This window comes from Lytechinus pictus, chromosome 2, assembly GCF_037042905.1.
Source record: "Lytechinus pictus isolate F3 Inbred chromosome 2, Lp3.0, whole genome shotgun sequence".
NCBI classification, from domain to species: domain Eukaryota; kingdom Metazoa; phylum Echinodermata; class Echinoidea; order Temnopleuroida; family Toxopneustidae; genus Lytechinus; species Lytechinus pictus.
This window is the reverse complement of record NC_087246.1, coordinates 24386571-24458659: the sequence shown is the minus strand read 5'-3', so window position 1 is coordinate 24458659 and position 72089 is coordinate 24386571. Positions and strand designations below refer to the sequence as shown.

The window sequence follows — 72089 nt, the reverse complement described above, 5'->3', positions numbered from 1 at the left end:
AACCTCGGGCAGTCATTTTCAGATTGAAACAAAAAATGGTACCCCATGTCTGTGCACCCATTCACTTTCCACACGATTCGGGTATTTTAATGAGAAAGGCTGCATTTTGAGGCCGTCACATGAAATGCCCCAAATTGATTATTTTCCCACCATTTTGAGTCGAATTTTTTAATGAACATCTGTCTATATGTTGCATGTGTAAAGTTTGTGTTCGTTGCGTACACTGCAAAAATTCCGGTATTGATTTAACACCAGCCCGGAATCTATATATGTCCACACCAGAGAAGTGTTAAACAACACCAGTTTGGAATCAGACCGATGCTGTTTTAATACTAATTGGTGTTGTATAAACACCTTTCTGGTGTTAGACCAAAACGAAACTGGTGTTGTTTAACACTTCTCTGGTGTGGACATATATAGATTCCGGGCTGGTGTTACTTTCAACACCGGAGTTTTTGCAGTGTATCTTCTTTTACTAGAATTGCGCAGATACGTGTGTGCGCAGACAAGGGGGACTGCGCAGACTTGGGGGAACTTGCCATAGACACTCTTACGTTACAACTATATTTTATAGCCAATAAAAGCCAAAATTTGTCAAAATTGTTTGTCCCTATTCAGATTGTACATTATACTGTTAGAGACTTTCATTGGCGGTCATTTTGCATTTGAAATAAATATCAATCACCTACATTGCAGAAGATATGATTTATGTTGTTAGAAGTCACATTTTCAGACAATATTTTACTCAAGTTTTACAATTACATGCATTTTATGGTGATATCTATATTGTGGAAATTAGTTTCAACTTTCGCATTGTAGGCCTAGTATGGCGGCCATTTTGAATGTCAAAGTACAGTATAAGGCCCAATTATGAATTATCGGATGGTCTATACCACTTGGTCTACTTATCAGTTCGTCCAACTTCACATAGTCTAAACTCATTTCGTCTACAACCAGTTCGTCTGATATCCAATTCGTCTAATTCCCACTTGGTCTAATATCTCGTCTAATTTCCATTTGGGCTAATAACCAGTTGGGCTAATTTTCACTTGGTCTAATATACAATTCGTCTCATGAGCAGTTGGGCTAAAACCATTTAGTCTAATTTCCAGTTAGTCTAACAACAATTGGTCTAATTTCCACTTCGGCTAATTTCCTCTTGGTCTAATTTTCATTTCGTCTAATTGCCACACGGTCTAATGACCGTTTGGTCTAATTTCCACTTGGTCTAATTTACATTTAGTCTAATTTACACTTGGTCTTATATCCAATTGGTCTAATGACATTTTGTTTGTGTCGGTTTGTGTGTGTGTTTGCGCGCATCGAAGTATGCGCATTCGCAAGGCTGATCGACTGCGCGCACTTGAATTCATTAATCAAAGCGCGTCACAAAAGAATGAAAATATTGAACTATTTTCATACATGGGAGAAATAATCATGTAATCAGTGAAAATGAGTTGCCAGACAAAGGAAAATATATTTTAATTCCATCTGCTTCTGATTTTTGTCTTTTCTATTTTGTCAAGTAACATAATCTAGAAGAGTCGTTATATAAACCAAATGATGCATGTCTTCATTCGTGCATTGTGCGACCTATCCGCTCTCGTTGAGGCTCTGTTCAACCCATTGCACTCAGCCTCACGGCTTCGTGCAATGGATTGAACAGAGCCTCAACTCGAGTGAGGATAGATCGCATAATGAACTCATGTGCATGCATTTTGTATAATGGATAAATACCATGCATCAGTTAATACATGTCGCCAGGATCCGGAGGGATGGAGCCGGGTTAGGGCTGGTGGGCGTAAAGCCTCACTGTGAAGGACTATCGATGACGAGATAGTCGCTCATTAGATGAATTATTCTAATAAAATATATTCTTATAGTTAGGCCTATATATCGATTATATAGATGATGATGAAAATTATATCATACCCATAATCATTACATCACCGCATGCACATTTACAGAACAATAAGTTGGGGACCTTGTAGCTTATAATGGTCGAATGGCGGGGTTTCATCAGAATAACTTTATTATGAAGAAAGGAACAAAAAATAATGTAATTGATTGTTTGAATACGTATCTGGTAAACATGTTTATGTCTCTTTTAAATCATTGTTATGCACCATTACGGACCGTTGATGGAAAATAAGCAATAGTATATGCAGTTTGGGGATTCCAAAACTTACAAAGCTACTTAGATCATGTAATGGAATTTTGTTATGAATATTTTGTTTAGTTATTTCAATAGTTAGATTGGTGGAAAATAACAGACCAGTTAGATATAGTTTGATAACACTATACAGGTTTATTGGGTTAGCTGCGACAACATCACTGCGACCATCTTGACGTGTAATAACATAGTATAGTCTACGCTCGCAGACCTTTATTAGTTATCACCACAGAGGTCATTCATCTTATATATCTTCTGATTCTGTTTTTTGTCCTACTTCTTCGCGTCATGATTAAAATGGATTGGCAGGGTTCTCAGCCCATCAGGGAAATCAAGGAAATCAGGGATTTTTAAAACATTTTCCAGTCAGGGAAAAATCAGGGAATTGCCTCAAATCAGGGGAAAATGCCTCGAATGAGGGCCAAATCAGGGAATTTTGATCGGCCCAAAAGTCGGAAGCATGAGTCAGTCAGACTGCTATATTTTGTTGTATATTAAAACGACATTCATTGAATGACATGTAATGGTGTGTTTTTTATTTTTATTTTGGTGTAGCCTCTTTTCCTACAATACAAGTATATAGGCCTACTGGTACATAATATAATTAAAAATAATAATATGCCTATATACATGTATAAAAAATAATAATAATACATGTAATTCACTGCAGCAACTTAGAAAACATGAGAAACTGAGAATGGGTTTAAATAATTATCTGGGAATTTTTAAACTTCATCAGAGAAAAATCAGGGATTTTTTTTCTCGAATAGCTGGGAACCCTGATTGGGTTAAGCCAGCCGTTAACTATCTATAAAGGTGGATTAATAAAAATAATATTTTTCCACCTCTATGATCGTAAACAGTGCGTGTCAATAAAACGGGACAGTTTTGAAAGTTAATCAAATTTTGTTTGAAATCATAATGTCTCTATTTTTATGTTAATAGATGTTCGTAGGTCTTATCTTCCAAATGCCATTAGAAAAATAAGTTTAGCTCATGCTTGAGCAAATACGGAACGTTTTTGTCAAGGGGTTCAAAAAAAGGCTTGTGCCAAAATCGCAGAAAATTAGAAAATATCGATCATCAGACCTCTTGCCAATCAGCAGACTCCTCTTAACCTTTTCATTGTCTTTGTCATAATTTTTGAATTATTCTGTCAAAATTCATTTACAAAACTATTGATTTACTTGAATAATCATTATTTTTTTTTAATATGATATATTTTAATACTGGACATTCCTTCATGAAATTGTTAACCCAGGTAAGGGGATTTGCTTTGTTAATGGGATGGATTGTAATTTATCAAAATCATTTCATGTTGTGCAACAAAGGTTATGGTGCCTTTGAAAAACATGAATCCTTTCCTGTTTATTAGTATTGTCCTGTCAAGCACACAATTAAACTTTTTTCAAGAAATTAATGTCCCCTTGACAAAAGGATTCATGTATTTCAAAGGTATCATAATCTTTGTTGCACATAATAAAATGATTTTTTGTATAATTTACAAGCTCTCCCCATTTACAATTCAAATCTCCTAGCTTGGGTTGGCAATTTTTTTTTCTTACTTATGAAGGAATATTAAATGCTAAAAGATAACCTATTTAAATGAAAACATAAAACAATTCTGGTGAGTGTAGGGAAAACATGAGGGCGACGGGCGATTTCGCCCTCATGACAGCCGAAATCGCCCTAAAAATGGAATGCAAAATGGAATGCTTTGGGGCGACCATCTTTTCTAAAGTTGCTGCAATATCTGCCCCATCAATATAAAAGAAAATTAAGAAAAATCAATATTCTACATACATGTACATCAGAATAATGAAATATGCTTTCAGAGCATAATTCCTCATTGGGAAAAAAGTACCCCTTGAAATCAAAGAAATACCCCCAAAATTCAGCCATCGCCCCAATTTGGCAAAAATAGCCCCTAAGAATAAAAGTTTATTCCTTCCCTGGCTCAAGTAAATCAATACATGTAGATGAGTTTTGACAGCATAATTCAAAAATCATGGCAAAGAAAATGAAAATGTTTAGAGGAGGCTGATGATTAAATAGAAGTGTGATGATCGATATTTTCTCATTTTCTGCTATTTGGCGCAAGCCTTTTTTAACCCCTGACAAAAACGTTTCGTGTTCGCTCAAGCACGAACGAAACTCGTTTTTATTACGACATTTGAAATAAAAGACCTAAGAGCATCTACTAATATAAAAAATACACATCATAATCTCAAACAAAATGTTTATAGACTTCAAAACTGTCCCGTTTTTATTGATACGCACTGTATTAGCGTTATTTTACAGAAAAATAGTAAATATTATTTTTTTTCACCAAAAATCCCCTGAAACAGACAAAAAATCCCCAAAGTTTGTTTAATCCCTAAACATTTTTTTTTAATCCCCACAGGCTTTTGAAAATCCCCATATTTTCAAAATTTGGGGATGGAAATATACGTCACTGTACTCGAGGGGCGCGCGTGTGAAGATAGTTAAAAAAAATTCACCAGAAAATTGAAAACAAGTCACCATGCAAACTTTACAAATTAGACCAAATGGCATGTAGTCAAAATGAATGTTAGACTATCTGGAAATTAGACTAAGTGGAAATTAGACCAAGTAGAAATTGGCCGAAATGGAAATTAGACCAACTGCACATTAGACCAAATGAATAATGGACCAAGTGAGGATTAGACCAACTTGTATTAGACCAACTAGTATTAGACCAACCGACTATTAGACGAACTGGTATTAGACCAAATGCAATTAGACCAAGTGACAATGAAATACATTAGACGAAATGGCAATTAGACCATATGAAAATGAGACCAAGTGACGATTAGCCCAACTGGGCATTAGACCAAGTGGCTATTAGACCAAGTGGTCATTAGACCAATTGGCTATTAGACCAAGTGGTCATTAGACCAAAAGAGAATTGGACTAAGTGGGTTTAGCCCGAATGTTGTTAGCCCATCTGATGATTAGACCAAGTGATATTATACGCACCGTCAGTAAACCGGCCCAATCACATATAGATGACAGATACATTTTGCTAGTAATCATTTTTTCAGACAAGATTGTACTTCTAGATCACAATTACATGCATTTTATGGTGTTAACTCCTTGTGAAAATTAGTTTCCCCCATCGCATTGTACATAATAGTGTTAGGGCCTTTGGTGGCCATTTTGAATTTCAAAATACATTATAAATCACCTACATGGCAGAACAAATTATATGTTTTGTTAGAAATCCTGCTTTCAGACAGTATTTTACTCATATATCATAATTATATGCATTTTATAGACAAGCAAAGCTAAATTTTGTCTAAAATATTTGTCCCAATTCACGTCGTGGGCATATGGTAGCAATTTGAATCTAAAAATACGGCATATATCACATATGTTACGTTAGCAAAATGTTTTCAGACAGTACTTCACTCAGAAATCGGATATAATTTATCACATTAGCAAACATGATTTCAGACAGTACTTTATTCATTAATCACAATTACATGCGTTTCAGTGCTCACTCTTGTGGAAATTATTATTCCTCATTCCTATTATACGAGGGCCTATGAAGGAAATTCAGAAAATATATACTTTAAAAAAAAAAAAAAAAAAAAAAAAAAAAAAAAAAAAATCAGTTTTCAGATATTATTTCTTTCCTGTGTCACAATTTTGTAGGCATTTCATAGTCAATTGTGTGCAATTTTGTGATTTCCGTGGATAATTTGCATATTTTGGCGGCCATATTTGATTTTGCCAATTTTCGGATTTTGAATCGGTACCCTCGATTTGACAAGAAACCATAATATGTATATATGTATATATTTTGCACCACTGCACAAATATATATATTTGTGCAGTGGTGCAAAAAAGTTGAGTGAACCCCATAATAAGTGTTCAAGTTCTGCCATGTTTTAGAAGTTAGGTCATAAAATATTACATTCAATAAAGTTTGTTTCTCTGGGCTAAAAGAGGAGATTAATTCGACGATTGAGATTTCCATAGCTGTAAGTTGGGACTGTTACAGATCCGCGATTTTTTATCTCAAGGTCATACTATACTTTGGGATGTTTATCTTATCTGAATCGAGGCTACCTCCCCTTCAAATTTCGTCGACTTTCAATCTGATAGCATGGACTCAGCATGGACCTACTAGAGATAATCAAATTTGTCGATTAGCGTCTACATAAGTCACAGTGGCTGATATATGTGAGTTTAGTATGGAATGAATAAGTATGCATTCATAGCCAAAGCCAAAGTTGAGTGAACCCCATCAGAAAATGAACATAATAAGCATGATAAGTGTTCAAGTTTTTCCATGTTTTAGATATTTCATTGTGAAGTCAGGTCATAAAATATAAAGTTTGTTTTCGGCTAAAAGAAGCAAAAAAAGTGGGGAAAGGAGAAAAAGAGGGAGAAAGGAAGAGAAACTCAGTGGGAAAGAAAGAATTATTGTTTATTATAATGTTTTGATTTTTTATTATAATTTTGTTATGTTACATTACATACGAAATATTTAATCATAACTTTATGAAACACAATTTGCTCAGGGCCTATATGTTTTCATCGTTCCTGGTGCTCGCATTGTCTATTTAATGAGATATATTATCATGTTGTACTAAAACCTTCCGTTTTCAAGACAGTCTATATACACCAAATATGTTACCTCGCACTTCGAGTTATTAGTGTTTCATGTAGTGACATATGCTTCTTTTTCATAAATACTCAAAGTGATAGCCCCATTTTAAGGTCTTGATATAAAAACATTTCCTGTCCGTGCTTACGTTCGCATTAGTGCATTGGTTAGATATGTCTACTCTTCATGAAAGTCAGTCCTTACACATTTTCAGCTGGCGCTTCGCGCTCGCATCATTTGGTTAGCGAAATACGTATGGTCTTAGTGAATTCCTACAAACAAGCCTTAGAATGTCCCTCTTCAGGTCAGAATTTTCCTAAATGTTCAGCTCGCGCTTAGCGCTCGCAACATTTGATTAGTGATATGGGTATGATGATTATGATTACAATGACTACAAGTGCTTCATGTGTCTATATGTAATTCTAAAAAAATCAGCAAGCGCTTGGCACTCGCATTAGATGAATATGGTGAGATATGTATACTCTTAATGGATTCCTTAAAAATTAGTCCTTAAAATATCCCTGTTTTGGGTCACTATATAAACAAAATGTTAGCTCGCGCTTGCATTGTTTGTTTAGCGAGACAGGTACGTATCATGATTACAAAAAAATTGCTTATAATGTCCCTTTTTAGGTCTGAATATCAAAAATTTTCAGCTTGCTTTTCGCGTTCGCATTATTTGATTAGTGAGATACATATCCGTTTAATGGCACTATCCTTAAAGTGTCTCTTTTAGGTCAGTATACCTGGCAACTGAGCGTGCTTCGCGCGCTCACTAGATGACAAAATTTTTTTGCTGGTGCCCCCCCCCCCATGCCGTGACCCACGGTACGTCACTGCATTCATAGCAAATTACCTTATTAGAAATACCGAAACAATAAGGCGATCTTCACTGCTTAATTGTGGTAGTCCGGTTGAAAGTTTCCATACGGCCCTGAAAAGTTGTTAAGAACAAGTTGGTGTTGATCTGTGTTCTATATGGTTATTGAAATTCAGATTGGCTGCCACATTGGCAACGTACCTTGGACAATATTTTCAATTAGTCTAATTAGCATAAATCATACTATTTATAATAAATATGCTACTAATCTTAAAAAAAGAAAGACTTGACAAATAGTTCAAAGTTTACCACTTTGAACTATTTTCTTGTTTGTCAAAAAATTGTGGAAGAAGAAATTAGCCCTTTTTTGAGGGGTGTGATGGTAAATTCCCTAATTCCAGGATCATTTACTGGAGCTAAATGTGTCTTTAGTACTCGATATTAAAACGTTATTACTTTGGACCATTATAAAATCATGTAAATTATAAAATCAAACACAAGTCAAGCCAGAACAAAGACACAAAGTGCGTAAAAATTTAGAGGTCAATTATGAAATGATATGGATATATTGGGCCGTATTCTGAAGTCAGGTTTAACTTAGACTACGGTCTTACTTTGTGCTAACATTATGGAAAGCCAAAAATATCAATATTTTACTTACATGGTATGATTTTTTTATGTGTTTACTTTGCTCTTTATCAATTTGTGAATGGTGAAGAACGCTGTCGTATTTATCTTTCCGAAACAGTTAACAATGATTTTAGAGAAAAATTAGCTGATACATTGAAATTCTATGTTTATGCCACTATTGGCTATCCGTAGTTAAACCACAACTTTAGACCAGAGTTTAGATTAAACCCGACTTCAGAATACGGGCCACTGTGAACAAAATCATTAGTTCTATACGGGTATATGAACCACGTTGAAATTGCCCTCAGCAATGGCTTGCACAAGATGAAAAATATCATTAAAAAAAAAAGATTGAAACTATCGGCTTTTTCACGACCAAATTTTTCGTCATTCCAATCTCACAACCCGCCCTCCCATTGGCGCCAGGGCGTTCAGAAAAGAAAATAGTTTTCTATTATATTTCCTTTAATTTTTTTTTGGAAAAAACCCCAACATTTTCTTCTCCGTGGGTCCGCCGACCTTTAGATCATTGCTTTGGACATTGATTGATACCGCCAGGAAAAAACAACAACAACCCGGTAACTCGATTCCTTCATCATATTCACGCCCTCGCAGATACGGGTCTAAGTTTCAATTTGCTAACATTCATCAGTTTTGTTCTTGGACTTGATTTTTGGGGCTCGCCGATTATTGTATAGTGTTGTCTTTATTCAACACTGGGTATATATAGAGTGCATTTTTAGGTTCACTAGCTTTTGAGGGCATCTGTATACAATACTAACATAATGGTTAGTTTCGGTCATGTTCGCTCATTATTTTGGTTTACGTAGCAGACGATCCAGCCTGCTAGTTTATACTATAAATGTACGCAGACCCTATTGCAAATCAAAATTGATCCCGGACTCGATACTACTAAATATTTGCCCACTCAAACTGTAGCAATATTATAGATATCAGTTGACAAAGCTGTATAGTACAAGAACATTGTTACTTTCAACACTGAATGTGTCAGTTAATTTTTTTGGGATTGTATTAATTGTTCCAAATGAAAAGGGTCTAGGAACGAAAACTATCATACGTTAGTCACGTGACGTTGTACACAGAAAAATGCCATGTTCTGCCTGCTCGATCTCAAAGTTTGGGAGAAAAACGCGGATGTAACCATTATACCAGTCATAAGGTATTATACATCAACATGCAGGTAATCAATTTAGCATTGAGATGACAATCAATCTCGACTTTTTTTTTTACCTTTATGGATATTTCAGTGGGAATACAAAGATGCCAGTGTCTCGACAATATGGGTGGTTTTGGACCGTTTTCCAAAGCAATGGTTGTGAACATGGACATTTTCAAATGAACAGCGAGACGTAAATAGTGAATTAATTGTAATAATATTTACATCAAATTTATGGAGTTTGATAAAATTTTCACACTATTATCAATCTGGTGTGAGATTATTAATAGTTTTAAATATATACCCGAATTTTTGCATTTTAATCCTCGTGAAAACCACTGTTCCCTGTGTTGAAGCTGTGTGTGTGGACTTTCGGCACTCAAATGCACGCGACTAACCATTATATGAATAGGATTCAATGATTGAAAACTGATAAACCATGCAGTGTTTTGTTGGGAGGGGTGGGGTTTATACCCCTAACCCCCACCCCAGTTCCAACACTGATGATTCTCTGTATGAAAACCAAACAATAGACCAGTTCGTAGTTACATAATGTAAAATTTTGGTCAAAATTACCTTTCATTTCTTTCATTATGATAGGCAGATTTCAAAGCAAGATATAACACTTGCATGCCTTACATAGCAAGACGAAGAAATTGAATTATACCTGGTGGGTGTTTCATAAAGCTGTTCGTAAGTTAAGAGCGACTTTAAGAACAACTGGTGGTCCTTTCTTGTGGTGAATGGTAAGCATAAAACTGTTCATTGACAATAGTTTAGCGCATAAGAAAGGATCACCAGTCGTTCTTAAAGTCGCTCCTATGAGTCGCTCTTAACTTACGAACAGCTTTATAAAACGGGCCCCAGGTGACTAAAATAGAACACAAATGAACACTCCATGAAGGTATATTATAGCATGCTGTACAATGTACTTGGCAAACTGTGAAATACCTCGTGGACGCATTTTGTTCTATGTGGATGTATATGAAAAACACAATTCAAAAGAATATATGAATAATCAAGACACCAAAGTATGTGCTTATCTCATTGATTTTTAAACCACCATGTCACTTTAGTACCAATGACCTTCTTCTGATCATGCGCAGAATCTTCTGATCATGCGCAGAATGGAACTACGAACTGGCTTACATTCACGCGCATTAGAGAGGTTCCGACAATATAAACGCGCTCATTTGTTTGGAAACCAAATGAGGCTTTCTTGTTGTCCACAAAACCATGGGCGGAAATCCCATGCAGGGGGGACGTGTCCCCCCTACTCAAAATAAGAGGGGGGGGGGGACACAATATCAAATGTCCCCCTACTATTTTTTGTCTTTCATGGTAAGAAATACATCATTCTAAATCGTAATAAAACATGTATTTTGGGACGAGTTGGGACGAGACTTGGGACGTGACGAGAGTTGGGACCGTACTTTTGGGATGATAACCTTTTTTCTTGCTTGTCAAATTTTCCCGCCCCTTGTCCCCATAGGCGGATCCAGGGGAGCCGAGCCCCCCCCCCTATTGGCGGAACAAAAAAAAGAAAAATAGAGAAAGAAAGAATGAAAAAGGAAAAAAGGAGGGAAAAGAAAGGAGAAAAAGAAGAGAAGGACGACGAGTGCATAAAATAAGATGAGGGGAAGACTTGGAAAATGAAAATAATCTTTCGTGCCACTATATAAAATTTACGCTCGCATTGCCTGTTAGGCGGGTGATTTACATATTTTGTTTAATATGGAGCTCAGATATCAAGTTTGGAAGTCAATATACAAAACATATTTCACCTCGGAAATCTAACTTTCATTTTTTTATGTGATCTACAAATTGATTTTTAAAAAGTGTTCGGTAAAAATGTCAGTTTTATGGTCTGACATCTGAATAATTATATCAACATTTGATGCTTGCGCTGCGTGCTCGCAAATTTTTATTTATCAGGTACCTATTATTTTCGTGTATTCCATAAAGTTTTCAAAATATCCCTTTTCAGGTCTGATTGTCAAGACGTATCAGCGAGCGCTGCACGCTGGCATTTTAATTAGCAAGTTATGTATGTTTCAATATTGATTATACAACAAACTACTTAAAATTCCCTTTTCATGACAGTTATCAAAAATTTTAGCTCGCGATTTGCGCTCGCATTAATGGTTAAAAATATATTAACTGATTCATCCTATTCATAATTACAATAGTGAAATGTCCAGTTTTTATGCCATAATATCATCAGATTTCGCGCCCTCAGGCATTAATAAATATGATATTAATCTAACAATTAAATTGTCCCTTTTGTTTCATCTCGCGCTTAGCAAGAGGAATAGGAAGATATAGTCATCATTTTATGACATGTCGTAAGGATGTCCCGGTCCTATGTCAAAACTCAAAGTAATAATAATGAAAATTTTAGCTCTTTTTTTAAAAGTGCGATCCATATCCACCTTACAATTTTCCTACAAAGTGCTTGAAATATAAAGCTTTAAACGACTCATTTTTTAGATCGGAATATCAAAGTTTCATGATTTTCATGATTTAAGATGTATTTAGAATGCCTAGATTCTAGGTCTAAATATGAAACACGCGCGCGCATGTTTATTCAAATACTCAACTTGTTCTCTATTTAAATCAGTATCCAGTTTCAGATCACAATATCAAAATGTTTCTGCTCGCGCTTTGTGCTCGCATTATTAATGTAGGAAGACCCCCTATTACTCATCCTTTTCATGATTTACAAAGCATTGATTTTGATTGATTCATTTTATTTAAACACGGTAAAAAGCCCTCGATCAGCCTATGGCTGTTTTAAACCTGTTTACAAAACATGAACATAGTGGCCCATTTTAAGGTCTAAATCTCGATTTTTTTTCTGCTCGCGCTTCGCGCTCGCATCAATTGTTGAATTATATAGCTATCCAGTTCACGATTACAAAAATTGATTAAAATTTTCCATTCTTTCTTTAGAAATTTTCTAAATTTTTCAGCTCGCGCTCGCATTTTTTTAATTGTTGAAATATGTAACGCCTTCATGGCTAAGTGCAAGCAGTCATTAACAGGTACCAGTTCAAAACGTATATAAAAATTTTCTGCTCGCGCAATGCGCTCGCATTATTAATACTCATCCTTTTCATGATTTACAAAACATGAATAGAGTGTCTCGTTCAGTAAATATTATAGGACTAAATCTCGAAATTTTCCGCCCGCGCTTCGCGCTCGCATCAACTGTCTACTTATATACCTATTCTGCTTGAGTTACAAAAAGTGCTTAGAATTTGCATTCTTTAGGTGAAAATGTAAAAAAAAATCAGCTCGCGCTTCGCGCTCGCAATATTTGATTGTTAAATGCTAACTGCACGCAGTCTTTAACAGGTATCTTTTCCATCAGTTCATTTCTGCTCGCGCTTTGCGTTCGTAGTAATTATTAAGTTGCATACACATTTTTTTCAGGATAACAAACATTGCCCAGAATGTTCAAATTTTAGGGGGTAAAAAAATAAAAAAAAATTAGCTCGCGCTTCGCGCTCGCATCATATAAATAAGGATTATTATATTATATATGAATTTATAAGAATGAAGCTAAGAAGTGACTAATGAGGACTATTCCTTCAAAGAAACAAACACAAATTATCTTCGAGCTGCCGATCGGGGAAAATATGGCTGAAACGAATTTCCGCCCCCCCCCCCCCCTTATTGGCGAAGGCTGGATCCGCCCCTGTGTCCCCCCTAACTTTTGGGAGAGATTTCTGCCCCTGCACAAAACATGACATTTTTTTTCTAAAGGCATAAGAGCGACAAGTTAGGAGTACATCCCGCCTTCTTGACAATCGCACGATTGACCACAATATTATGGCCCCTACCAATGGCACGCCATTGCAGAATTTATTGTTTCAGTTCAGAAGAAAAATATATGCAGCAAAATATGAAATTATATGTTCAAGAAGAAATATATAATATGCAAAAAATATGAAATATATGTATTCAATACCAAAACTATTCAAGATATCTACACACGAAATATATAAAGGCATGACACAAAATATATGCAAGACAATAAACAATAAATTCAGCAATGGCGTACCATACCTACCTGCTATTTATTGTAAAATAATTTTAAAAAAGAACAAAGAAGAAAGAACTTCGCAGTCTGGCTTTTCTTTTCATGATAGCGGCATTGATATATCGTTGCACACTACTCCAAATAGAATAGAGGAACCAGGCCAATGTACACATCTCGGGGCCCAACCAAATTTGGGTTGTGGGTTATTTTCATTGTGCGATTTGTTTGAAAGACGCTGAAATGTAAAAATTGAAGTAAATCATAGTAATACAATAAGTTACCGACGCCATCGCCTGTACTCGTAATGTGATTGTGACATTGCACTTTAAAACATGATACCCATACTCCATGTATGCTCCATGATGGAAATGGATGAGAGTAAATATACATATAAATAATTATGTAGGCCTACCTTATACTTTAAATTTTAGAACAATTTTTTAGGTTAGATTACCCTTACTTTTTTTAAGTTAGATTACTCTCTATTCGTGAGCTCCGTAACAACTATCCCATATTATTAATTTTCAATTTCAGTGATATTTTAATGAGACTATTCAACTGTTCCCGGCCCAATCGGGAGTCATTGCCTTGATCATATCAAATGAAAATGAAATAAATGCAGAGTGAAACGAAATAAATACGCTTAAAATGGCCAGGTGCGATCATTTGAATGAAATATTGTCGCCTTCTCTGTATCTGGTTATAATCAGATGCACAAATTAGTAACAAACACTCAGGCAGGTGGCGTTGATTTTTATTCATTTTACTTATGATCTTTCCTCTTTCATCTCCCCCACAGATTGATACAATGACTGTCGTATATAGAGGACACAGACGACACCGAGCAACAGACGAAGGTTTATCTTCCATATATATTCGGTTTACTCTTTTGCAGTTAAAAATTTCGAAACAAGTTTTTTCAAGAGCTCATCTGCACACAATTTCCGATTAGGCCGATGTGTCGACCCGAGTCATCAGATCTATTTTCATTTTGCCTTAGCTTCTAAATTAGATGAAAATGTTCACTGATGCGTTGACAGCATTGCTAGTGGTATCGTTCGGTACGAGTACATGGGTATCTCTTGGTGGCCTCTGGGTAGAACTGCCACTTCTCATAAGCTTAGGCATCCCCGAAGGATACAAGATCGGTTCCTACTTCGTCATGGCAACACAAGCTGCTGTTATTGGGCCGCTGATATTCGTCGTATGCCAGTACTTTGCTCCGAGGGATCGACATCTTGAGATTCCAGCTATATATATGACTCTAGCCTTCGGAGTTATCGCGAGTTTTTGCTTGATTTTCTTCTGGGACTTCCACACTATGTGGTCTCTTGATGACTCAGAGCATAGCACGGCCCTGCTCATCCTGGTCTTCTTCATGGCTCTTGTCGATAGTACATCCAACCTGACATTCATGCCTTTCGTCTCTAGACTCAAGCCGCAATATCTCAACTGGTACTTCATAGGGGAAGGACTTAGCTCTGTCATTCCAAGTATGGTGGTCCTTCTCCAAGGTTCTAATGGTGATGACGAATGTATTGCAAATCATACATTCTTCAGTACCAGGGAAGATCCCATCAGAAATATCACATTAAATACAAACTGCACCACCTATGTTGTGCAGAAGACAGGACACGCCCTTTTCCCTCCACATTTGTATTACACATTTATATTTATATCATTTAGTCTGAGTACGGTATCCTTCTGCCTACTGAGATGCAATCCTCTGCTGAAAGACCAATATGACGAAGACTTAAATTCTGAAAAGTACGGAGTGATTGAAGATAAACCATTTGGATGCCTTGATTGTTTAGAGGGTCGTCGAGGTCGCAAAGGCAACCCCGAAAAAATAGCTCTATTACACTTAAAAAACCGTAAAGATGAAGAGAGTCAAGTAGAGAAACTGAAACCTTCTAAAGCGTTGTCCTCCTCTGATGAGATCGGCAGTGAGGACTCTGGTATCATCATCAGCGAAGAAGAGGAAATAAGCCAAGTTAAAGATGATGATGATGATGATGACCATGATGAAGGAAATATTTCGACGAATGTCGAAGATGGTCAAAGGGAAGGGGACGGGAATTACACCCTGAAGTCTATCGAAAACAGAGAGGAGAATAATAACAATGGTACAGAGACATCGAAGAGTTTCTGCTCGAAGAAGCACATATTGCTCTTCATCACTTTGACGGTGATTAGTTCTCTGATATACGGAGCCTTGCCATCGATACAGAGTTACTCTTCTGGGGGATACGGATCACAAACTTACATATTGGTCACATGTTTTGCTGAAATCAGCGTACCTTTTGGGTTCTTATTCGTGATGCTTCGACCGAGCACGAGTAATCTGGTGGTCGTGTTGACAGCTTTTGTTGGAATCATCTCTGGTACGTACTGCATGGTGGTAGCCACACTCAGCCCAACTCTTCCGCTCCAGGCACAGACGATGGGAAAAGTTTTGATAGTAAGTTCAATTATAGATCACCCTACCTACCATCGTTCCCACACCATGCCTCTATCTTCCATCATTTAAAAGATCTTCAAAGGCGACATCTCCAAAAACAAAAAGTTGATTTTGATAATGATAAATAATAATTTTTTTTTTAAATCAAATAGTTAACGCAGTAATCTGCCAATGACAGTGCTGATGATGTCTTCTACTCGCTATCTCTTTGAATTAAATCATATTAAATACAGAATATTTCAATTTTCTCAGATATCATCAAACATGGTCAATAAGGCACGTTTTCATTAAATCACTGTATAGGTCATAGCTGTCACGATTCTACCTGTCCGGGCAAAATGATCACACTTTATTTCTCATTATAATCAGGAATATAGCAATATCTTATATTTTATAAAATGAGCTGCAAAAGAGGTTATGAGGGGGGGGGGCAGTCAGTCGGCAAGCCCTGAAAAAGTAGCCTCCTATCCAAGTGATATTCATGACTAGAGTGTTTTTGCATTGTTAAAGACCCTGACCGGTATAAAAACAGTCATATATCAAAATAAAGGTAATGATTCATACAATACAAATATACCAAAAATATTACATATATCTCCTTCCATTTCTGACAAATATTAAATAAAAATCAAAGAAACTGCTCCTCCAAAGTACGCTTCGATTGAGCACCCCCACGTCGCCTGGAAATGATGACGTCACGTTGTGTCAGGAGGGTTGTGATTCCATAGGTTTGTGTACAAAAGCATTGGGTATTTTCTTCCATTTCCATGTTATGAATCCATTTTTTTTTTTCGTTTTCAGATGAAAATGGCACTCAAAATTATTCACTGTTCAAATTGTCGTAAACCTACAACTATTCACTACCTTTTTTGTGATTTCTTTGTTTGGCTCTTATTGGGCCTAAATTGCTATGTCAGGAAAAGTTGTTATACATAATCTAAATGCAGATAGAATTGAAATCTGCGCCAAATAAGCAGGAAATAAAATATGGCAAAAACTAGTTCAAAACTGTAGATTTCATAAATTCAAGCTTGTGGGTAAAAATATATGTGATATCCCTCTGTGATAGAAGTGAAGAGAATGAAATGCGTTATCTGGAAAGCAAAAAATCACCCAGTTTTTCTGTGTACAAACCTATGGAATCACGACGCTTCTTACACAACGTGACGTCACGGTCTCGAGGCAGGTGAAAAGCACAATAAAGCCTATTTTCTAAGCGGGGTTCGAAGCCCGATAATTGGAATATTCACAAGCAAAATACTCAGCTGGGAAGCGGTGAAAATGCATAAAGCATACCTTGCTGTATTTAGTAGCTTATAAGCTTTCGATTGGTATATAATTTATCAATTTCATTTTCGGGTCCGGTCTGGATCTTTAATGAGCTTGGTGCGGACCAAAACACCTCTTTTTATTCTGCCATTGCTGCTCTAAATATTGACCAAATTTCATGTTTTTGGTATCTTTCTAAAGAACAAAAATAATTCTTTCAGGTCATGTGTTTGGATTTAAAAAAAATGTTGTAATATAGGGGAAACTTTTGATCTAAAACATGAAACAAAATAATGATTTTCATGCAACAAAAGTTGTTGTTTTTACAATTAATTTCTGTTTGGGCCCAAATGATTTTTAAATTATGATAAAGCTGAAAATCTAAGCTTTGATATTATATAATTGTTATAACAAGATATATTTTAGATGGGTCAGCAGCCAGCTTTGCATAGGCCAAGTACATTTAGCAGCTCAAAAACAAAAGCACTGCGCTCTGATTGGTCATAGAGACCACACACCCACGCTAATTCCAATGTTCCCCACACTGGGCATCAGCAAGGTCACACTCACCATGTCATGTGGTAATTTCTTCAAATTACCCGCGCCTGTTGTTTTGAAAACCTTATTCAGCCAATCAGAACTCTAGACTTTATGCTACTCAGAAATTTCAGAAATCTCGTCTTGCATCTCGATGGAAAAAGCTGGCTGCTGACCCATTTAAAAGGTGTCACATATCAAAAGTCAAGTTGTATGAAAATAGAGAGTTTGAGCTTTCTGTTGATATAAATCATGTTTGTACCTAAAACACAAAATTTTGCACAATTTGCAAGATAAAAGAGAGGAAGAAAACTCCGTTTGAGGCATCTTTTCAGGCCTAAAATTCACTTATTTATAATAATATTTTATTCAAAAGAAATAAGCAATACAAAAGAGTAACGTTTACTTTTTCCCATGGTACAAGAATAATCAATTTTACTCAAAGAGATAATGGTTAAATTCTTTGAGAAAAAAGTCTCATAATTCACGAGATTTTACAGGGATATGAATTCAGCCACGAGAGGACTTGGATAAATCTTGCTCATTTGCTCATTAACGCAGGGGCTTGCAGACTGACGGGGGGGGGGGGGATGACGCCAACCATTGCCTCATTCGCAAACAGACTAGGATGTGAACTGGTGAATACGGATGTTTTGTGAACATAAGCGAAAGTTTAACTTTCCAGTTTCATCCGCATTTGTTGAATTTAACAAGAGTTAGGTTTGTTTGGACGTTTTCATTCTTTTTATTAAAATCAACTTTCTGTTGAGATGGACTTCCCTTTACGTCATAAAAACGTTTAAATAAAATTTAAATTTATATTTCAATCCATTAATTAAGTTTTCATGCCCGGTGAAATGTGGTGCGCCTAGCATGCTGAAGATGTACTACTCTAAATATTTCTTGGACATGTTGGATATTAAATGAGTTCTTCGGACACAAGTATGCCAGTTATTTGAACAGTTATTTACTTTTCTCAGGAATTGTACATGCAATACATATGGGAGCATGAACGCAAAATGTGCAATGACTTAATTTTGCTGAACGAAGCTCAAGTTCTTTTAAAGTTATATGCATGAATAAAATCACATTGTATTTATTATATGATTGTCTGAAGAGGCATATTTCGTAGGCTTCTCTAAATGAACTTCAAAACTTGAAGAGAGGTATATTTCGTCTGTTTGTAGGCTTCTCTAAATTGATTTCAGGCCTATTGTGCCAAACTTTCTTGCAACTTAACGGCTTAATCCATCCAAATCAAGACAAGAGTATGTTCTATGAGGGTGTTGAATGGCGTTTTAATCTAGTTGTTCATAATTTTGATTTAATATCACAACCCTTTCTTTGCCATTTTCTCCACATAGATTTCAGCTTGGATCTTTCAAGGGTTCTTTTTCTCATATTGCCGGGCCACTATCGGGTGGATCCTTCGTAACGACGGCGGATCTCGTGTTTCTATGATGTACTTCGGAGGTTTTACAACCATAGGTACAATGATCGGGGCCATCATCATGTTCCCTCTCATCAACATACTCAATATCTTTGAAGCATTTGATCCCGCGCTAGGATGTGCCGATAAGGTGACATGCGTCACCCTTGAATATTGAAACCATCGGCTTTTCGTCCGATGGAGCAACTTCCCGTAGATATCATGGATGTAGCAAATAAATCATCCTAATAAGCATATATTTGCATTAAATATAATATGCAAATAAAGGATATTAAAGGAGGATGAGAATATTTGCGAATGTTTTTTCAAATTTCTTGCTTCAAATTATATCTGCTGCTCTTGGAGAAGAAATCGTCTAAATTAGCACAATTATATTTTCATCAATATAATATGCAAATAAAGGATATTATAGGAGGATGAGAATATTTGCGAGTGTTTTTTTCAAATTTCTTGCTTCAAATTATATCTGCTGCTCTTGGAGAAGAAATCATACAAATTAGCACAACTATATTTTCATCAATATAATATGCAAATAAATGATATTATAGGAGGATGAGAATATTAGCGAGTGTTTTTTTTTCTTCAAATTTCTTGCTTCAAATTATATCTGCTGCTCTTGGAGAAGAAATCATCAAAAATGGCATATATTTGCATTTAATATTCGAATATATGGACATTATAGGGGGATTATTTTGTATTTTGTAGCTTTTTTCTTACTTCAAATGATATCTGCTGCACTTAGATAATTGTAAATTAAATCTATTTACACCACTTCATGCAGAAAAATCAATACAAAACTCCAAACCTGATTTTATGAGGCTTGATTTATTTTGATATAATGGATATTGAACCTCCACCCCCTTCTCCATGAAAGAGCCCCCCTTCCTAATCAGCAAGATTGTAGAGTAGTCCACTATAGACATGATAGAGATGGGGTTTTTTCTCATTGACCAGAGATTGAATGTTTTATTTAAATTCTTGAATAAAAATTTTATATCAAAAAATATAGTTTGGCTTCCAAGGCATAACATGTCGGGGGTGAAGCAACCAACTTCGTTTATTTCAATGCGTGGAATTTGTGAAAATTTAAATGTGGCAAGATCAAAGCCCATCCACTCCTCTCCCTGTGTTACAGCCACGGCAAAATACATGTCGACTATATTTCCTTCCTGTGTATTCTGGAGTGAGAAGCAAGTTATTCCATGCAGGCAAAGAGTAAATAAACATCAATCAAATATTTGGTTTATAGATCAATCAAAAAGGGAACATATGGCTTAAGTCTGTGATAACTTCCGAGTTGCAGCCCCATCGATATAATGTTTCCAATCACAGGCGGCGGAAACGGGGGACGGATACCCTTCCTGTTCATGATTAATGTTTGGGGGTGGGAGAGGCCAGGGCGCCATTTTTCAAATAGTACACAGGGGCACCAAAATCAGTTCGGGCCCCAGAAGGTACAAAACATGGATACGTGCCTGCCTTATTAGAGATCTTATCTTGTTTATAAGGAAAAAAAAGAACTTAGATAAACATAAGATATTAGTGTGGACTACACCCAAAACAAAAATTCAAAAAATATCAGCTTTTAGCAGGGAAAAAAAAGGGAAAAAAGGTGGGTGTAAATATTTTCCCTCCCCCTAAATTTTGATGCTTCCGCCACCAATGTTTCCGATGAACTGCATAGGATGGCATTTCACCTGTGACATCCAAAGATGCATGTAATTCTGGTAATAATGTTAATACCAGATGAAAATAACCCTGTTGTTGATGTTTTTCGTCAAAATGTCTTGAAATCCTCTCATATCTGTTTCTCTGATTAGTCATGGTTTCACACTGAGAGAACTCCCCAATATAATATTATAATTTCCTTGCCTTCGAAAGTCTATTTAAGGTTTAAAACCTCGAAGTGGACCAAATCTAATTCACAGTTTGAGTAGGCCTAGTCCTCCCAGGACCAAACACAATACCACAAAAAATGCATGCTCACAATAAAACCAAGCTCTATCATGCCTATACCATGTATACTGATTCATCAGTTCATTCTTTGCCTTGTATACCCTGCTTAAATCGATAGAATATTGTTATTTTTTAAAGGAATTAAAAATAAAACAAAATATGTATTTTTCCTGTGGTAATGATGAATATTGGATTGTGGAATCAATTATTTATAAATATCGTATTATGTCTCCAAATTTACTAATCTATAATGATATAAAGTATTCATGTACTAAGAAAAAAATATATATCTAAATTATATGCCTATATCCATTGCTTCCATGGTAAATAAAGGTGGTTTTAAATTATATTTTCTATACTCATTGTATATTTTTAAAAGAAAGCATTCTCTGTGAAGTTCCATAATCATTTAGATATTCATTTCAATACATTTCGAAGCATTTTCATTTCAGATATGCTTATTATTTATACGTTCAAATTTAAAAAAAAAAGAAAGAAGAAGGAAAAGAAAACAAATGAATAGTAGAAGTTAAACCAGCCAGGAAACGTGATTTCTTAAATCTTTTTTTTCTGGAAAAAAAATTACGATATACTTTCGCTGAGTGATAGAGCACCCTCCCCATGAAAGGGGTCGTTCATTACGCTGTGCTGGACCACTGGTATATAGAATTGTTTTAACTGGATTTAAGTGTTTGTTACTTTGGTAACTTAAAGTATTATTTGTGAATTTAATAGAATGGATCAAGTAAAAGAGTATATATTTTCAAGTTTAAAAAGGTTTGCGCATGAGGTCCATATTATTGAATTAATAACATAAATAAATGACAAATTCAATGTCGTCCCTGATATTTAAAACAATATTTCAAAATTTGACCTTCGCTGGCAAATAATCAAAATGACCCGGCGGATGTATACACAATGTTGTTTTCATGATACTGGGCCTCAAACGAAAATTGTAAGTTGTCGGTTACATGAAATCATTATAAAAAAATAATAATGCTGTCAAGCATGTTGTTATAATTACAAGTCCACTCGGAATCATGTTGTTTTATTATGAATAGAAGTTATAGGTCTATTATCAAACCATAGCAAATTTTCCTCGACAATCAAATTGCGACTGTAATCATTTTCATATTGGCTTGTTTTTGTTCATCCTTACGATATTTTATTCATGTTTTATTCATGTTCTGTAGCTTTGTGTTATTATTAATCGCATTAAATCAATTTTGGAACTGGATAAACGTGTGTTTCTTTTCCATTTTCCATGACGAAAACCTTTCATTTCAAAACACTATACCCCAGTTTCCCTCAATCAATTCTCTTCTCCAAGTACGACAAACCATAACTGCCCCAAGCAAGCAATTTAAGTATCAAAACACCTGTTTCTTGACCTCGGTCCGAAGATAACACAACAGCCCGAGCAAAGCATGCCGTCATTTTAATTCACTTACTTTCCTTATTTCGAGGTCGATTTTCTTCGTTCGAACTTGAATATGGACTAACATTGGATTTCTGAATACAATATGCATTTGAAAACGTGATTAAATATCGAATACAATAATTTCATTCCGAAGGTCCTACTACAGGCAGAGAAGTCTTACGTAATAGCACAGCTGTTGTTTATCATTTCGTCCTTGGCTCAACGCTCATAATCTGGCCTGTGGAGGTAAAATTGAGACAGCGGGGATTACCTGGCCTAGCGGGATTGATCAGGCGGGTGTTTCATAAAGCTGTTCGTAAATAAAGAGCGACTGGTGATCCTGTCTTGCGGTAAATGGTACACACCATTGGCGAAGATCTAGCGCGCGAGAAAGGATCACCAGTCGTTCTTAAAGTCGCTCTTAACTTACGAGCAGCTTTATGAAACGGCCCCCTGGGCTTGGAAATGATTTTGGGATTTACAAACGCAAAATGGGGTATAGAACCGCAGTTTGCAATCTGAACTGCGGTCTTTCTCCAAACGGGGGTTTGACGTAATGCTAAGTATTTTATTGAATGTCATTAAGTATAGAGTTGCTTTACAAACAGGGCCGGTAGTGATTTTTTTTTCGTCGGTATTTGTACACCCGACGCAAGAGGCATAAGAGTTTATTTAGTCAGACCACGCCTCATGAGTATTCATGGCCACGAAAGGTTAGGATCAGTGTCGTAATTTCCGACTCATCGATCAGTTCGATTGGTATGGCACAGCAAATCCTTCAGTCGTGTTCTCGCCTAGAACGATTATTTAAAACAAGTTTGTTTTTAATTAAAAATTGAGGCAAGAATCTGAAACAAGACAAATCCAAGGTTTGTAATGTGATTCAAAGCCTCGGCAAAACAGCCTATATTACATCGTCATTAATTCCCACTGCCCTCTCGTGTCGAGTGCACAAGTACTGACCGGGGGGGGGGGGGGGTCGCCGCCCTTGTGTTTACCCATAATAGGTCAAACCAGAGGGTGGACCAATTGCGTAATGAGCCAACATTTTGAAGGGGGCCGAACACAGCATATTGGGGCAAAACACTCTCTGAAAAGCCGCGAATCGAGCGAGCAAAAATTTAGACCTTTTTGCTACAAACATCTCGTTTTGTGATAGATTTTGGTATAAAATAACATCGTATTCCATCCAATTATTTTCCCCTTTTTCTTTTTTTTTGCTCGGTCGTAACATTTTTTGTGATCTAAGGCAAGTGGTTTGATAAAGAAGCAAGTTTGAAACATACAAGCAGATTTAGGTGGCGTATAACCCTACGTAGCTTAACGCGGCAGAGAAGAATATGGAAAGGTTTTATCGTTACCATGATAGCAGGCGGGGGGGGGGGGGTGGCGGAGCGAAGTTGAAAGTGGGGGGGGGGGCACAGGGGAAAAAAGAACACCTTTTCTTTCGAAGAGGGTGCTTTCTTAAAACAAAGAAAAAATTACTTACATGACTCACGAAACTTAAAGGGATGATCCTGGCTGAAAATATTTATATCTAGATAAATAGAGTGAAATTCACAAAGCAAAATGCTGAAAATCTTATCAAAATCAGACAACAATAACGAATTTATTGAATTTTAAAGTAACGCAATATTTTGTGAGAACAGTTAGTATATGAACTTCGTCATGAATATTCATCAGGTAGGCTGATGATGTCACATCCTTACCTTTTCATATGTTATTGCATGATATTGATATATAATTGTTTCATTTTTTCATACATGTGTGAATGATATGAATCCCTTATAATGAAATACAAGGTGCAGCAATTACTATCTAATGCACTAATTCAATTTTCAATCCATTTTTTTACGATTCTAGGTAGAAAACATTTGAAAAAACCTAATATCATATAATAAAATGCAAAAGAACAAGTGGGAATATGTTCATTGAAGGCATGCCTAGAACTGTTTAACCGGAATAATGCAAATCTTTAAAATGCCATAGCTTTGAAATTCTTTGTCCGATTTTTTTTTTTTTCAGCGTTTTGTTTGTTTGATTTTTCTTTGATCTGTTCAAATCGTATTATTTTCAGCCTGGAACATCCCTTTAATAGTTGATTTATAAAAAATCCATCGCACTGGCATGCAGATGGAGGGCTTCGGCTTCCATCCCCTCGCCCCAATAAAGTCCCAATGCCAAGAAAAAAGGGAGAAATGGAAATGAAAGTGAAAGGGGTGAAATATATAAGATTTTAAATAACTATATCGTCAAAATTTATCACAAATTTGTTTTTTGGATTAATATTTTTCAAAATTATTGTTCGATCAGACTCGCGACCTTTTAGAAATTCCCTTTACATTTTGTTTGACCTTTTCAACCTTTTGTTGGCTCGTTACGCCACTGCCTGGTCCCTGTATTCGAACTCTCATGCTCGTGGCCACCCCTCTCATTTTTTAATTTTTTTTAGGGGTTTGCTTCACAGTTTTTAGAAGTCTTGGATGAGTGGACCCGCATTTTGGATGATGGCGGTAGTGTAGATGTAGTGTTCATGGATTTTATGAAAGCCTTTGACACTGTTCCCCATCACCGACTTCTTAGTAAACTACAAGCTCTTGGAGTCAAAGGTAAAATACATGCATGGATTAGTGACTTTCTGCTTGGTAGACGTCAAAGGGTCGTTGTCAGTGGTCAACACTCCCACTGGTCAGAAGTTTGCAGTGGAATATCCCAGTGCAGTGTTCTCGGTCCCATTTTGTTTTTAATGTATGCAAATGATCTCCCAGATTCAGTGCAGACTTCATACAAGGTGTTTGCTGACGATACTAAGTTGTATGTTCGTTCTGATGTTCCAGGGGCCTCCGGTAAATTGCAAGATGATTGGCTGAGCTTGAGGCCTGGGCTAAGAAGTGGCAGCTACGTTTTCACCCAGATAAATGTACTGTTTTGAAGACTGGAAGAAGTAGGTCTAACTCTGAGTATCATATGACCAAAGGTTCGCAATCGGTTGTTCTACGTGAATGTGAGAGTGAGAGAGATTTAGGAGTTCAGGTAGACTCACGTCTTTCTTACAAGGAGCACATTTCTAAAGTGGTGTCAAAGTCTAATAGCCTGCTTGGTATTATAAGAAGAACTTTTGTACATTTGGATAAGACCTCTGTTAATATAAGCTTTTGTTAAAGGGTACTTATTCGCCCAATCTTAGAATATGGCCAGGCTGCATGGTCACCGTATCCCCGTATAACATGTATAAGCTGGGAGAGCAGAGGCGGTTAGAGAGTGTCCAACGTAGAGCTACTAAATTGATCCCAATTAAGTATTATCACATAGGCGGATCCAGGGGGGCCCGAGCAGCGGCGTAACAGGGGTCGGTGGCCAGGGGGGGGGGGGGGGGGGCAAGAGCCAAAAATTTCCCGGTCATATCATGGAACAGGCAATGGCGTCATAAGGCAACAATTTTGAGGGGGCGATATGGCGTATCGGGCAAATATATATATATATAATTTTGACATTTTTATTGTAAAAATCCAATTTTGTGATAGATTTTGACATAATGTTAAAAAGATGATATCATATTTCACCCTCCTATCTTTCCTTTTTTCTCTCTTTTTTTGTACGCCACGGTGAACAGGATTTTTGTTATGATTGTGAGCATCAGGGCGAAGCTCTATATGCTCGAGGGGGCCGAGTATGGCGCTTCTGGCAAGAAGTAGCTTAATATAGGTCCCGAGCGAGCGAAGCGAGCGAGATAAAAAATCACCTTTTTATGAGAATCTAACATGAAGATAGATTTTTACGTGATATTCAGAAAAATATAATACACTTTCCTTTCTTTCCTCATTTTTGTTTGTTTGGTTGTAGAACTTTTGGGGGCCATGGTCCAAACTCATCCATATAACAATGCTTTATGGGTGGGGTCCAGGGCAGAGCCCCGGAACCTCTTGATATCAAAGCCATTTTAAACCTTACAGATGGCCACTTATTTTAATCAAATTGCGTGTATATTTATATAGCTTTAACACAACACATAAATTCAAGTGTGTATCGGAATCATCCAAATATTGTGAGGGGCACACCATAGCAAATGTGGGAAAATTTGTAAAAAGTCGCCAGCGAGCGAAGCGAGCCAGAAAAAAAATGGCCTGTTAAAATGAAATTCTAATTATGTGATAGATTTTTACATCATTATAGCAAATATCATGTCATATATTTTTTTTCATTCATCTCATTTCGCTGCCTTCTTTATTTTCTTTTATTTCCTTCTGGCTGTGGAACCACCCCCGGTACGCCAGTGCTTCAACGTAAAGCTTAATGCAGGAAGGGTCCATATAGGGGCCCGTCATAGAACCCATTAAATGTGACAGATGAAGAGTCCCCACTGCACGGGGTCTTGACTCTTGGACAGAGCCTTGGGAGATTTAGCAAGTTTTATGATAGACTTTCATACGACATTATGCTATATACCATCAATTTTTCTTCCCGCTCATTATCTCAATCCTCGGCAGCCCGGTAGTGTACGTTATCTTGTCCCTATTCTTTATTTTCCCATTTAGATTTTGGCTAATTCCATTCTGCCTTTATTTCCCGCTTTTGTTTGCCTTTTTGTCATCTTTAATTTATTTCCCTGTCTTACTAATCATGCTAATGTATTTGTATATCGGGGCGAATTGTTCTTTCTCACTTGTTCTTTTTTCCTTCCTTTTCCCGTTATCTTTCCGTTTTCCCTTTTTTATGTTTTTTCTTAGTTTTCTTTTCCCTTTCCCTTTTCCTTTCCCTTTCCCCTTTTTTCTTTCCTTTCCCTTTCCCTTCCCTCCCCCCTTTTTTTTCTTTTTCCCGTTTTTTTTTTATTTTCCCGGTGAGCTCCGCCAGGGGGGGGGGGGCAGCTTGCCCCCCCTGCCCCCCCGCCTGTTACGCCACTGGGCCCGAGGGGCCCGGGCCCCCCAATTGGCGGAGCAAAAAAAGAAAGAAAAAAAGGAAAGAAAGAAAAAAAAAGGAAAAGAGATGAGAAAAAAGAAGAGGGGGAAGACGATTGAATAAAAAAGATTCAAATGAGGGGAAGACTTGGAAATTAAAAAGAATATTTCATGTCACTATATAAAATTTTCGCTCGCGCTTGCATTGCCTGTTAGGTGATTTACATAACTTGTTCAATGTGGAGCTTAAATATATGAAGTTTGGAAGTCAATATTCAAAACATAATTATTTCACCTCGGAAATCGAACTTTCATTATTTTCTGTGATTTACAAATTGATTTTTATAAAGTGCTCTGTAAAAATGGCAGTTTTATGGTCAGAATATTAACATTTTCTGCTCGCGCTGCGCGCTCGCAAATTTTGATTTACCAGGTACTTATTATTTTCACGTATTCCAAAAAAGTTTTCAAAATATCCCTTTTCAGGCCTGATTGTCAAAACGTATCAGCTAGCGCTGCACGCTCGCATTTCGATTGGCGAGTTATGTGTGTGTCAATATTGATTACACAACAAACTACTTAAAATCCCATTTTCATGACAGTTTATCAAAAATTTCGGCTCGCGATTTGACCCCTTTTTAGATCGAAATATCAAAGATTTTAAGCTCGCGCTTCGCGCTCGCTTTGATAGATGTCTAGATTCTAGGATTAAATCTTAAACACGCGCGCGCATCTGCTCGCGCTTTGTGCTCGCATTATTAATGTAGGAAGATCCCCTATTACTCATCTTTTTCATGATTTTCAAAGATGAATAGAGTGTCCCGTTTTTAGGTCTAAATCTCGAGTTTTTCCGCTCGCGCTTCGCGCTTGCATCAATTGTTTTGTTATATAGCTATCCAGTTTATGATTACAAATATTGATTAAAATTTTCCATTCTTTATGTAGAAATGTCAAAAATTGTCAATTATTTGATTATTGAAATATTAACGTCTCCATGGCTAAGCAGTCCTTAACAGGTAGGGCCTACCTTTTCGATCAGTTCAAAACGTATATAGAAATTTTCTGCTCGCGCTTTGCGCTCGCATTATTAATGTAAGGAAGATCCCCAATTACTCATCCTTTTCATGATTTACATGAATAGAGTTACTCGTTTCTAGGTCTTAATCTCGAAATTTTCTGCTCGCGCTTCGCGCTCGCATCAATTGTTAAGTTATATACCTAGTCTCTTTAAGTTACAAAAGTGCTTAGAATTTCCATTCTTTGGGTAAAAACGTCAAAAAGTTTCAGCTCGCGCCTGGCGCACGTATTATTTTGATTGTTGAAATATGTAACGTCTTCATGGCTAACTGCAAGAAGTAGGCAAACCTACCTTTTCGATCAGTTCAAAACGTGTATCAAAAATTTCTGCTCGCACTTTGCGTTCGTAGTAATTATTTAGTTGCATACACATCTTTTTCAGTATATCAAATATCGCCCAGAATGTTCAAATTTTAGGAAAAATTACATAACATTTCAACAACAAAAATTGCTCGCGCTTCGTGCTCGCATTATATAAATAAGGATTAAGATATTATATACTTATGTTGATTTATAAGAATAAAGCTGCAACTATTAGGACTACCCCTTCAAATATAGACAAACAAAAATCATGTTCGAGCTGCCAATCGGGGAAAATATGGCTGAAAAAAAGATCCGGGCCGGCCCCCCACCTGTTGGCGTTCGAAGGTTGGATCCGCCCCTGTATCATATTCTGAACGTCTTCGCCTCCTGAAATTACCATCACTCAGTGACAGACGTATTAAAGAGGTGACATGATTGACGTGTACAAATATCTGCATGGTTACTATGATACAAGTTCTGAGCTTTTCTGTTTGAGAAATGGTGGTAAAACACGTGGTCATTCCTTAAAGCTAGAGAAAAGATATTCACGTCTTGATGTGCGTAAGTTTTTCTATGCTAACCGAGTGATAGATGTACGTGTGGAACAGTCTCACATAAGATGTAGTTACTGCTTGTTCAGTGATTGCATTTAAAGGACAAGTCCACCCCAACAAAAAGTTGATTTGAATAAAAAGAGAAAAATCAAACAAGCATAACACTGAAAATTTCATCAAATATAAGATGTAAAATAAGAAAGTTATGACATTTTAAAGTTTCGCTTAATTTCACAAAACAGTTATATGTACATCCTGGCTGGTACGCAAATGAGAAGACTATGACGTCATCCACTCACTATTTCTTTTGTATTTTATTATATGAAATATGAAATATTCTAATTTTCTCCTCATTGTCAAGTGATGAAACGATTAATTCCTCCCTGAACATGTGGAATTAGCATTGTTTGATACTATATGGTTCAGTCAAGTTGGTCCTTATTGTCAACTCTATAAAAAATGAAATATTTTATAATTCAAACAATAAAAAATAAAAGAAATAGTAGGTGATCTATGGACATCATCGACTGAGTCACCTAGTTCTGCATATCACTGTTTTGTGAAAAATAGGCGAAACTTTAAAATGTCATAACTTTCTTATTTTACATCCGATTTTGATGACATTTTCAGCACTATATATGCTAGTTTGATTTTTCTCTATTTATTCAAATCAGCATTTTCCTGGGGTGGACTTGACCTTTAAGAATAGACTGGATATAGTAAGCATTGGGAGAAGATTGCCTATGATTTTGAGTGATTTTCGATTCTCGTGAGTTTTTCATGGAATTGTGTTGCTGTCTACGATACCCCTGCCACCCCTCCCTGCCAACATAAGTAGCGCATCAAATTTTTGTCTGAAGGAGAGCAGCAATAGATCGACATTCTACTTTGATCGATGAACAGGCTTAGTCCTACAACATCGTTGGAGTAAATTAAACTAAAAAATGAAACTAAACTGTTAGCGTTGTGTAAAAAATAGATTTGTTTCCTTCTTAATAATAATGGGAACTATCAAGGGATTCTAGGGGTGATCATTATCCTTTTTAATGGTTCTCATCGACAAACCTGGTCGACTTTCACAGTAGAATTCTCAGCCCTGACAAGCAACAGAATTAAAAAAAAAAAAAAAAAAAAAAAAAACACCAGGCTCGGCCACACACGGCGTCCCATAGTATTTAAGGTTCAAGTCATATTTCCGTTTCACGACTCAAGATGGTATGTCAAAGTTTCTTCAAATTTTCACGAATTTTCTGTCATGCAGTTACCGTTATTTCACCTTGTCTTCTTTTATCTGCTCTTATCCAATCTCTTCGTCATCTCAAAGAATCTGATCATTTAGGAAACTTGTTGAAAATTACACTTTAAGTTTAAGTTTACGTTACCTCCGTGTTCGTAACCACTGCGGACTGCGGTGCAGAGTCGTATCTCACTCAGGACGCATCGCCGCCCCTGACCCTTTCGGCAGTGGGGAGCCGCAGGCGCTGGTGTCGGCGCGGCCGCTGTGGGGACTAGACGCTGGCGCTGGCAGCCGTCTGTTTCGAGGTGTTTTTAAACATTTTTTTTAATTTTCATTTCTCTTCGTACACAGACGGCTCGCGATCGTGTAGGCTGTACTACTACTACTAGGCTGTACAGATCGAGTAAGAACTTCGGTCTCTGTATAGACTGTAAATGTAATCAACTATCAAGGGCAAGGCTCCACGCGCACAGCCACAGGACTAAGGACCACATTAATGATTAACTTTTTTTGGTGGTGGCCCATTCGGGCCACCAAAACCTTCAAATAATTTTTTTTGGTCGCCCGATATTAAAGTTTGGTGGCCGAGAAATATAAAGAAAAACATTAAAAATGAATAAATGGGTATAAATGGTTTAACCACTGTCAAAAAAAATTAAAGAAAATAATATAACGGCAAAATAAAGACTTTTTAAAGTGTGAGAAAATTCCTTCCCTATATTTGCCAAAATGTTGGAAAAATTAACATTTCATATTAATCAAATGCCTTCCCAAAGTATTTACTTTCTCAAGAGTTGTTTAAGAAGTCATTTATAAACAAGAAAGAAAGTAACTGTCTGTTTATGTTTGGCTAGAAAAGACCGGAAAAGACACAGCTTCGGAAGAAACCAAATAAAACATACATACAAATGCACACGTGGGACTGTGATGTACTCACCTATGTGTTTTTATGTGTATTATTTTCATTTGGAAATCGGTCTTTTTTAGTCAAAAGAGAGGTCATGATTCCTCTTTTTAATGCTTGCAAATAATCAGGATACACCAGATTTTAGCAAAAAGGTCTGTAGAAGGGCATTTCATCGGTGTAAAATGTGACTTTGACTTGGATTTTCACAGTTCTGTGGAAGATTTCTTAGCAGCAACATTTCGTATTGCAGCTCCCTGAGTCTGAATAGGCTGCTAACGCACAGCTGCTTCAAGCATGCAAAGCTCACGCCAGCCGGCCGGCGCGGCCGGCTGGATAAAAGCTACTTAATGCTATAGCGGTAGGCCAACTTTGTGTGTGTGTTTGTGTGTAGATCAACAAAAAGGGCGCATGACAAACTGGCTTGCAATTTGAACTGTAGAAAGTTGATAAATGCGTGCAAAATGGGGAGAAAAATTGCGCTATTCTGAAAATTATTGGTTGCCCGATTCGGGCCACCAAAACTTAATATCTTTTCGATAATGGTTGCCCGAGGTGAATTTCTGGTGGCCCTGGGCCACCGGGCCACCGCTAATGTCGAGCCTTGCTGTAATAATATTGGTGAGTGGAGCCAACAGAGTCAGAGTTCAGCGGAACAGAGACCGAAGCTTTAGTTTTGGTCAATGTGGGGACTACCTCGAGCGAAGTTCGTGCAGGCTCCACTCCACTTCACTACCGCTACACTACGCTCCACCTACCCGAACTTCGAGACCAGGAACTCGATCGGATATTCCGAGTGACAAAAGGTGGGATTTTATGGGGAGAAAATACAAAATTCATGCAACATCACGATCTTTAAAAACAAGTATGGTCAGTTCCCCCATGTCTGCGCGGTCTCCCAAGTCTGCGCACCCGCGTATCTGCGCGATTCTAGTAAAAGAAGATACGCAACGAGCACGAACTTTACACATGCATTACATAGACAGGTATTCATAAAAAAATCTGACTCAAAATGGTGGAAAAATAATGAATTCAGGGCATTTCATGTGACGGCCTCAAAATGCAGCCTTTGTCATCAAAATCACCATGCATTACATAGACAGGTATTCATAAAAAAATCCGACTCAAAATGGTGGAAAAATAATGAATTCAGGGCATTTCATGTGACGGCCTCAAAATGCAGCCTTTGTCATCAAAATCCCCGAATCGTGTGCAAAGTGAATGAGTTTCAATCTGGAAATGACTGCCCAAAGGTTTTTCAAGAAAATCTTATATTTTCTTTCATTTTTTAATGAGAAATTTGGTACACTTACTCTTAATAATATAAGGAACACTATTAACCAAAAGATTTTGTGAAATAAGAAGAAATTCATGTTAAATCTTAACTCAAATTGTTAGGTGCGCAGACTTGGGGCCCACCATAATACAACTAATATTCTTACTTTACACAAAGTTTCACTTCTTTTCCATGCTTCTATCAGTCTCAAAATTGATGATTTAGAGCCAACATGAAGTTCCTCACACGTAATAATTAGCTGCCGATTTCAGAACATCGCATGCGCGCGAGGGTCCGAGCTCGGACCAGACCCGGTACCTCCCGCATGCGATGTTTTGAAGTCGGCAGCGCATTAATATTTATACGTGTGAGGAACTTCATGTTGGCTCTAAATCATCAATTTTGAGACTGATAAAAGCATGGAAAAGAAGTGAAACTTTGTGTGAAGTAAGAATATTAGTTGCACTTGTTTTTAAAGATCGTGATGTTGCATGAATTTTGTATTTTCTCCCCATAAAATCCCACCTTTTGTCACTCGGAATATCCGATCGAGTTCATGGTCTCGAAGTTCGGGTAGGTGAAGCGTAGTGTAGCGGTAGTGAAGTGGAGTGGAGCCTGCACAAACTTCGCTCAAGGTATGTGGGGACCTGCTTGCTAAAAAAAAAATGCAGATAGGCCTAGATCTAGTGCATCTTTGCATTTGTCATAATGTCATGGATTAAATTGATGGCTGATCACTCTGCGAGATGTATCATCCAATGGTTAATAGTTCAAGGAACTTCTGTAATATCTGTGCTGTTATTTTCTTCACCCCCCATCCCATGTTTATGAATAGTCAGCAACTTTTGTCTCCCTATCCACCTTTCATTGTTTTTATATTTTATGAAAGTCTAGAAGTGCATTCTGTACGTATATTCTAAGTAGAAGTAATATGTATATTATTAAGTGTTTTTCTGTTACTTTATTATCAATCAAGCTGTTGCACCATTAGTAGAAATGGGGCCAATACACACCTTCAAGATGAAACCATTAGGATCCTTGCTGATCATCTTGGTCATCTTTATTCTTGTCGATGGTCGTGGGATAGATGTTGATACAGGAGGAGGTGAGATTCATCAGGAAGATAAAGATTCACAGGCAGAGATAACAGATGATGGGACGGGGCTACTTAAACTTAGTCAACATGAACAGCAAATTTTACATGCACTGTTAGGAGGAATTGGTAAGTAATTTGTGTGAACAACTCGTAGTTTCATTCTTGTAACTTCATTAATATATTGCATTTACAATAATTTGATTTGCCAGAAACATTTGCCTAGATACTTGGATGAGCTCCAAAGAGAGGCTCAATATATCCCATTGTACCCCCTAATCCCAAGCCAAAATGCTACTGACATGTATAGGTAAAAGAATATATAAAAGCATGATGATTATTTTTGTTGAAACAGCACTAAATGTTGTTTTTTCTTTATTAATCAGATGGTTCTTGTTTTTAAATTATAAAAAAAGGCTTTGTATATTTTTTATTGTAGGCAGAATGTGTTGCAGAAATTACTCTTATTGTATTACAGGTCCAGTAATACTGCCTAATGATTCTGAGCCATCAAATCTAGCTGATGATAAACTTTCTCCAGACCGTGATGTAAGGCAAGCTTCAGACGATGATTGGCCCCCGCCGATTCCAGAACAGATTCATATAGCATACGGTGACATGCCCTCCGAGATGGTCGTTATGTGGTCTACTCCATCTATTGGATCTTCAGAGGTTGTGTATGGCAACGCTCCTGAGAATTTCACCCTCAATGCCACAGGAGAATACCAAGAACTTATAGACTGGGAAGGCAACTTTGATGGAGTGAAATTCATTCATCGTGTGAAGTTAGAGGTACTAGGGCCTCGATTCTTCATTTATGTGTCACATATGTCCTCATAGTCATAAATTGATTTCTCCTCCAAAAAAGGAAGGACATAATATTTCACACTTTGCTGTTGGATCTTGCAATGAGATACATTAGTACGTCTTTAGCTGTATGCGACTGGAATCACAACATTTGACAAAAATTTATTTAAGTTCTGTTCAAACTAATTATGGAATGGGGATTACATGTAGCAGTACTTTTTGTGTCTTTGAAAAATGAATGAATCAACGAAAATGCATTACAGATTAAAGAGGAAAAAAAAAACCAAATTACATATCAAAGATCAAATTCAATCCTTTGATTTTAATGATTTCATTCTGTATCTAAGCTGTTATCTAGTATGGGAACAACTTGGGAATGCATTTAATTAAATATGTATATCTTTACGTATTTTTAATTCTAAACATTCTATCTTAAATAAAAAAAGACTTGACATGAATGCATCTTATTTAATATGAAATAGCTTTTAATTTAGAAAACAAAATATTTTCCTTTATTATTAGGGTCTAACTTCAGGAGAGTCGTATTCATATAGAGTTCAGACTGATAATGAACAAAGTCAATCGTATACATTCACTGCAATGCAACAAGGAACTGTAAGTAGAATCTTGTAGAAGAAAATATCAGTTAGTCTTTTCTGGGCCCCGTCTTACAAAGAGTTACGATTAATCAAATCAATCGAAACTCTATGGAAATCCATCAGTGTCATAATTATTTCTACAGGAAATGTGCAAAATTTCCTTTGTAAACAAAGGAGAACACACCAAACTGTCAAGAAATCAATGAATTTAAGGATATACATTTATATCTAGAAAGAATTTTGAGCAAACATACATTTTATATGTTGACTTTGCTGGCTTTCCATAGTTACGATTGAGCGGATCAATCGCAAGTCTTTGTAAGACGGGCCCCTAGACTTCATCTCATGTGATATTTGGGTGTTATGTGTACATCTTGTTCAGCTGGTTCTGACTTAAAACAAAAATGATAAAATCATCTCATGTCATGTCCAGTATGCATACATGCTTTTCATTTTGAATTGAGATATTATACTGAAGAATGCATCCTATGAGATACATTTCTTATAGCTTGCAGAATATTTATTTTAATTTGAGTGACAGAGTAGGTGAACTTTGGGTTTTACATGCGAGCATTTTAGTAGAAGTTATACCAATAAATTGTGTGTGGAAATTACAAGATGCATTTAAACACACTCAAGGGAAGAGTTTCATGACAAGATTTGTCACTCAGTCAGTGAATAATTTGCTCTCAGCCAATCGGATGCAAGGATTGGCAGTATTGAAAATCACCTGGTAGGTGTTTCATAAAGCTGTCGTAAGTTAAGGGCAACTTTAAGAACAACTGGTGATTCTTTCTTACGCCCAAAACCCTCGCCAATGAACGTTTTGGTATGTACAATGTACCATTTACCACAAGAAACGATCACCAGTTGTTCTTAAAGTCGCTCTTAACTTACAAACAGCTTTATGAAACGGCCCCCTGCTGTCTGTTTCATGAAGTGCATGCCTATATAGTATTTGTGAATTCATAAAATTGTTCAATTCATTCATCAGGACTGGTCCCCTACTCTGCTTGTATACGGTGATATGGGTCTGAAGGGTGGTGCACCTAGCCTTCGTCTGCTGAATAAAGCAGCCAGAGAGAGATTAGCTGATGCTGTCATCCATGTTGGTGATTTTGCTTATGACCTTCATGATGAAGAGGGCAAGGTAAGCTCCATGTTGAAAAAAATACATTTTTTTGTTTATTGTACAACATAATATATTGTTGTACACAGTTAAACTGGAGGATGAATTTAAATCTTATGTGCTGTTGAACAGGTATCGTCCAAAACGTATTATTGCACAGTCTTCATGTCATAATCCAATTTGATTCATTGCGCTTAGTAATTAAATGCAGATGCAGTACGCGTAGGTCTAAATGGGCATTGATGCTACAGATCGCGTTGAGGGATTTTGCTTTCAATAATTCCTTCTCAAAAAAAGGAAAAATTTGATTATTGTCCTGACAATGTATTCTCACCAACTTCCAAAGTGTTGTACAACACCAATAGTGAATAATCTTATTCGGGCCATGGTGCGACATTTCACATTTGGTGAAAGAAAGAGAAACTGTGTTCAACTCGGCTATGCCTCGTTGAATAGGGCATCTTTCTTTCACCTCATGCAAAATCTCGTACCAACACTCTCATGCCTATCCGCTATTTGTATACTGGTTAATGGGCTATTGGATAGGGTATATTACAGAGGAGCATAATACAGGGGTGGATCCAAGATTTGACTAGTAGAGAAAAGGGAAGGGGCAGTGGTATGCTAAAATTTTCTACCCCAAGGAAATAAAGGGTGTCCAGGGGGCATGATCCCCCTTCCTGGTATCTGTTGTTGCAATAGGCTGGGGAAGGAGATGAAGGGGAGGGGGAGAGGTAATGGCAGTAAAGGAGATGAAGGGGAGGGGGAGAGGTAATGGCAGTAAGAGGAAATGTAGAGCCCGGATGTTGTATGCAATGAAATAAAAAAGAAGATTAACAGATGTTGAAGGTTTAATTATTATGTGTTTGGATCACCCAATTTCCAGAACAAAAAAAAACATGCTTCTATCATAGGACTAGATCATGGGTCATATATAGTTCAAGTGTTTTATTCAATGATCGGCCAATAACAACTTTAACATTGCCCGTCCATTTTCATGATATTAACTTTTAACAGTTAATGCTCTTGAACTTTGCCTCACTAATCCTATAAACAAGAAGTAATGACTGCAGAGAGAAGATTTTGACATGTTAATTGGTTTCAGATACAGTACAGTGGTGCTCAAAAGATGCTGAATCCCAATACAAAATGCACTCCTTCATGCTTAGTGTTGAATGTAGACAACAGCGCAAAGTTTGGCGAGCCCAGAGAAACATATTGAATGTGATATTTGATCACCTAGCTTCACAATCATGTATCTAAAAGAACTTGGACACGCTAAATATGTTCTTTTTCCGGTAGGGTTCACTAACTTATGAACACCCCTGTATATGTGTAAAATGTGTCTTGGGAGGAAGATGTGATATAATGCAATTTTTTTATTCATTATCTTTTTTTTATTTATTTATTTCTCAACTAAATCAAAATATATGTACAAAGAACATGAATTGATAGTATAACTTGGAAGGTTTTACATGACAGAGATTGACTTTAATTTCATTATGGCTAACAGGTGCTTGGTTATTGTTTCAAAATTCCTACATGGAACAATGGGGAAGAATAAACCATACTTGCAAATCAACAATTGATTAATATATTATGTCTTTTGTTCTTAGAAGTGTTTTTAACATGTCAGTTCATTTATTTATTCATTTGATTATTATTTTTTATGTATGTTTAAAGAATAGTTTTGAAAATCTATATCTTTCTTCTGTAGGGGCGAGGATAGGGTGGGGCATTCAATTGTAACAAAAACAGAAATAATTTACCATTATTATAGAGAATGATTGTGAGGGTAACCAGGGGTCCGTAACACAAAGCTTAGCAATGATCGTAGAACATTTTTCTACGATCGATTGCATTGACTACAATGTATAATCAATCGTGAAAATCAAGCAAAGGATCAATCGCTAACCTTTGTGTTGCGGGACCCAGATGTATCATTGGTCTGTCATTTGATCTCAGTCAATCCTTGTCTTTTTGATTCACCATCTTTGAATAGAGGCAATAGACCTTTCCTTTAAAAAAAATATCATTGGATGTCATGAATAACTTTTAAGCAATATATTCTCGATTTGTTGATGATTTTTATATTTTTTGTGTCCTTGTTCTAGGTTGGTGATGATTTTATGAATCGTATTCAAGATATAGCTGCTGTACTTCCTTACATGACATGTCCTGGTAATCATGGTAAGTTCAACCATTCTTTATCTCAATGATGTTCCATCCATGAAGACGTTTGTAAGTTGATTTACAAAAAAAATTGGTGATCTAAGCTTGTGGTGAATGAGATATCCTGTAATAACATGATGGGAGTGAATTCAATAATTCTAATAAAATTTTGAAATTTCAAAATGTTTGCATTTGAATGCAATTTAATTTTAAAAAGTATGGATTTCAATTATTAAATTCATCATGACATTTTAATACACTTTCCAGTATTAAACCCTAATCAAATTTTGGAAAAACTTACCTTCTGATGCTTTTTTTTTTAAAACAAAAAACACTATTATACATTATAGATATTAAGATTAAAGATTTTAACCTAAACGATTGGAATCAAATGGATTTTGCACACATTATCCAATCTAGAAAGTTGTAAGGAAAGAAGGTTTAAAATTTAATATTTGCTAAAACATGAGACTTGTATACTGTGCACAATCTGCTAAAATTGAGCAGTAACAACAATATTTTAATCTGATTTAGTCCCCGACTATGGGGGTGGCCGAATTCACCTCATATTCACAGAGATCACCCTAACCCCCTCCCCAAGTTCACTCTATTTCTCCTCCCTTAACACCCTCCTACTCTCCTCCACCACTTGCTTTCAAACTTATTTGAAATGAATGTTGGGAAAAGGTGTTATTCTCTTGCTCTCTTTTCCTTTATCATGCTACCTTTATAATGTTGACGACAAATTGATCACCCTTTTCTCTTTGCAGAAATTGCGCATGATTTTGTTCACTATCGGTACAGGTTCTCAATGCCTCGATCTGATTGGCCAATGGGAGATGAGATGTGGTATAGCTTTGATATGGGCAAGGCTCATTTTGTCAGGTAATAATCAAACTTTTCCACTTCAGGAATGGAAATCCTTTTTAGATTTTGTTTGGCAGATCACATAGATAAATAAGGAAAGGATTTAATAAGTGTTATTAGTGTGCATTACATTTTTTATTTGTCCAGAAAACAATGTGTTGTCAACACATTTGAGCGGTGTGTTGGCTTAGTTGGTAGAGCGTCCGTCTCACAACTGGGAGGTCGGTCGTTCAAATCCCGGCCGCGTCAGACCAAAAGACGTTAAAAGATGGGAGTTGCTGCTACCCTGTTGGCATTCAATGAATAAAGGGATAGAGCCTCCTTGATCTGGCGCTGCACAGCGGCTGTCGGGCCCACGATTAATTGGGCAAAGCAAATTTTCGGAGTATTTTATTTCAAGTCTATTTCAAACAATGAAATATGGATTTTCATTCAAATTTCATTTTATATTCTGTTAGGCAGAGCTCTTTGATATACTAGTATCAGGGGAGGCTTTAAAAAAAGTAATTGATGCATGAATTACACTTTTCATTTTTCCAGCGAGAAATAAATGTTTTATCACGTTGTAAATGTAAGAACATATTTTATAGTTGCCTTAACCCTAATTCTCCCGGGGGGGGGGGGGCCATAATGCCCCCCCCCTCGACAATTTCCGCGATATATCTGCTGCGCAAATTTTTTTGACCTCGCCGCTCACTGACTTTTTACTTTCAAGTCTCGCGCAAATTTTGAGACCAAATTTGTGACGCCCGGGTACGCGGTTACGACATTACGCAACATTATGTAAGTGCATGTCAGACCCAAAATTGCTCATAAACGTGATTTCATGTACAAATCCAATACAAATTGTGTATTTAGCCAAAATTCATAAATGTATCATTATTTCTACTTTTACTGATTAAACTTAATTAATTTTGCCTTGTTTATGATCAGAATTAAGTCTGGAACGATTTCCATTGAAAAAACAATAAAAAACAAAAAATAAAAAAACAAGGAAATACATAAGAAATTAAAAAAACAAAATACATAAGAAACCGGTCTTGGTACCAGAATTTTTTTCATTCACAATTGTTAGGAATGCTTTAAAGAATATTTTCACCAAAAAATAGCATTCTAGGAGCATTATTTAGTGAATCAGAGCAAAAAGTATGATTTCATGAATAAATTAGCATAATTAAAGGAGAAATATATTGAAAATCGTAAAAATGGAGAATTATATATCAAATCAAAGGAGAAAATAAGGAGAACACGATGGTGTACATCATTTATCATGGAGACCGATGGAACTCAGTTAATTGATAGTTTAAAGTTCTCTCTCTGAATGCTTCAAACACGCAGAATTACGTCCGCGAAATTGGGGATTTTTTATGACGTCACTTTCTGTACGAGAGGCGTGATTGGCTCTCCCACGTGAAGCTCCACTTGCATGCAAAACCTGTTGCGAGGGTACGTTTTCTCCACATTGTCACTGAATACTTCGATCACGAAATGAAAGAAAACCCAGAATTTTATCTAGATTTGGATTTTCAAATTGATGATTTTGAAGATGAAGAGAATGATGATGAAGTGAACAAAAAAGTGATGTAGTTGGGGGTAAATTGGGGGAATCGATGATGAGGAGTCGGACAATTCAACTTGCAACACGATCACATGCCGATTCGCTACCAACTCATGCAGCTGCTAAGTTCTAGCTACACCGCGCGTGCCAAATTGAATTCACGAAAATGACTTACCACACTGTCCAGACAGAGTCTCTTACTTCTGTGACTATGAAGAAGGAAAATAATGATAAAACTGTACTTACAAATAAGTGAATGTAATCCGAACCTGAAGGCAAATCAACTCAACGAATAGCAGCAGACGATATGCACCGATGATAAATTTCATGTGGCTGGGATAGATTGTCACTCGTTCTGTTAGATGTAATTTTTATCTCATTAATTTGACAAAGTTACGAAACTCAGGGAATTATTTATCTATATAAAAATATAGTAACATCTCATATAATTTTTAAATTACGATAAAACGTTTTTTGAAGGAAAACGTTGAGGTAAATTAAAATCAGATGTAAAAGATCCCCAACATGCGTAGCTTGATTGAGAGCTGTGCAACACGTGCATAGATCTACTCTCTCAGCCAAGGCGAGCGAGCAATACGGCATGTTTGTGATTTTGATTACGATCACATATACGAGCTTTTAAAAGGTTTTATCGTAATTTAAAAAATAATACGAGATGTTACTATATTTTTATTTAGATAAATAATTCCCCGAGTTTCGTAATTTTGTCAAATTAATGAGATAAAAATTACATCTAACAGAACGAGTGACAATCTATCCCAGCCACATGAAGTTTATCGTCGGTGCATATCGTCTGCTGCTATTCGTTGAGTTGCCTTCAGGTTCGGATTACATTCACTTGTTTGTAAGTACAGTTTTATCATTATTTTCCTTCTTCATAGTCACAGAGGTAAGAGACTCTGTCTGGACAGTGTGGTAATTCATTTTCATGAATTCAATTTGGCCCGCGCGGTGTAGCTAGCACTTAGCAGCTGCATGAGTTAGGTAGCGAATCGGCATGTGATCGTGTTGCAAGTTGAATTGTCCGACTCATCATCATCGGCGTAATTCCCCCAATTTACCTCCAACTACGTCACTTTGTTGTTCATTTCATCATCATTCTCTTCATCTTCAAAATCATCAATTTGAAAATCCAAATCTAGATAAAATTCTGGGTTTTCTTTCACTTCGTGATCGAAGTATTCAGTGACAGTGTGGAGAAAACGTACCCTCGCAACAGGTTTTGCATGCAAGTGGAGCTTCACGTGGGAGAGCCAATCACGCATCTCGTACAGAAAGTGACGTCATCAAATTCAAGTCAATTCAGAGACCGATGCGAGGCATATTTCGGAGAGGCATTTTGAGCGTTTTTTAATCAGCGATTTTCACCTTATGTATTATTTTCGTTATTTTTGAATGACCCACTGATAATCCCCACATCATTACCTTTCCATTGACATATAATAAGACCACATTCATAATCAATATAGTTCTCCTTTAATTCATATAAAATAACAATATATGAATTCAGTGAAATTTAGCAATGCAACTGCGTAGATTACATCATTCTCTACCATCGTGCAAATTTTCGTTGTGATCGCGCAATCCATGGCTGAGATCTTAAGAGGGGGCCATAATGGCCCCCCTCCGGGAATGACAAGAATAAAAATACCCCGGAAGAATTAGGGTTAAGATTGTGCAAATGATCTCTCATTTGCACAAATTATTCATACATGTTAATATTTCAAACCTTTCTTCATGCAGCTACTCTACTGAAATTTACTTTGCTGGATACCCTGATACTCAGCGTCGTCAGAAACGATGGCTCCGGAAGAACCTTGAGAAAGCCAATGAAATGAGAGGCGTGCGTCCCTGGATCATTGCATTTGGTCATCGTCCAATGTACTGCTCTAATTTAGATAGAGATGACTGTACGAAGGAAGACTCCAGAGTCAGGAAAGGGTAGGTTTTTATTAGAATGCTTCTTTGGTAGTACTATCAACATGTAGGTCTACTTTCTAGCTTTTGGGCTCCATTCTCCAATATTCATTTTTTTCCTTTTTTCATGATATACCATATTTATGCAGGAGTTATCATTCAGAAATGTGTTTTTTTTTAACTTGCACATGTCTTAGGTCACATGATCATGGTCAAAGGTCATTTTCGGTCAATGGGCATATTATTTTATTATCATATCAGTGTTTTCTTTTGTGAATAATATTCATTAGCTATTTTTAAAGGAAGCACTGCTGCAATATTGAATTGCGTAATGCAGGTGAGACTGCCAGAGGCGTTCCACTTGTTTTTGTTATCATTGATGTTTCCTCCTGAATTTAGACAACACTCGTTTGGAAATATTATGCATCGTAAACATTTAAATATTCACATTTTTTCTACTATTTTAACCCTGTATAGGCCAGGGGAAGGGGGGGGGGGGGGGCTCGGAGGCCCCTCTCAACAAATCACGCAATATTTCTATGCTCGCTGACTGTTCACTTTCGAGTCTTGCGTATCTTTTGAGACCAATTTGTGACAACGCCGTTCTGAAATTATGCAATATTTTGTAAGTGTATGTCAGACCCCAAATTGCTCAAAACGTGATTTTGTGTACAAAGTCATTGCGAATTGTGTTTCCAACTATACTTTTGCAGGTCTAAATGGATTTATTTTATGCTGTCTATGATCTCAAAAGAGTCCCTGAAAAAGTTCATCAAAAACAACGAAAAACAAAAGGTTCAAAACACAAATAGATACATAAGAAATTGCAAAAACAATACAATGCATAATAAATTGATCTGATATCCCAATTTTTGTCACGCCTGCGTAGCGGAGCGAGACATAGGTATCACTATTTCCGGCGTCGGCGTCGCCGTCGTCAACAATTGTGTTGTACACCCAATAACTTTCTATAGCTTCGAGGTGGGATCACCAAATTCATACCAGAGGTCCATCTCCTGAAGGCACAGGTCAAGTTCGAATATGAGTCAAATTGGAATAAGGTCAAAGGTCAATGAACTTTCCATGACTGGCACTGTGCTGTGTTGTACACATAATAACTTTGTACACCCAATAACTTTCTATAGCTTCGAGGTGGGATCACCAAATTCATAACAGAGGTCCATCTCCTGAAGACACAGGTCAAGTTCGAATATGAGTCAAATTGGAAGAAGGTCAAAGGTCAATGAACTTTCCATGACTGGCACTGTGCTGTGTTGTACACATAATAACTTTCTATATCTTCGAGGTGGGATCACCAAATTCATACCAGAGGTCCATCTCCTGAAGGCACAGGTCAAGTTCGAATATGAGTCGAATTTGAATAAGGTCAAAGGTCAATGAACTTTCCATGACTGGCACTGTTCTGTGTTGTACACATAATAACTTTCTATATCTTCGAGGTGGGATCACCAAATTCATACCAGAGGTCCATCTTCTGAAGGCACAGGTCAAGTTCGAATATGAGTCGAATTTGAAAAAGGTCAATGAACTTTCCATGACTGGCACTGTGCTGTGTTGTACACATAATAACTTTCTATATCTTGGAGGTGGGATCACCAAATTCATACCAGAGGTCCATCTCCTGAAGACACAGGTCAAGTTCGAATATGAGTCGAATTTGAATAAGGTCAAAGGTCAATGAACTTTCCATGACTGGCACTGTGCTGTGTTGTACACACAATAACTTTCTATATCTTCGAGGTGGGATCACCAAATTCATACCAGAGGTCCATCTCCTGAAGGCACAGGTCAAGTTTGAATATGATTCGAATTTGAGTAAGGTCAAAGGTCAAAGGTCAATGAACCTTTAATGACTGGCACTGTGCTGTGTTGTACACACAAAAACTTTCTATAGCTTCGAGGTGAGATCGCCAAATTCATTCAAGAGGTCCATCTCTTGAAGGTGCAGGCCAAGTTCAAATGTGAGCCGAATTTGAATAAGGTCAAAGGTCAATTAACATTCCATGACTGGCACTGTGCTGTGCTGTACACACAATAACTTTCTATATCTTCGAGTTAGGATTGCCAAATTCATACAAGAGGTCCATCTTTTGAAGGTGCAGGTCAAGTTCAAATGTGAGTTGAATTTGATTAAGGTCAAAGGTCAATGAACTTTCCATGACTGGCACTGTGCTTTGTTGTACACATAATAACTTTTTATATCTTCGAGGTAGGATTGCCAAATTCAAACAAGACGTCCATCTCGTGAAGGTGCAGGTCAAGTTAGAATGTGAGTTGAATTTGATTAAGGTCAAAGGTCAATGAACTTTCCATGACTGGCACTGCTGTGTTGTACACACAATAACTTTCTATAGCTTCGAGTTAGGATTGCCAAATTCATACAAGAGGTCCATCTTTTGAAGGTGCAGGTCAAGTTCAAATGTGAGTTGAATTTGATTAAGGTCAAAGGTCAATGAACTTTCCATGACTGGCACTGTGCTTTGTTGTACACATAATAACTTTTTATATCTTCGAGGTAGGATTGCCAAATTCAAACAAGATGTCCATCTCGTGAAGGTGCAGGTCAATGAACATTCCATGACTGGCACTGTGCTGTGCTGTACACACAATAACTTTCTATATCTTCGAGTTAGGATTGCCAAATTCATACAAGAGGTCCATCTCCTGAAGGCACAGGTCAAGTTTGAATATGAGTCGAATTTGAGTAAGGTCAAAGGTCAAAGGTCAATGAACCTTTAATGACTGGCACTGTGCTGTGTTGTACACACAATAACTTTCTATAGCTTCGAGGTGAGATCGCCAAATTCATTCAAGAAGTCCATCTCTTGAAGGTGCAGGTCAAGTTCGAATGTGAGTTGAATTTGATTAAGGTCAAATGTGAGCCGAATTTGAATAAGGTCAAAGGTCAATGAACATTCCATGACTGGCACTGTGCTGTGCTGTACACACAATAACTTTCTATATCTTCGAGTTAGGATTGCCAAATTCATACAAGAGGTCCATCTTTTGAAGGTGCAGGTCAAGTTCAAATGTGAGTTGAATTTGATTAAGGTCAAAGGTCAATGAACTTTCCATGACTGGCACTGTGCTTTGTTGTACACATAATAACTTTCTATATCTTCGAGTTAGGATTGCCAAATTCATACAAGAGGTCCATCTTTTGAAGGTGCAGGTCAAGTTCAAATGTGAGTTGAATTTGATTAAGGTCAAAGGTCAATGAACTTTCCATGACTGGCACTGTGCTTTGTTGTACACATAATAACTTTTTATATCTTCGAGGTAGGATTGCCAAATTCAAACAAGACGTCCATCTCCTGAAGGCACAGGTCAAGTTCGAATATGAGTCGAATTTGAATAAGGTCAAAGGTCAATGAACTTTCCATGACTGGCACTGTTCTGTGTTGTACACATAATAACTTTCTATATCTTCGAGGTGGGATCACCAAATTCATACCAGAGGTCCATCTTCTGAAGGCACAGGTCAAGTTCGAATATGAGTCGAATTTGAAAAAGGTCAATGAACTTTCCATGACTGGCACTGTGCTGTGTTGTACACATAATAACTTTCTATATCTTGGAGGTGGGATCACCAAATTCATACCAGAGGTCCATCTCCTGAAGACACAGGTCAAGTTCGAATATGAGTCGAATTTGAATAAGGTCAAAGGTCAATGAACTTTCCATGACTGGCACTGTGCTGTGTTGTACACACAATAACTTTCTATATCTTCGAGGTGGGATCACCAAATTCATACCAGAGGTCCATCTCCTGAAGGCACAGGTCAAGTTTGAATATGATTCGAATTTGAGTAAGGTCAAAGGTCAAAGGTCAATGAACCTTTAATGACTGGCACTGTGCTGTGTTGTACACACAAAAACTTTCTATAGCTTCGAGGTGAGATCGCCAAATTCATTCAAGAGGTCCATCTCTTGAAGGTGCAGGCCAAGTTCAAATGTGAGCCGAATTTGAATAAGGTCAAAGGTCAATTAACATTCCATGACTGGCACTGTGCTGTGCTGTACACACAATAACTTTCTATATCTTCGAGTTAGGATTGCCAAATTCATACAAGAGGTCCATCTTTTGAAGGTGCAGGTCAAGTTCAAATGTGAGTTGAATTTGATTAAGGTCAAAGGTCAATGAACTTTCCATGACTGGCACTGTGCTTTGTTGTACACATAATAACTTTTTATATCTTCGAGGTAGGATTGCCAAATTCAAACAAGACGTCCATCTCGTGAAGGTGCAGGTCAAGTTAGAATGTGAGTTGAATTTGATTAAGGTCAAAGGTCAATGAACTTTCCATGACTGGCACTGCTGTGTTGTACACACAATAACTTTCTATAGCTTCGAGTTAGGATTGCCAAATTCATACAAGAGGTCCATCTTTTGAAGGTGCAGGTCAAGTTCAAATGTGAGTTGAATTTGATTAAGGTCAAAGGTCAATGAACTTTCCATGACTGGCACTGTGCTTTGTTGTACACATAATAACTTTTTATATCTTCGAGGTAGGATTGCCAAATTCAAACAAGATGTCCATCTCGTGAAGGTGCAGGTCAATGAACATTCCATGACTGGCACTGTGCTGTGCTGTACACACAATAACTTTCTATATCTTCGAGTTAGGATTGCCAAATTCATACAAGAGGTCCATCTCCTGAAGGCACAGGTCAAGTTTGAATATGAGTCGAATTTGAGTAAGGTCAAAGGTCAAAGGTCAATGAACCTTTAATGACTGGCACTGTGCTGTGTTGTACACACAATAACTTTCTATAGCTTCGAGGTGAGATCGCCAAATTCATTCAAGAAGTCCATCTCTTGAAGGTGCAGGTCAAGTTCGAATGTGAGTTGAATTTGATTAAGGTCAAATGTGAGCCGAATTTGAATAAGGTCAAAGGTCAATGAACATTCCATGACTGGCACTGTGCTGTGCTGTACACACAATAACTTTCTATATCTTCGAGTTAGGATTGCCAAATTCATACAAGAGGTCCATCTTTTGAAGGTGCAGGTCAAGTTCAAATGTGAGTTGAATTTGATTAAGGTCAAAGGTCAATGAACTTTCCATGACTGGCACTGTGCTTTGTTGTACACATAATAACTTTCTATATCTTCGAGTTAGGATTGCCAAATTCATACAAGAGGTCCATCTTTTGAAGGTGCAGGTCAAGTTCAAATGTGAGTTGAATTTGATTAAGGTCAAAGGTCAATGAACTTTCCATGACTGGCACTGTGCTTTGTTGTACACATAATAACTTTTTATATCTTCGAGGTAGGATTGCCAAATTCAAACAAGACGTCCATCTCGTGAAGGTGCAGGTCAAGTTAGAATGTGAGTTGAATTTGATTAAGGTCAAAGGTCAATGAACTTTCCATGACTGGCACTGCTGTGTTGTACACACAATAACTTTCTATAGCTTCGAGTTAGGATTGCCAAATTCATACAAGAGGTCCATCTTTTGAAGGTGCAGGTCAAGTTCAAATGTGAGTTGAATTTGATTAAGGTCAAAGGTCAATGAACTTTCCATGACTGGCACTGTGCTTTGTTGTACACATAATAACTTTTTATATCTTCGAGGTAGGATTGCCAAATTCAAACAAGATGTCCATCTCGTGAAGGTGCAGGTCAATGAACATTCCATGACTGGCACTGTGCTGTGCTGTACACACAATAACTTTCTATATCTTCGAGTTAGGATTGCCAAATTCATACAAGAGGTCCATCTCCTGAAGGCACAGGTCAAGTTTGAATATGAGTCGAATTTGAGTAAGGTCAAAGGTCAAAGGTCAATGAACCTTTAATGACTGGCACTGTGCTGTGTTGTACACACAATAACTTTCTATAGCTTCGAGGTGAGATCGCCAAATTCATTCAAGAAGTCCATCTCTTGAAGGTGCAGGTCAAGTTCGAATGTGAGTTGAATTTGATTAAGGTCAAATGTGAGCCGAATTTGAATAAGGTCAAAGGTCAATGAACATTCCATGACTGGCACTGTGCTGTGCTGTACACACAATAACTTTCTATATCTTCGAGTTAGGATTGCCAAATTCATACAAGAGGTCCATCTTTTGAAGGTGCAGGTCAAGTTCAAATGTGAGTTGAATTTGATTAAGGTCAAAGGTCAATGAACTTTCCATGACTGGCACTGTGCTTTGTTGTACACATAATAACTTTTTATATCTTCGAGGTAGGATTGCCAAATTCAAACAAGAGGTCCATCTCGTGAAGGTGCAGGTCAAGTTCGAATGTGAGTTGAATTTGATTAAGGTCAAAGGTCAATGAACTTTCCATGACTGGCACTGCTGTGTTGTACACACAATAACTTTCTATAGATTCGAGGTGGGATCGCCAAACTCGTAACAGAGGTCCATCTAAGTCATATAGCATACATGTAGTTTTGACATGCAGTCTCTTCATGACTGCAATATGCAGGCGAGACAACGCTTGGCGTTTGCCTTGTTTCACTTACACTTGCTAAAAACACCACAAAGATTTTCTATGCCAAAAATTAGAACATTTAGTGTGCCAATTTTTGGCACGATTGAGAGATCGACAGACGAGATCTCAAGGGGGGCCTGCAAACCCCACACCCACCCCCTGCCCCCCGGCCATATGATCTCCCAAAATATCCCGGCCTGGATAGGGTTAAATGGTTTACTCAGAAACAGAGCATTGTTACCAGTAAGGAGGCTGAATAGCTGATTCTTTTACATTGTAAAATATAGGATGTTACATCAATGAAATCAAATTGTATAATCTCAATACTCTATATCAATTTTTTCATTAGCTCATAGTGATTTACCTCCCATAATATCCTTTCATGTTCTTGCAGACTGGAAGATCTGTTTTATGAGTATGGTGTTGATCTGATCATTGAAGCTCATGAGCATTCCTATGAAAGATTCTGGCCGATGCATCAAGGTGTGGTCACCGCTAAGCATTACAAGGATCCCGTAGCGCCTGTTCATGTCATCAGTGGTGCCGCCGGCTGCAATGAGTTTAATGGTGTCTGTGTTAACCCTATCTTGGGACCAAGAGGTTAGTCAATATTAAAGCTTTCATCTTAAATGATACCTAGAATTAGTTTACCCTTCTTGCAGATCCTTGGTCATAGGGGTTGGTATTCTGATAATTAAACCTACGTATAACCCTGGTCTAAAGTCTAAAGTTTTAAACCACACTGCTGTGGAATGCTGGCTTCGTAATATATCTTCCATATCCATAGCAATTATAATGTTCCAGTAAATTAGTTGAAATTCTTTATATTTTTATTTGGTATTCCATTTCACAACTAATTTAATTTTTTGACACCCTTTTGAGGCAGAATAAGAATAACTTTTATTTGGCAATCAGAATACCTCCCTTAGAGTGTAAGTTGAATTAAGTGAGTACTAACATTTTAATGAAATTCAAACTTATATCTAACAACATTTTAATCAATAAAAAAAAAGTTATGCACACATCCTGTTGAGCATACACCTACTTTTCTATTTTTTATTACATTATGTGGAATATTGCATTTTTCTCATTTCAATTTGAAACAAGTTTTGATTAATCCATGGACATGTGAAGTTGCCATTGTTTCATTTGTGATTAAGTGACTAGCTTCCTTCTGAAATCTGTAGAGTCTGAAATATTCTACCATTTTAATAATAAGATATTGAGTGTGTGATATCAGCTGTCTCATTTGCAAGTCATCCATGTTGTTTATATCAACTGTTTTGAACAAATCTTTTCACCATTATTCTTGCTTGATTTCTCTCTTTTTATTATCATAGAGAGTTGTTTGCAAAGGATTGCAATTCAGTTTCCAAACCATTAAAATCATGACAAGCTAAAATAATGGGACAAACATATATACTCTCATGCATTCAATTTTGTGTGCAGTGCATGTGACGCGAATACAGTAAAGGAATAATTTCCAGTGACTTGCATAATTCAATAATACAGCAGATACTAATTTCCAGAAGGATTGTTTCTTAATCTCTTTAAAGCAGTTTCTTTCAAAATTAAATCCATATCCAGAAAGTACAATTATCTTGAAATCCTTGAAAGACAAACACTTTTTTTTTTGCCCGACAGGAGAGTGGTCAGCCTACCGATCATGGATACCAGGTCTGTATGGGTTTGCTCATCTGCACATAGCTAATGAAACACATCTGCTCTGGCAGCAGAGACTAGCCGTCAGTGATCAGGTAGAAGACGAGTTCTGGATTGAACAAAGTCGTCATGGTTACTTCCCACCGTCAACAAGATGAGATATTCTCAAGATGAGACATTGTGATGATGAGACATTCTATAAAGACAAGACATTTAAAGATGAGACATTATCAATGGAATTTCTCTCCTCGATATTACTGATGATACACATTGACATGAACTCTCTAACAGAGATTAGCTGTGAGCAATAAAAGATGCGAGGAGTTCTGACCTAATTGTCGTGGCTCCGTTCCACCCTCAACAAAATGATTCATTCCCAGGCAGAGACATTCTCGAGTTTCTCACCTTTTCATAGCTGATACCATGATATGAAGTCTCTAAACGAGATTAGCTGTAAACAATTAAAGACAGGATGAGCTCTGGATTGAGCCAAATCTTCATATCAAGTACTTCCCTTTATCCACATGATAGTACTTTCTAATTGGTTTTTGACCAACATTTTTTTATGGAACCGACGTACTAATTGCTTCTGTTGAATGGGCCATCTTGCGCATCTTGCTTGTCTGGTGGTATTTGATTAGTCAGCTTATCAATGAGGATTATTCTTTAGATTACCGATTTCTTCAAATACTGTAAACCATGTATTCTAAAGATCGACAGTAGGACTACCGGATAACTGTCCTCCTTTAATGTAATGTTTAAGGACGTTCCACAGTTAAAGTGAAATCCATGTCATTTTTACCAAACTTTGCACATAGATACTTTAGAACCTTAATATTCGAAATATGCAAAAATTAACATAGGTCCATGTGCTTGATTTTTTGCTATAGAGCTTCAAAGTTCACCCAAATTGATGTTCTTAAGAATTGCGCATTCAAAAGAATTTGGCATTTTTAGACCGCCCAAGATTACTACAATGAGTTTAAACCTCTATTACTCAGTCAAAATACATGAAAAAGTCATCAAACTTCGCAAGAGAGTTAATGATTGTATCGTTAGAATGGAGAATAATCTATATATAGTGCTATTTGTTTGCAATTTTAAGTTTAACAGCACTTTTAGTTCTTAAAAATGGCGTAAAAGATAACAAAATCCCAATCTACAAAATGTAAAATTTCAGTAACAAACTACAAACGTACAGTAAATGCTGCACTTTATTCAAAATCCATGTCATTTTCACCAAAATTTGCAGAGTTGTAGAGGAAGGTATACCTAAGAGGTACAAACATTAAAAAATAGGGGTTCATGTGCTTGTTTTTAAACTATCAGCATTTTTATTAGAGCAGATGTGCTTTTTAAAACACCAAAAATGCGCCGAATGCTTAGTATCTATGTGAAGAAAAAATCAAAACCACTCTACCATTCATCAAACTCGGGGTAATATTCGTGATTCTTGGCAGCACTGCAGAGTAAAGTATTTTGAAATTGTAGAGAATATTTTTTTGAATGGTCCATGAAATAATTCAATTTTTTAGCTTCATGAAATAACGCATCGGATCTGTAGTTAAAGTGCAGAAGATGAGAAAAATCAGCTCATATCCGCAGCTAATTAATCACCTGTTCATCCATTGTGACGTCAGCGCGCAGAGTGTAAACTATGCGCAGATCATAATGCGCACAAACATAACTGTGGAACGTCCTTAAGGCATCCCATTATTACAGTGCCTCTTGCCATTGACACCACTTTCAGGGGGCACTGCAAGGATAAGAATACAGGTGGAAAGAGAAAAAAAAGGAGAAAAAATATAGAGAGCATAATCTAATGAACAAAATCACTGGCCCCCAAACTGAAAGACGGCATATTTCATTGCTTCTACTGGGGTTATATGTTGGAAAGGAAGGAGTTTTCAAACTTTACCCCAGATGTCTATTCACTAAATAAATCACTACCAGTTTTAAAGTGTTCAATGCAATCATTACCAAAACAAAGTCAAATTGAATTGTATACAATTCATTTTGGCTCCTAGACTCACTATATTTCAATTACTATGATTTTTTTTAAATCTATATTTGTCACAGAGGAAAAGTTGACCTAGGAGCAATTTTTTAGGAGCAATTCCCATGGCATGATAATATATTTATATGTATATATATATATATATATATATATATTTTTTTTTTTTTTACTTCTGTTCATCCATTTTTTTTAATTTTTTAATTTTTTTTTTGGGGGGGCAAATTGCCTTGGCTCCTCCACATTTTCCCTGAAGCGTAGTATAGAAGGGACACCCTTTCTATTATATCGCTATTTTTTGGAACACACAAAAAATGTATAAAAAGATAAATAAATTTTGTCAGTTATTCTTATTGTAATATAATATATTGAAAAAATATTTATTTATTTATTGGCCTTCATGATTGTTAGATCTATTCATAGTTTGGAAAAATTGAGGAATAATGTAGTTATATGCAATACCAGTACTACTACATGTAATTCTATGATTATTCAAAGTAAATATATGTTCTAATGTTTTATAAGTACTTAAGTGTCTTTGTGGTACCACACAGTAGAAAGAAGTAGGGAAATTCATGCATTTTTGTTGCTTTTATTAATAGGGAGATCCATTTGTCTTCCATATTTCATATATACATAAATTTATGTGGGTATTCTGAAAGCTATTTGCAGTGATTCTACAGTTACATTTATGTCTTTTACATATATTTTTCAATTCATATAAAAGGAGATATTACATACAGTTATCCCAGGAAAAACAGGAATTCCGCTTTTAGGCAATCACATTCATCAAATATATTGTGGATTCAAATTTCACTCTAATAGAATGAGTGAAGTCTGTTTGATTTGAGATCCAATGCTTTTTACAAACATGGCAGATTACGAAAAAATAAAAACTGATGCCTGACTTGAACGATATGCTCACAAACTCACAAATGAATCTAGATCCAACGTTATTTAGAGATATACATGTATTTAAAGGGAACATAAGAAAGAACACAAAAGAAATGCTAATGAGCCATTTATTGCTTATACAAGGCCATTCATCAAATACAATTTTTTTTTACCAATGTTTGTACACAACTTGATTTTGATGTAGAAGTTTCAAACTCTTTTTACTTATTAATGCCTGCAATGAATATATCAAAGTTGATGTAAAAAAATAGAGGAGAAACCTTGAACTTTATGAGGATTATAATTATCTGCTTATGCTAGGGAAAAGTGAGAACCTTGATTACTTTTCTTTTTTTTATTGGACACACAGTACTTGTATATCTATTTGCTTGTTCATGTTCTTCGATTAGGCCAAATATTGAACATTTCTATATTTTCTTTATTCACTGACATTTTTTCATACTGATATAATTCCATAATGCAAAAATAGGGATCCCATTGTTGTAAGTTTCATTCATTTGTAAGAAATTCCAGTATTCATTGTGATCTTTACCTTATCTGAAACTAAAAATATTGTTTATAAACTAATTGCTTGTAATCTTTATTTTTGCTGTTGACATTTTAACTTTTTATTACATCTATTATTCATTCCTATTTGGTATTGTTAGGCAGAGCACATTCTCACATTTGCTTGCTGATTTCAGGCACTGGAAAGAAGAGAGAAGGGGATGTAAAGGAAAGGAAAATATAGAAAGAGGGGCAAAATAATTGAAAGGGAGAGAAGTAAATAAAAAGAAGAAAGAGAAGGCAATATTTCCTTTGAAGACGAATTGTGTATAAGAATTGTGTGAGATCGGTAATGCTGTATAGAATTGAGACATGGTGTCCGGGTGAAAATGAGATGGTAAATTTGAGAACAGATAGAGCAATGGTGAGATCGATGATAGGTGTGAAGCTGATGGATAAGAAGAAGATTGAGGACTTGATGTCGATGTTGGGTTTGGAATAAGCAGTGGACCGGTTGGCGAAGCCGAATGTGGTACGTGCTGAGGAAGAATAAAGAAGGGCTTTTGAGCAAATGAGTTTTCTTTGAACACAATCTGGACTGTAAGTTCAATCCCTTTCTTCTAAATTTTACGTTATTGATAATTCTACCCTGAGTTTCCTCCTTAATACATGCCTATCATTTCAAACGACTGAGCAATTTTTAGCTCATCCGGCCCTAAGGGCCATCAGATGAGCTTTATGCCGTGGCGTGGCGTCCGTCGTCTGTCGTCCGTCCACAATTTCAAAATGCTTCTTCTTCATTTCAAGTCCGATTTCAATTCTGTTTGCTTTATATGATAGCACGAAGTGGGGGATTCAAAACTTCTACACAGAATTTTGAAACTCATTAAAAATATGCTAAATTTTTCAAAATTCACAAAAAAATGCTTCTCCTTTATTTGTTGATCGAATTTGATTTTTTGTTTGCTTAGATCTGGTACAGCTTCATCAGGTTCACCAAACTTCTACACAGAATTTCGAAATTAAGGCTATACAAATTTTAATGCTAATTTATGCGAAATTAATTTATGCTTATTTTTCAAAATTCACATAAAATGCCTCTTCTCTATTTGTTGACTGATTTTGATTTTTTCTTCCATCTGGAAGAGCTGTATGAGGTTCACCAAACTTGTACTTTGAATTGTGAAATTTTGACTAGAAAATGATAATTTATGCAAAATGTTTTCATAATCACAAATAAACGCTTCTTCATTTGTTGATCAATTTCAATTTTGTTTACTTTATTATGATAGCTCTAGGTGGGGATACAAAATTTTACACATAATTTCAAAACTCATTAAATATGCTTATTTTATGCATATTTTTTCAAACCTCACAAAAAATGCCTCATATTTGTTGACCGATTTTGACTTTTTTTGTTCCATCTGAGAGCTGCATGAGGTTCACCAAAGTTCTACACAGAATTTAGAAATTTTGACTAAAAAATTGTTTATTCTTATTTATACCAAATTTATTCATAAATCACAAAAGAAATGCTTCTTCTCTGTCATTTCTTCATCAATTTCAATTCTGTGACATCAATTTATGTCACCAATTTAATTCACTACAGTGTCAACTGGGCTGAAATTGAAAATTGTGTTAATTTTTTTTTGCGAGATGCTTGATGAGCTCCACATCATCGATGTGCTATTTTTTTTTCAAGACTCGCTCACTTGCCCCATCTCTCCAATAATTATATTCCACTTGAAAGACGATTATGGTCATCATTCTATCTCCCAGCCATTGAAAATTTGCTCGAACGCTTCGCTAGCTCGCATATAATAATTAATTGTAATTTAGTAGTTCGTATCACAACAAATCCATTACAATATAGCCATCAACAAATATCTTTATAGGTCTTTAACTAACATATGGTAGTTACCCCATATACCTTGATGTGGGGGCCCGTGCCCCCCGATGTTGCATTTCCAGGTCAATATATTGCTATCATCCTCCAGCCAGTGTAAAAGGGAAAATGAAGGAATAGAAGGCGTGCTGAATGACCATGCGTTCACTCCCTTATGACAATTTAGAGAAGCGGGATAAAACTTAAAAAAGAAAATAGTAAGGGAGCGAAACGGTCCTGTCTCCACGCGGTTAGTTTACCCCTCCTAGTGACTGGGAGATTCACAGAGCTTAAACAGGAAGAGGGGAAAGAACAGAAAATGATTTGACTATAAAGAAAGAGTGTGTACAAGGAAAAAAATGTCGGTCATATTTTTTTTCACAAAATTGTGAATCTGGAAACCTAAAAGCCCCTGCCTCCTCTTTGGAGGGAAACTAACACAAGCGGGTTAAGGGGCCAGAAGCGGCAGATCTAGAAGCCCCTATTGGAGAGGGCAATACATTCGAAGACGAAGAAAAGGAAGGAATGGATGAAGGAAAGAAGACGAAGAAAAGTGAATAAAATGAGAGGAGGAATATGACTGGCGAATAGCAAACATTTAAAGTCACTTTATCAAGAACAAAAAATTCCGTTCGCGCTGCGCGCTCCCTTTTGCGTGTAAATGTAATGAGAGGCATCTCATAAGAGGATTACCTGGCGTTTGAAATTTCTTGTTTTCAAGGAATTCAATATAGAAATACTAGTTCATAACTTTGTTTTTCAATACGCACCTTGTTCATAATTACAAAAAAAAAATGTTTAAGATGTCCCGTTTTCATTCCTGAATATATTGATAGTTTAGCTCGCGCTACGTGCTCAGATTTTGTTGGGACTGAGATACGTAACATTTTTTTCTGAATATGTAAATATGATCTAAAAAATCCTTTTAGGTAGGCTTTTTCTTTCGTGGCATGTGTATTGCATTCACGATTAAAAAACAGGTGCTTAAGGACGTTCCACAGTTAAAATGAAGTCCATGTCATTTTCACCAAATTTTGCAGAGAGTTACTTTGGTATGTATGCATTATGAGATTGCAAAATGTAATATAGTTTCATGTGCTTATTTTTTTTCTACGGGACTTCAAAGTCGCCGTAGTTGAATAATATGAAATGTTGCGCAATCAAGAGAATTATGCCTCTCTTAGACCTCACGAATTCACCAATTGAGTTGAAATCATCTTTACTCTGTCGATATCGCGTCAAACTTCATCAAACTTTCAGGATATGTAACTTAGTAAATACCGTATCTATTTTGGAGTCAGCAGCAGCCTCATTTGACAGGAATGGTGCGTAAACTTCGTTAATACAAATCTCCAAAAGACGTGAATCTACTCGAAAATTAAAAAAGTATATTTTAAGCTGCACTTTATTTAAAATCCATGTCATTTTCGTCAAATTCGGCAAAATTATAAAGGAATGCATTGCAAAGGTGCAGGGAAGTTGAAAATATGGGGTCCATGAGCTCGTTTCTAAACTATCAGTGTCCAAAGTGTTGCGAGTTGGCTTGAAAATCGCCTAAATTGCGCCGGAAACGTGCAAAAGTCTATACCGTCTCAGGGGCGGATCCAGCTCCCGCCAATAGGGGGGGGGGGGCGAAATTTGTTTTTCACCCATATTTTCCCCGATCGGCCGCTCAAAGTTGATTTTTGTTTGTTTCTTTGAAGGGGTTGTCTCAGTGGAGTAATGAGCCAAAAATTTTGAGGGGGCTCGATACAGCATACCGCGTAAAACGCCGATGTCCTAACAGCCATTTTTAGCTTTATTATTATAAAACAACATTTAAAAAATGTAATAATTTTATAAGCCCTATTTGAATAGTGCGAGCGCGAAGCGCGAGCTGAACATTTTTGGAATTTCATGTATTTTGTCAGGAAAATTGAATATTCTGGGCAATATGTTTGTGAACCTGAAAAAGACATTTTTAATGGGTTCTGGCTTGATCGAAAAGGGACCTGTTTTAAGGACGATTTGCAGTTAGCCGTTAAGACGATACACATGATATTTCAACTTTTAGATAATGCGAGCGCGAAGCGGGAGCTGAAATTTTTTTGACATTCTGACCTAAAAAAAATTGAAATTCTAAGCACTTTTTGAAATAAACGGCATAGGTATAAAACTAAACAATTGATGCGAGTGCGAAGCGCGAGCGGAAAAAAAAAGATATTTCAGACATAAAAATTGGACACTATTCATTTTTGTTAATTTTGTAAAAGGATGGGTAATTTGGTATCTCCTAATTAATGCGAGCGCAAAATTGATAATCTTAGCACGTTTTGAATAAAGATCAAGCTGCATATCTCAATAAACATGTGTGCGCGTGTTTTAGAGTTTGACAGAATCTGGGCACTCTGAATACATTTCATGTTTTATCATGAAAATCAACTTGCGAGCGCGAAGCGCGAGCGGAAAATATTTGATACTCCGGTATGAAAAGGGTGAATATAAGCACTATTTAAAGCACTGTGCAAAGAAATTGTGAAGTGTATGTGGAAAGCACATATGAAAATGATGACTATCTTCCTATTCCTCTTCCTAAGCGCGATATGAAACTTGTCGACATTCCTTTCTGAAAAAGGGACAATTTAGTTATTAGAAATTCATGAAAATTTTATTTTCATAATAAATATAATAAGCCTAATGAGTGAGCGAAATTTGTTGACAATTGAGACCTGAACACTGGATATCTTAAGCACTTTTGTAATCATGAATAGGATTTATGAGTTGATATATTTTAACTATATGAAGCGCAAATCGCGAGACGAAACTTTTGATAAACTATCATAAAAGTGGGATTTTAAGTAGTTTGTTATATATAAAGAATCTTTTGGAATAAACAAAGACAATATGTAGACAAATCAAATAATGCGAGCGCACAGCGCAAACAGCTGCGAATGATATTCACACCATAAAACGGACATTTCACAAAGCATTTAAAAAATCAATTTGTAAATCAAACAAAATAATAAAAGCTCGATGTCCGAGCTGAAATATATATGTTTTGTATATTGACTTCAAAACTTGATATTTTAAGCTACATATCATCCTATTGAGCAAGATATGTATCTCATCGAACAGGCTAGGCGAGCGCGAAGCGCGAGCGAAAATTTAATAAAGTGACATGAACTTATATTTTTAAATCATTTTCCAAGTCTTCCCCTGGCCTTACTTTATTCATTCGTCTTTCTCCTCTTACTTTTCCTCTTCTCCTTTTCTCCTTTCTTTCCCCCTTTTTTTCTTTCTTTCCCCTTTTTTCTTTTTTGCTCCGCCAATAGAGGGGGGGCCCGGGCCCCTCGGCCCCCCCCTGGATCCGCCTATGCGTTTAAAATGCAAATGGTTCCGTAGTTCGATCTGCTCCCAAACACTCAATATCCATGTCATTTTTATCATTCTCTAGATTTGTAGAGGAATACATTCTGAAGACGTTAAAATATTAAAAATATGGGGTCCATGTGCTCGTTTCTAAACTAGTGTCTAAAGTGTTGCGACTGAGGTGGCTTGGAACAGCCCAAAATGGGCCTAAAACGGGCAAAAGTCTAAAACCGTCCAAAATGTCTAAAATACGAATTATTCCTTTGTTCTGCCCCAAACATTCAAAATTCATGTCATTTTCCTTATACTCTCTAGATTTGTAAAGGAATATATTCTGAAGACGTTAAAAGATTAAAAATATGGGGTCCGTGTGCTCGTTTTTAAACTATCAGTGTCTGTAGTGTCGGGAGTTGCCACAGCCCAAAATGCGCCGAAAACGTGCAAAAGTCTGATAATACCGTCTAAAATGTCTAAAATACGAATGGTTCCGTAGTTCTGCTTCCAAACATTCAACATCCATGTCATTTTCCTCATACTCTCCATATTTGTAGAGGAATACATTCTAAAGACGTTAAAACATAAAAAATATGGGGCCCATGTGCTCGTCTTCAAATTATTAGTGTCCAAACTATTGAGAGTTGGCTTGAAACGGCCCAAATGCGCCGTGAAGAAGCAAAAGTCTGATTATACTGTCTAAAATGCGAATGGTTCAGTAGTCTTGCTCCCAAGCATTGAAAATCCATGTCATTTTCATCATACTTTGCGCATAGATACATAAGCACCTGTTTATTCCAAATATGCAAAAATGAACATGGGTCTTTGTGTTTGTTTTTTTGTTATAGAGCTTCAAAGTTCATCCAAATGGATGTTCTTAAGAATTGCACATTCAAAATAATTTAGCATTTTTAGACCTCACGAGATCACCACAATGGCCCGTATTCTGAAGTCGGGTTAAACTTAGACCATGGTCTAACTCTGTGCTAAAATTATGGGAGGCCAAAAGTGGCAAAATTTTTATTAAGTTGTATGTTTGTTATGTTTATTGTGCTCTTTCCTGATTAATCGATAATGAAGACAATCCTCTATGTATACTTCCTAGACAATTATGAATGATTTGAGAGCCAAATGAGTTGAAATATGATATCTTTGCTGTTAGTGATTTATGTGACAATTGGCGATCCATACTTAAACCACAACTTTAAACTGAGTTTAGGTTAAACCCGACTTCAGAATACGGGCCAATGAGTTTAAAGCTCTATTACTCAGTCAAACTCCATGAAAATTTCATCAAATTTTGCAATACAATTAATAATTGTATCCTTAAGATGAATAATGTATTGATATTGCTATTAATTGTTGCTCTTTTAAGTCTAACAGCGCTCTCAGTTCTTAGAAGTTGCGTGAAAGATAACAAAAACTCAAGCTCAAAAATGTGAAATTTGAATGAATGAATGAACTTTATTGATCCTCCTTGAAAAAAGTAACATATAACAAGATACATGTACAATTATATGCTATCGCATATGTCGAAAACGTTTAAAAGCAACAAATATCGATGATTAAAGGAAAGTAATATAAAGACAAGGAAGACGAGGAGACCTCTGGAAGCCAGGCTTGTTATACGGTCCCTCAGTATTGAAACAATACGTTATTTGTTTGTTTAAAGCAAAACTTGATTCTAGCTAAACTGGTTGATAATACTAAAAAAAAAGAAATAGGTTGTACTAAGGTTATACTAGGATACATATGTGGTTAAAAACTATTTACAGAATAATAATGGATATGTTGAAAAAAAAGTAGGTATACAAAAAATAGATAGATAGACAAATAGATAGATACTAGAATAACGGGGGGAGCACGAAGTTAGAAGATAGAAAATGGCAAGAGATAAGAGATTTGTAACAAAAAATATAATTGAAATGACTACTAGTACTTAATGACAGGAGTACATGTACATGTGCCAGTTGGTCGAGACATTTTACAGAATTTAAATGGATAATCACATAGTTCTGCATGTATTTAAAAGAAAAACAATTATACATCATAAATGTACTTATTAAAAAATGAAAGTTTCAAATTTCCTTTTAAAAACAGAAATACTAACAGACCCGGTAATTTTGGAGTTCAAAGAATTCCATAACTTTGGCCCTGTACAGATCAGTGTTTTCTGAGCAAATATTGTCCTTGCATGAGGAATATGCAGTGCAGTAGCATTTCTTGTTGGGTAATTATGAAATTGGTTGTTCCTATGAAATAAATATGCTAACGTCAATGGCAAATCACCTCTATGAAAATTATACATGAGCAACCCCAATTGCAAAAGATAAACATCTTCCAACTTCAAAACATGATGTGCATAAAACAAAGGAGAAGTGTGAGCTAGAAACTCAGCATTACTGACCGCTCGTATAGCTCTCTTTTGGACCAGAAATAATTTATTCAGCTGTGTCTTAAGAGATTTACCCCATGCAAGGATCCCATAATTTATGTAAGGAAGAATCAAAGTTGAATATAGAATTTCAGAATATGTGTTGGGAGATACAATTGAAGCCTGTTTAGAACACCTACATTATTTGATAACAGCTTACATAATATGTTGATAACAGTGGCGTACCTAGGATTTTTCACAGGGGGGGCAAAACCGCCAAAAAAATTGACAAAAAAAAAAAAAAAAAAAAAAAGAAAGGGTCTTCAATCACAAATGAAGGATTTCGTACCAGAAAAAAATTTGACAAGCCAAAAAAAAAAAAAAAAAAAAAAAAAAAAAGGTCTTCAATCACAAGTGAAGGATTTCGTACCAGAAAAAAATTTGACAAGCAAAAAAAAAAAAAAAGAAAAAAAAAAGGTCTTCAAGCTCATTAGGGGGGCCAATAAAGGTCTTCAAGTTCGTCAGGGGGGGGGGGGGGCAAAAAAGGTCTTTCAAGCTCGTCAGGGGGGGCAGGGATACGTCCTTTGCATGGGTTGTGGCTCGTCAGGGGGGGCAGACTGCCAATATGAAGACCCAGAAATTTAGTTGTAACCACTCTGTCAATTAATACACCATCGAAAGAGATATCACCAAGCAGAGTTTTGATTGTGTTGCTAAATAACATGTAATTAGTCTTCTTGAGATTGAGGGACAATTTGTTTGCACGAATCCAGGTTGTTATTTTTTGCAACTCAATATTGACGGTATTCAGGAGATATTGAGGGTCTTTATGGGAAAAAATATATTGGAATCATCTGCAAAAAGTAAAAAAGATAACAGTTTAGATGAATACTGGAAGTCATTAATGTACAATATAACCAAGAGGGGTCCTAAAAGTGATCCCTGTGGGACACCACATGTTACACTATGTAATTCCGAATCCACACCATTTAAAGAAACAAACTGTCTCCTCTCTGCCAAATAACTTCTGAACCAGTGAAGGGCTGTGCCTCTCATTCCATAATATTCCAGTTTACTCAAAAGAATATCATGATCTACAGTATCAAATGCCTTAGAGTAGTCCATAAAAAATCCAATCGTGTGGGTGTGGTTATCAAGGGTATTTGCAATTTTATTAACAAAATTAACAAAATGCAAAACAGCATGGCTTGTGGTATGTTTTTCTCTGAAACCGAATTGGAATTGAGAGAACACATTACTCTCATTCAAAAACTTTACAGTTCGTACGTATACTAGCTTTTCTAAAAGCTTAGAAAAGGTTTATAGAGAAATTGGACAATAATTTGTTAATAATTTTACATTCCCTTTTTGTCTCGCCTGCATAGCAGAGCGAGACTATAGGCGCCGGTTTTCCGACGGCGGCGGCGGTGGCGGCGGCGGCGGCGTCAACATCAAATCTTAACCTAAGGTTAAGTTTTTGAAATGACATAATAACTTAGAAAGTATATGAACCTAGTTCATGGAACTTGGGCATAATTAGTATTAGTGAACATCCTGCTCGAGTTTCAGGTCACATGACCAAGGTCAAAGGTCATTTAGGGTCAATGAACTTTGGTCAAGTTGGGGGTATTTGTTGAATTACCTTCATAACTTTCAAAATGTATAGATCTAGTTCATGAAACTTAGACATTAGGTTAATCAAGTACCACTGAATATTCTGTGCGAGTTTCAGGTCACATGACCATGGTCAATGGTCATTTAAGGTCAATGAACTTTGGCCGTGTTGGGGGTCTTTGTTAAATTACCATCCTAACTCTGAAGGTTTATGGATCTAGTTCATAAAACTTGGACATAAGAGTAATCGAGTATCACTGAACATCCTGTACGAGTTTCGGGTCACATGACCATGGTCAATGGTCATTTAAGGTCAATGAACTTTGGCCGTGTTGGGGGTCTTTGTTAAATTACCATCCTAACTCTGAAGGTTTATGGATCTAGTTCATAAAACTTGGACATAAGAGTAATCGAGTATCACTGAACATCCTGTACGAGTTTCGGGTCACATGACCATGGTCAATGGTCATTTAAGGTCAATGAACTTTGGCCGTGTTGGGGGTCTTTGTTAAATTACCATCCTAACTCTGAAGGTTTATGGATCTAGTTCATAAAACTTGGATATAAGAGTAATCAAGTATCACTGAACATACCCTGTGAGTTTCAGGTCACAAAACCAAGGTCAAAGGTCAGTTAAGGTCAATAAACTTAGGCCATGTTGGGGTAATTGTTGAATCGCCATCATAACTTTGAAAGTTTATGGATAGAGTGAATGAAATGTGGACATGGGTGTAGTTGACAGTCTTAAGAATCCGTTCAAATGTCATCTATGGTCAATGAACGTGGTATTATGTCATTATATGAATGGTGTTTTTGTGAATGATTATTTTATAGCCTAGTTTTCAAAGTTAGCACTGCTGCTATATCAAATCGCGTAATGCAGGCGAGACTGCTAGAGGCGTTCCACTTGTTTAAATACAGGCACTACTTTAGCAATTTTCATCCTCAAAGGCACAGCCCCATTTAACAAAGACAGGTTAAAGATGTGAGCAAGAGGTTTCAAAATGCCATCAACAACATCCTTAATTAAACCATTTCCAATACTATCACACCCTGGGCTTTTCCCTTTCTTTAAGGGACCTATTAAATCAAGAAGTTCCTTCTCTTTTATGGGCGAGAGGAAAATACTTTGCTCGTTTGGTGACTTAAGATAATGACGAAATTGTTGTTGAAAGTCTGGTATTTGACAAATTAGGGCCAATATTACAAAAATAAGTATTAAATTTCTCCACAATAATCTTTCGATCATTGATCAAGTTGCCATCAACCTCAAAGTCATTTATATTGGATACTTTTTGCTTTCCTTTGAATAAGCTATTAATGACCTTCCATGTTGCCTTAATGTCATTACACGCAACCTTCAATCGATTAGCATAATATTCTCGTTTAGCAGTGCGCAAAAGTGAAGTGAGGATATTTCTATAACTGGAATATTTTCTCCGTGAATTTTCACATTTACTAACTTTATATTTGTGAAAAAGAATATTTTTCTTATTAATTGATCTCAGTAAAGAATGCGTCATTCATAGCAATTTAGGCAATTTATTATGACTAGGACGGTCCACAGATCGAAATGGGACATTATCATTATACAATAGCATGAATTTATCAAAAAAAGTATTACATTAGCTATCTACATTATGATCTGAGAAGACATCATCCCATGTAGTTGCCATTAAAGCATTCTTAAACTTGGCAATGTTTTCAGGGCTATTTACCCGAGACCGTTTATTTGTAGTATCAATAAATGGACGCCTGAGCAAAGCCATTCTGCAATATACAAGAAAATGATCTGAAAGATCGGAAATGACTATACCAGATTCTGGTAAAGGATGAAAATTGCAGAAAATGTTATCGATAAGGGTAGCAGACGTGTTCGTTATTCTTGTTGGTTTAGTAATCAGTGGAACAAAAGAAGATGAAATTAACATATTCACAATTTCATTAGCCTTATCATCTGTTATTTCAATAACAAACTTGAGAAGTACAAGAAATTATGCACTTTATTAAAAATCCATGTCATTTTCACCAAACTTTGCAATGTTGTCAGAGGAAGGTATACCTAAGAGATGCAAACATTAAAACAATATGGGTTCATGTGCTCGTTTTCAAACTATCAGCACTTTTACTACAGCAATGTGCTTTTTAAAACACCCTCAAAAGCACAACAAGCTTTGTATGTGAGGAAAAATTCCAAACCACATTCATTCAAACTCGGGGTCATATTCGTCATATTTTGCAGCACTACAGAGTAAAGTATTTTGAAATTGTAGAGGAATTTGGAGAAAAAAAATGGTCCATATGGAATAATTCCAGTTTATTAGCTTCATGAAATAACACATCGGATCTGCAGTTAGTGCAGATAAGGAGAACATTCAGCTCATACTTACAGCTGATTAATCACCTGTTCATCCATTGTGACGTCAACGCGCAGAGTGTAAAATATGCGCAGATTATAATGCACACAAACATAACTGTGGAACGTCCTTAAAATGTCTGTTTTTAACTTATCAGCCTGCATCCACACTTTAGCGCAGTAATATACTTATCCTGTTCAAGTATTCAAATGGTGATTGAAATGTCCCATTTCGGGTCAGTATTTATGAGAGAAAACAGCTCACGCTTTGCGCTCGATTTATCTGTTGAGCAATTTGTCCATTACTTTGAATGATGCTTATAATGCCCCGTTTTTTTAGGTCTCTATGTTAACCAAAATGCAGTCTAAAAAAAAAACTAGCTACATTGTTCGATATTTCACCTTGTTCTGTGGCATTTGCTTGTCTACTATTAACACTATGACATGAGCGCAGAGGGCGAGGAACCGCATTAAAAGTGTAAATTTGTTATCAAAATGCTCCAAAGCTCTATAATTTCATCACCTAACTTATCAATTTGTTTTCTTTGCTAGCCATATCCCGTTGTATCTAGATAAATACAAGAGAGTATAGCGAGCTGAAAATAAAATAGACTCCCATTAAGAAGTGTTATTTGTCAGCATTTCGTCGGCATATAGCCTTAAATCCCCATCTTTACCTACATAAAATCATCTGAAAATCTTACATAGACTATAGGCTGAAGACAACATTTTTTCTTGTTTGGCCGTTACGCTAGTACCTTGCACGCAAAAGTATAGGCCTACATATACATTGTCTTGTTGTAACATGATTTTCAGATTAAAAATGCTAAATGTTACTAGTACAAAAATAACAAATTTCATTTCCTGGTCATTACACGATCAAGGCTACAGAGTACAGAGACTCTTTGCACCGAGGGTCTGAATTTCGTAATTTGGGGGCAAAATGCTAAGTTTCACTAGTGAGTAGGCAAGTTTCCACTGAGGACTTATTGAAACACAAGACTCTATTCAAAGATTTGAGCCAAACTTGTCGATATGTGAAAGCAAAACTAGCGGACGAAAATGAGCGCACCCCGTTAATGAACTAATATCAACCCTATTATAGAGGTGATTAGATATCTAGTATTAGCTGTTTAAGCGCTCAGTGAATCATCTAGCGTTCTCTGAGATCGGCAATGTTTTTTTTTTACTCTTGGAGAGGTGAGTTGTTTTTTCTTACACTTTTCTTTCCAATTTATTGTTTTATGATTGTTTTCATGATTTCATCGAACCACTTGGAGCCTTTTTTAAACGCATGTTAAGGCATTTGCGAGAAGTATATTGGTATTTCTATGACCAGAGTGTAATGATTATTAATTTGTGCACTCTAAAAACAAAATCAGTCAAAAATGACTGGTTAATACGGTCAGCTGGGTGCAACTGTTATTCTAGTCATATTTGACTATTTTCTAGTCGTATTTTACCAGAACAGAGTTATTTCTGACTAGAATATAATTCAGAAATGTGACTAGACATATCAGTTGCACCCAGCTGACTACTAGTCTAGTCAATTTGACAGTTGTTTTAAGAGTGTGTAGCAAGGTTCGATAATCATTTTTTTTTCATCTGATCAGAAGTATTAAGAGTGAAGTCGATATTGACCGATTTCCATTTTATTGAACCATCATAGCAAGCTTTCAGTCATTATTATATTATTCATATTATATTAATTATTATAATATGAACAGATATTACCATTCTGCTTTATAAATGTATTGACTAATTTAGTGAGTTTTTATCCAGGCCGGGTTGTATTTTTTTTTCAATCATTCTGCTTATAATGACAATCCTCCTGCAAATTGTAAATGTTAAAATCATTTGGAAGTAGATCATATTTGTTTAGGATGACATTTTAATTAGTCTTTTTTTCTCAATGATTCATGTCAAGACATTAACCAATATATCATTATGTTTGTTATGTAACGAAAATAAATGTATTATATACCAATGTTGTGAATGCAGAATAAAACAAGAAATCAAATTAAATCGAATCAAATTATCCTCCTCGCGTTTGTCCAGCGGTACAAACTCACATACAAGGAATAAACATATTTTCATGCATAAGTACAGCATTTTATGTGTATATTGTATACAAGTCATGTACACATATATTATATTTGCATTTTGCTTAAAGGTCAAGTCCACCCCAGAAAATGTTGATTTGAATCAGTATAGAGATTTTAAATTTTCGCCTATTTTTCACAAAATAGTTGTATGAACAATTCAGTGACATGCAAATGAGACAGTCGATGATGTCCCTCACTCACTATTTCTTTTGTTTTTTATTATTTGAATTATACACTATATTTCAGTTTTTACAAATTTGACAATAGAGATCAACTTCATTGAACCATAAATGTTAAAACAATGGTAATTCCACATGTTCAGAGAGGAACAAAATTTTCTTTCACATGACAATGAGGGGAAAAACAAAAGAAATAGTGAGTGGATGATGTCATCAGTTCCCTCATTTGCATACACTGTTTTGAAAATTTATCCTTAAAAGAAAAGAAGTTCCTGCAGCAGAATCTCGAGAACACCTGTAATCTTACCAGATTGCGTAATCTTACATAATATCATCATGTAAAATTACAGGAAATTGGCATTTGGTGTATGGAACCTTAAAAATTTCCTTAAATAAAACACCATTTTCCCCTTTTTAAACAGACCTGTTCTGCTAAATTGCAGAAAAAAGTCCTGTTTTATGAATTTACAGAATGATTCTGTTATTGTTTTCTGCAAAATCTTCTTTTTCCCCCTGTAAAATCAGGTTTTTTTTAACAGTGTACAGACTAGGATGTATAAGTTTTGTGAAATTAAAGCGAAATTTAAAAGTGTCATAGCTTTCTTATTTTACATCCGATTTCGATGAAATTTCCAGTATCATGCTTGTTGGATTTTTTCCCTCTTTTTATTAAAAACAACTTTTTGTTGGGGTGGACTTGTCCTTGAATATATGAACTTACCAACTGCAGTTGCCAAATGTGCATGGCAATGATCATTAAACAACAATTTTAGAGAAACAAATTTGATAGTTGTTTTATATGAGGATTCCAAGCTCCATCATGTAGATTTTGGTCAATTTCTATTACGAGATACCTTAGTTGTTCGAATGTTCTATAATCAACAGATAAATTAATACTTTCAAACGATTTAAGTAACATAAACTTAGTTTTATCTTCGTTAATAGCGAGGTGATTTCGTTCTTAAAACTGTTGGGTAACATACTGTCCACATAACAATTGGTTAAACTTTATCCAATTGGGAGAAAACTACACATTATTGGTTGAAAACTACCCAGAGTTGGATATTTTTTAACCAATTGTTGCCAAACATTTTAAGAGTGTACCAGTTAAGTTTTAATTTCATTGATATTAATTTGTTTAATTAACTTCGTTTGTATTGAAACCTGTATCATAACATGACATGAACTGCGAAAACATTAGTTACCAAAATAACTCGTTCAGAAATATCATTACTCAGAAAGGGTCCAGCGTGCTTCATTGCGGGACGCATACATTAATGGCAATTTACCATGGCTTTTTGCAACATACTAGTTGCTTTCTGTCCATGAATTAACTATTAAACCCTTATTCATTTATTTATCTTATTTATTCATTCATTCATTTATATATATATATATATATATATATATATATATCTAAATATATATATATACTTCGGGAATTTTATCCTTGTATAGAGTGCTCGATGTCCTTCACAGGAAGAGCTTTGAATAATAAAAAGTTCACAAGGTTGACTGGAGGTTCATCAAATTTTATTGCAACTCTGAGTTTCACGCAACCTACGTGAGGTGTGACATACATTGTTCAATCATGGAGCTATCTGTTAATAGCTCTATGGTTCAATGGTATTGGAAAGTTTTATCAGTTGCCTGAAGATCGCACCTCACGTAGGTTGCGTGAAACTCAGAGTTGCAATTAAATTTGATGAACCTCCAGTCAACCTTGTGAATTTGTGTTATTATATATATATATATATATATTGTAGCCGAACCGACTTTCTCTCCTGACGAGCTGGTTCGTTTCGGCTGCAGTATACAACCAGTTGGTGTAAAGTCCGTCTTTTTCACTTCTGACTCTTTATTTCAACATCTCCGTTTTCTCAGTTATTCCAGTATATCAGTTTCTGCGTAATTTCAGTATTTCGGTATCTCAGTAATTTCAGTATTCTCAGTAAAGTCGGTATTTTCCGTATTTCGGTAAAATCAGTATTTTCCGTACTCTCATTTCTTCTGGTCAGTACTATACTTCCAACACTTTCGTACTTCTGCTCTTCCGACCATGTATACTATGGCTTCGTACATCAGAATAACGACAAGTAAGCAAGGAATTCAGTTTGTAATATTTTACTGAAGAAATTATGCTCATCCTGTCGCAGCAGGTTCCATTGAAAATTGAACAGATTAAAAATTATTCTACCCTCTTTGCTGTTACGAAACCATGCTGAACAATAACTAAACCTTTCATTTCGTTACAATATATATATATATATATATATATATATATATATATATATATATATATATATATATATATATATATGTATATATATATATATAATGAGGCAAAATGGTAATGCATTGTACTTTATTGTTCCAACAGTTTATTTTGAATTCCAAATTTTCGACGTTAAACGTACGTCTTCTTCAGGGATACAATAAAGCTCACAGTGACAAGAACTGAACTAATAACATTCATGATTGTGGTAGTCATGGAACTGCGCACAATCACTTATTATGACGCCAACACAATCATGATTGTGGTGGCGTCATAATACGTGATTGTGACATAACAATGATATCCTCACGCGATGATTTTTACAGCCTGCGCCTCCAATATGCTTTTTTATTATTATGATGGTGATGCTGTTTTGTGCGCGGTTCCATGACTACCACCATGGAGTTAATAGCTCTATGCTACCACAATCATGAATGTTATTATTTCAGTTCTTGTCACTGTGAGCTTTATTGTATCCCTGAAGAAGACGTATGTTTAACGTCGAAAATTTTGAATTCAAAATAAACTGTTGGAACTAAGTACAATGCATTACCACTTTGCCTCATTAATATCATCTATGTCCAACACGCGGAATGAAATATCGTCATATATATATATATATATATATATATATATATATATGTATACATATTATATATATATATATATATTGATTGATTTATTTATTTCTTCTATTTATTAATTTATCCGGTTGGGGGCCCGAGGGGCTAGGGCCGGCCCCCTGTTGGCGGAGCAAAAAAAAAAGGAAAGAGGGGAAAGAAAGAAAAATAGAAGGGGAAACACTGGAGGAAAAAAAAAGAAGATAAATTAGAAATAAGAGGAGGAAGACGTCGAGTGAATATAAAACAAGGTGAGAGGAAGACCTGGAAAATAAAATAAAAATATTTCATGTCACTTTAGACAATTATTTTAGCTCGCGCGCGCGCTCGCATTGATTTGCCAAGTATATTAGTTTGTGTATTCCATAAAATTCTCAATACCCCTTTTCAGGTCTGATTGTCAAAACCATGGACCTAGAGTAGTAGGTCCATGTCAAAACGTATCAGCTAGCACTGCACGCTCGCATTTTGATTGGTAATTATATGTCATGGCCCTGGGAAGCGGGGGTGATGGGGGTTTTCCTTGGGGGTGCTGCGTGTGTTATTTTCCATAGGCAGCACCCCCTGGAAATCTGCTGGTATGATAAATGAAAGAAATGTAATGAAAATGAAAGGCGTTTGTTGGAACCCCCACCCCCTTCAGAATTTTCCTACACAGTGCTTGAAATAGTGTTTATACCTTTGTCACATTTGCTACGGCCGCCGTAGATTCTAAAATTTCTACGGCGAGTAGCAATTCTACGGTCGCCGCAGAATTTCCACGGCCACTTACTCTAGCGGTCACATATGTTACGGTCGCCGCACGGCGTATTTTTTAA

At 36.3% G+C, this 72089-nt stretch overlaps 2 protein-coding genes across 3 annotated transcripts; both read left to right on the top strand.

Annotated features, from left to right (window-relative positions):
* The first annotated feature begins 14279 nt into the window (after window positions 1-14279).
* LOC129282530 (riboflavin transporter 2-like) lies at window positions 14280-22389 on the top strand. The gene is made up of 2 exons (XM_064113854.1): window positions 14280-15942; window positions 19113-22389. Exons 1-2 carry the CDS (start codon window positions 14494-14496, stop codon window positions 19353-19355), a joined length of 1692 nt encoding a protein of 563 aa, XP_063969924.1. The 5' UTR covers window positions 14280-14493; the 3' UTR covers window positions 19356-22389.
* Window positions 22390-25409: 3020 nt separating this feature from the next.
* LOC129254528 (acid phosphatase type 7-like) lies at window positions 25410-53003 on the top strand. 2 transcript variants are annotated; one of them, XM_064113868.1, is made up of 10 exons: window positions 25410-25518; window positions 33797-34042; window positions 34392-34705; window positions 35243-35335; window positions 36314-36469; window positions 38563-38638; window positions 39391-39505; window positions 42810-43007; window positions 49839-50044; window positions 51089-52886. In XM_064113868.1, the coding sequence occupies exons 2-10, from the start codon at window positions 33817-33819 to the stop codon at window positions 51262-51264; spliced, it is 1560 nt and encodes a 519-aa protein (XP_063969938.1). In that variant the 5' UTR covers window positions 25410-25518; window positions 33797-33816; the 3' UTR covers window positions 51265-52886. The 2 variants fall into 2 exon arrangements, with proteins under 2 accessions (XP_063969938.1, XP_063969933.1); XM_064113863.1 differs by lacking the exon at window positions 25410-25518 and adding an exon at window positions 30558-30618 and having other exon boundaries at window positions 51089-53003.
* Window positions 53004-72089: the final 19086 nt, after the last annotated feature.

What these genes read in the sequence shown, in the direction of transcription:
- LOC129282530 (XM_064113854.1), top strand. Translation starts at nt 14,494, where the DNA reads ATGAAAATGTTCACTGATGCGTTGACAGCATTGCTAGTGGTATCGTTC. An exon ending in CGATGGGAAAAGTTTTGATA is followed by an intron (nt 15,943 to 19,112) that starts GTAAGTTCAATT and finishes TTCTCCACATAG; the next exon opens with ATTTCAGCTTGGATCTTTCA.
- LOC129254528 (XM_064113863.1), top strand. Translation starts at nt 33,817, where the DNA reads ATGGGGCCAATACACACCTTCAAGATGAAACCATTAGGATCCTTGCTG. An exon ending in CTGCAATGCAACAAGGAACT is followed by an intron (nt 35,336 to 36,313) that starts GTAAGTAGAATC and finishes TTCATTCATCAG; the next exon opens with GACTGGTCCCCTACTCTGCT. An exon ending in CCCTATCTTGGGACCAAGAG is followed by an intron (nt 50,045 to 51,088) that starts GTTAGTCAATAT and finishes TTTGCCCGACAG; the next exon opens with GAGAGTGGTCAGCCTACCGA.